The sequence below is a fragment of the Theropithecus gelada genome, chromosome 12 (genome assembly GCF_003255815.1).
Source record: "Theropithecus gelada isolate Dixy chromosome 12, Tgel_1.0, whole genome shotgun sequence".
NCBI lineage: Eukaryota > Metazoa > Chordata > Mammalia > Primates > Cercopithecidae > Theropithecus > Theropithecus gelada.
In genome coordinates, this window is record NC_037680.1 from 104,536,574 (window position 1) to 104,608,662 (window position 72,089).

Here is a 72,089-nt window from a genome sequence, read left to right on the forward strand (position 1 = left end):
ATCTGGTAGGTCTGGGCATATAGAGACGGAGAATACCATGTCTGCCCATCAATTGAGCAAGGGTTTTGGCAAGGCTATGGAGCAAAAGGAATTCCCAGACACTGCTGCTGAGAAAGAAAACTGTGGTAACCCCACTGGAAAATAGTTTGTCTTAAACAGTTTTTTTCATGACACAGTCTCACTTTGTTCCCAAGCTGGAGTCCAGCAGTGTGATCATAGCTCACTGAAGCCTCAAACTCTTGGGCTCAAGTGATCCTTCTACCTTAGCCTCCCAAGTAGCTGGGACTATAGGCACATGCCACCACGCCTGGCTACTTTTTAAATTTTTATTATTTTTAGAGGCAGGATCTTACTATGTTGGCCAGGCTGGTCTCGAACTCCTGGGCTGAAGCAATCCTCTCATTTTGGCTTCCCAAAGTGCTGGGATTACAGGTGTGAGCCACTGTGCCTGGCCCAGTGTGGCATTTTCTACTAAAGCTGAACACGTGTATACTCCTTGAGTCAGCAGTTCTTTCTCATACATGCCCGTGAGTAAACATGTATACATGTGCCAGGACTCTTGTAAAAGAATGGTTTCAGAAGCATTGTTTATTGTAGCTCCAAACTGGGCCATCAACTTTAAAATGAATAAATAAATTGTAGGACATCACAAGCAATGGAAATCTAGACAGAAGAGAAAATAAACTGCAGCTGAATGCAATAACATCCTGGAATCTTAAACATGGTATCTAGTGAAAGGAAGATGACAAGAGAGAACACTCACAAGGTGACGCTATTTCTTTAAAATTCAACACCAGGAAAAATTAAACTTTACTTTTAAGCGTGCATACAAAGGTAGTGAAACGATAAAGAAAAGTGAAGAAGTGATTATCAGAAGGGCAAGGACAGTAGTTATTTCCAGGAGCATGTGAGCAGGGTATGGCTGAAACAAAACACATGAGGTTTCAGGGAGTGCTGATTTGCACGCAGGTTCACAGATTTTCAAAACGTAATGATTTAATATACTGTATATTTATTTCATGCGTTCTTCCATATGTTGCTATAACTGAAAAATTTTTTAAAAGATCAAATTTACAATCCCACCTTGAATTTAGAGTGATAATGAGGTTAAATGAGATTTGGCCAGCAGGGCTAGGAAGGTGAGAATAAGTCCTCACTCCGTGGATCAGTCTTGGAGGGAAAGAAGGAAATTAGCAGAGAAGGAAGGAGCTTTCTAGGCAGAGGCAAGACTCACGCTAAAGTCTTCTTTGCCTATTTCACCCCTTTGGCGCTGCAATTCTTCCCTCTAGTCTGGCACTCCAGGTGAGTGTGAGGGTTTAAGAAATGGGGCCCCCAAGGCAGGTCAGAGGCCAGAATATGTCCTGTTCATGTTTAGATTTACTAGAGACTTTTTGGAAGCAAGAACATTTTTGTTATGAAGTAAAAAGGAATATCTAAGATATCCTTCCTTCTCCCTTAAAACAAGGAAATACAAACCAATGGAAAAACCAAGGAAGATGTAAAGAAAAGAAGAGAAAACGAAGGAAAACTTGAGAAAATTCAGGCACAGATACAAAGGGGAAGAGAGAGAAGGGAATGAGTCAGGAGGGAAATAGAGAAAAGAGATTAAAGACATAAGAAGATAAAAGTATAGGGAAGCATTGCACTGCAAAAGGGAAGAAATAAAGAAGACATTGGAAGCTGTGTTCTTAAGATCTCTCTTAGATGAAAAAGGGGAGAGATAAATGAGAGAAAAGTAAAAAAGTTTTAGCAGAAAAAAAGAGAAATGATCAGAAATGTTTAATAGAAACATAAAAATTAGAAGTTCATGGGGCAAAAATAAAATGTGGCTTATTTTTATTTCTCTTTCTTAAAAGAGCAAACATTTGCAGGAAATCAAAAGGGCTCGAATTTCAAAGATCAACAGAACCAAGTGATGGGAAAAATCTTTGTTAAGAGAAACAAGAATGGCATAAGAGGAATCTTAATAGTTTGATCATTTAAAGAGGCTAAGGTAAATACTCAAGCGAAAGAACCAAAAACTATGTAAGAGTTATGATGCCAGAGAAAATAAGGAAGAAGAAAAAAGATAAACACTGTTAGGTTTTCTAACTTGCAAGTCTCTCTCCCTCTTACTCTGCTAAGAGTAAAAGAAAAGGCGGAAAGAAGAGATGAAAAATACCACAAAGCCACCCCTTTTGGGTCATTCCAACTCATTAAAACAGGGAAAAACCAACTATTGCAGAAAGGAATGGTGAGCCTGGTAAAAGGTGGGAGGAGGATGGGAAAATGCAAGAAGAGGGTTGCTAAAGTTATGAGTTCATTTTCCCTCGCCCCCTCAGGGTACCATACTCACTCAGCTGGAATGGCAAGTTTCACTCCAGCAAATGAAGCAGCAAGGAAGTGACTTCATAAAAATCTTCCTCTGCTCTAGGGTAATGTGAGCCTTTCACGATTTAACTCAGTCTACCACATCTTGACCTAGTTGAAAACTGGGTCAGACTATTTTTCTTGAACGGAAGCCTAAAAACCACCCTACCTTAAATGAATTTCTATTTTTGCACTATTTTCTATATTCAGTTTCTCTTTTACCTTTTTGGAGATGCTAACAAAAATTACTCAAGCCAGTTAAAGACCCTGGACTCAGAATCCATAGACAGAGGAAAAGGAATCAGGGATTTCACAGGGAAGTCGGAAGACTTGCTTCGGACCTCCTCCTGGTGCGGCCCTGGGTGTTTATTTAAGTGACAATCAGCCCATTTCAGTCATGACTTTCCTCCCTCTCTGAGCAATTATTGAGGCACAGATGAACTCTATTTTGGCTCAAAGAGTTTGTAAACCAAAAATAAAATTGCAAGGCCCCGCCCACCATCTGAATGGACCCCTCTTCTCGGACAAGGGCATTCCAAAGTTGGTTCAGCCCATGATGGGAAGGGAGGATTGGACTTGCCTCATTACACCCTCCTCCCTTTTGGATTTCAGGAAAAGCCAACCAGCATTAACATCGACACAGACCTTAAAGTCTGGTAAGAAACACTTACAGTCTATTCTCTTGGAAGACTGCTACTTGGAGGCTTCATCTGCATGATAAAACTTTGATCTTCACAACCGCTTATTGTCCTAAACCAGACACTCGTTTCTATTGATTCCAGGTCTTTAGATAGTAACTCTTTCAACCAATTCTCAATCAGAAAAATTTTAAATCTACCTATAACCTCGAAGCCCCACTGCTTCGAGTTATCCCGGCTTTCCAGACTGAATCAATGTACATCTTACATGTATTGGATGAATGTCTCCTGTCTCCCTTGAATCTATAAAACCAGGCTGTGCCTCGACCACCTTGGGCACAAGTTCTCAAGATCTCCTGAGGGCCATGTCACAGATCATTGGTCCCTCATATTTGGCTCAGAGTAAATCTCTTCAGATATTTTAGAGTTTGCCTCTTTTCCTCAGCAATTTCTATGAGGCATGGAAGAAAGGTGTCAGGAGTTGGGGAAGAGAAGAATGAGGAATAAATGAGGCTGCCCACTTGGGTTAGGGGCAGGGACTTCCAGGACACATTGAGGAGTTTGGGAGGCTGATAAAGAGAGGGGCAATATGATTAAAGCAGATTAGAAGAAACACGTGGCTGGTGGAGGGATGTAAGAGAAACCTGGCTAGAGTGGGAAGCAAATTGATTCTTGATGAGTAAATGCATCCTGGCTAGGACCATAAATATTCCCTAGAGCACGATTACTCATGATCTTTTCCCCATCTGGCTGGTTGGAATAGGTATAATCCCTAAGGAAACATGCCAGATAAAATAAAATAGAGGATGCCTCATTAACTTCAAATTTCAGATAAAAAACATATATATTTTTTAGTGCTATTATGTCCCAGGCAATATTTGGAGCCCACTTAAAAACAAACAAACAAACAAAAACCATGTACTGTCTAGCTGAAATTCAAAGCTGCTGGGGTGTCCTGTATTCGATTTGCTAAATCTGGCAACTCTATCCCCAGGGCAATCTTGGCAGTCATGAGAAAGTAGAACCCAAAGATGTTGCTGGATCTCAGAGCTGCAAGAGAAGTGCACAGGAAAGCTGCCTAGATGTTAGGACTTCTGACTTCCAAAACTATAAAAGAATACATTTGTATTTTAAGCCATTAAAATGTGGTAGTGTGGTACAGTGACAATAGGAAACTAACACATAATCTAACACATTTTTTCCTTTTTCTGTTTCTTTGTCTACCCCATAGATAGAGACAATGCTACACTTGGAAAGCAGAACCTTTTTGTTCATTTTCAGAAAAGAAAACTGAGGACATAATTAGTATTTTCATTTGTAGAGTAATTCTCAGCATTCTTTCCTTGACGCTATCTATACACTTTCTTATATTTCTCTTCTTCTTCATCTAATTCTCTCCCTCTTCCCAATTCTTTCTATTCCTGTTTCCATTGCTTTTCTTTTCTCTATCAATTACCCAACCATCATCATCCATCCATCCATCCATCTATCCATCCATCCATCCATCCAACATCCTCTTCCATGCTTTGTTTTCATATTTCATGTAAAAGAGTACTTTTCAAGTTCACTCATATCCACTTTCCCAAAATACTTGACACATTTTATCCTTCATCCTTCCTTTCATTATGTTGTGTCACTAGTTATAAATCCATTTGAGTAAAGAAACTTTCCTTTTATAAATACAATACCGGCCAGGTGCAGTGGCTCACACCTGTAATCCCAGCACTTTGGGAGGCTGAGGCGAGAGGAACACAAGGTCAAGAGATCAAGACCAACCTGGCCATCATGGTGAAATCTCTTCTCTACTAAAAATACAAAAATTACCTGGGCATGGTGGTACGCACCTGTAGTCCCAGCTACTCGAGAGACTGAGGCAGGAGAATCGCTTGAACCCGGGAGGCGGAGGTTGCAGTGATCCGAGATTGTGCCAGTGCACTCCAGCCTGGTGACAGAGTGGGACTCCATTTCAAACAAACAAACAAGCAACAACAAAAAATGCAATACCTCCGGTTTGGGTGTCAAATTTCAGCATGGGTCTGGGGCACTTGTTCAAAAGCCAGTATTTGGGAGATAATCATTTTGTAGGTCTGCGTGGGGTTCAGGTGTTTGTACATTGGTTAAGTATTTTGAAAAGTGATATGCAGAGACCACCTGTTTGTAAGACTCTGGGATTTCACAGATTGGTTTTTAAAAAGTTGTGGGGGATGCAGAGCAGAGGGCTGTTTACTAACATACAGTTCCCAGTTCTTTATCAGAGCAAAGTCATTACAAACCAATGAAAAAGCAAATGTGCCACCATTTCACTAAAGAAAGGACATTTTAACACCATAAATATGGGAAGAACAATTTTGCTATAATGAAAAATGTATCTTAAGAAAGCCCAGGAGGTAAACTTATGTTGATATATAAATTTCTAAAGAGACTATATTAAGGAATTCAGATATTTTACCTTACTTGGGCTTATTTTTTGTTTCTTTGTACAAGCTTGTCAATTTGCACATATATATTTGGTGCAGCGTGAAATGACGTGACGATATCCTACTTCTTCCTGGATTTCATTTTTATCAGTTATTGTGAAAAACCTGTTCCCGCATGCATATGTTGGCAGAAATAGAAACAACTTTCTTAAAGCTATTTCATTCAATCCAAAATATTGTGAATAAAGATGAAGAAGGAACCCCATGGTTTCAGCCATTTCTCCTGCTTTTCCTCATTCTCAGGAAAGATGAAAGCTGCTCTGGCTGGTGATCTGCCTGATTAGCAGGGAGAACAGCCAGGGCTGGCCCCAGGGAGCTTAGGGCTGGACACCTGAGGCCAGAAAAGAGAAGCCTGGCAGAAAAAACCTCATCCTAGGTAGATACCACACCATTGACTTCTGTTAGGGAGCCACTGTTTTTCGTTTTTTTTTTTTATGTTTGGACAATGTGATGAAAACTTGCCAGCCAGTGGTTCTCTGGAGCATATCAGAATTGAAGCAGGGTTTTTCTCAACCCCTTCATCAGACTTGCAACAGGGGTGACCCATTTATTTGGCCTGTCGTGCTCAACCTCTCGTGGGAGGAAGCACATGAGCGAGTGAGTGTAGGATCTGGCTGGCCACTTTGGGCGCTGGAAGGAGCAGACTTCATGTGGGCCCCGCAGTGGTACCCAGGTGGGTGTTCCTGCAACCCTAAAGCCCCAGAGGGCATGTTATAATGCTCTCATCGCTCCACCAGTGACAGCAAAGGGCCATTGTGATGGCTTTTTTTGGTTTCCTGCACTAGACGGGTCCCAAGCTCTCGTCTGGCATCCAAGGAGAATGAGGCCGCATGGCCACCTGAAGGATGGTGAAAGTGGAGAATTTTATTTAGTGATGAAAATGGGTCTCAGCAGAGAGGGAAGCTGGAGATGGGGCAGGACAGACCAATAATCTCCTGAAGTCCAAAGTTAAGCCATCTCTCCTCTGAAGTCCAGCTGTCCCTCTGAAGCCAAGTAACCTCTCTCCAGTCAAGTCACTTCTCTCTTTCTACCGACTGAGTCTGGGGTCTTTATAGGCACAGGATCGGGGGTGGCACAGGCTCTAGGTAGTTTTGGAAAGGGCAATGTTTGATTGATAAAAAGACATTATTCAGAAAGAACCAATTGGGAGAGAGCAGGCAAAAAGGGATAGAAGTTCTCAGTTTGGGCAGTGGGTTTCAGGCTTTTCGACTCGAAGGTGGAGTTTCAGTGGGGTCCTGCCCCTGTCTGCCTAGAATTTATCTGCCTCCTGCCTCTATCCAAATCACCTGTATTGCTTTTAAAACAGTTACTTGATCCTAACTCAGACCTATAGGGTCTGAGTTTCTGGGAGGTTTGGCATGGGTAGTTTATTTTTCTTAGACCACACAAGTGACCTGATGCTCACCTTTGTTAAGAATCTTGCCATGCATGCATCAGTGGTTCTCACCCCTGGCTGCCTGTTACGTTTACTGGGAGAAGTGCCTGGGCCTTACTCAGGAATGCTTTGCATCGGAATATCTGGTTGGGGATGATGGGGCTGGACATCAGTGGTTTCTAAAAGCTCCCCACATGACTCTACTTTGCACCTGGGGTAAAGAATTTCAGGGGAAATACATTTGGATTCACATAATTGTGCATACAGTTTCAGGAGCTCAGTGTAAGGAACCCTGCACATGACAGTTTGAAGCCAGTCTTTAGTGTGACTGAATAAATCACAGGGCTTCCTCAGGAGGCAGACCCAGGACAAGCACTGTGATACTAACTAATGCTTCCTGAGGACTTTCTGGGTCCCCGGCCCCATTTGAGGGGTTTCCACTTATTGCTATATCTCTCAGGAATTCAAGAAGCTCAGCATTTTTATTATCCTCATTTTACAGGAGACGGAATGAAGGTCAAATCAATTGTCTGGATTCATGCCCCTGAGTAATGATGTAACCTGGCTCAGCACTTGTTCCCTTAACCAGAATTATGGGCAGGAGGAAGAAGAGCTTGGCTGGGAAAGGATTTGGAGGGGATTGTTGAGAAGGGAAGTTAACAGAGAAGCCCCCAGCATGCTGGCAAGTAAGGGTGAGTCAGCTTTGCTAAGTGCAGAAACTGAAGGAAAGGCACTTGGGAACACCCCTGGGCGGGAAGGAGAGTTGGTGCACGAAGTTTGTTTGATCAAAGACAAACTTCCTTGTCCTATTTCAAACATTTCCCAGAGCTTTGTACCCAGAGGAGAGGATGAAGACTGTTTTTCAGTGTGAGGCATGAGGCATGTAAACTGTAAAGTGCCCTTCAGTGGTGAGCTCTTCTTATTACCATGCGACCGCTCAAAGAAAAGTAATTTGAATTGAAGGTATAGTATTATACCTGCAGTCTCTAGAATGAAGGCAGTCATGGCCCCTTTCCTTTGTATTGTTCCAACCACACCAAGAGAAGCAGCCATGCTTTGAAAGGAGAAAAGAAGATCAGGAAAATGCTCTTAGAGGATGGAGTCATAAAGACGAGGGCATTGGAAACTGTGGTGTGAGGAACCAGTGGGGATTCGAGGTGATCTTGAAGGCCACATAAAGCTGGCTTCCGCTGGGCTGTCCTATAGAAGAGAAGTTAGATATGCCAGATACAGTTCCAAGGGTTAAACTGGTAGGCAGAGGCAGGAGGTTTTATCCTATTAGAAGAAAGCTATCTATCTCCAACTGTCTTGAGAAGAGTATTGTTTGTTCCCAGAAAGAACCAAGATACGGTGAACAATAGCTTCAAAGAGAGTGTATCTTTCAAGGTCTTTGTAACTAACATTCAGTAGTTCTATGATGATTCCTCAACCTCACTCAGTTACGGAACAAGAGTTTATTGGCGTTGTGCTGAACTTGAGTGATGCAGTGGTGAATTCGTTGACTTGGCAAGTAAAGGAGACAGAGAAATAAACAACTCCATTCCTACACTTATTCCAAGACCTAGGTGTTGAGTTCAGATTCTTTAGCACTGTGTTTCCTATTTACATTTTATTTCATTTTTTGAGACAGGATCTGGCTTTGTCACCCAGGCTGGAGTGCAATGGCACCATCTTGGCCACTGAAATCCTGCCTCCTGGGCTCAAATGATCCTCCCACCTCAGCCTCCCAAGTAGCTGGGACCACAGACGTGCACCACCACGCTCAGTTAATTTTTGTATTTTTTGTAGATATGTGTTTTTTCCATGCTCCCCAGGTTGGTCTTAAGCACCTGGGTTCAAACAATCCTCCCTCCTCGGCCTCCCAAAGTGCTGGAATTATAGGCATGAGCCACTGTGCCCAGCCTTCTATTTATATTTTAGAGTTTTCTCTCTCTCTCTTTTATTTTTGTGTCCCTCTATCTTTACATTTAATATCTTCTTTTCCTCTTCTGTAGCCATCTGTCTCTTAGTTGTTTTTTCTTGTATTTCCTATTCTTTCACTTACTCCATCCCTATTACCATTAATATGTGGGTGTACTCTATCCTATATATCTAAATATCTGCTCATTGTTTCTATATTCCTGGTTACAATAGAAAAATCAAGTTAGTATAGTCTTCAAATATTTAAGCATCACACATAGCTTTCATCAAACCCATGACATATTTCAATAAAAGAGAAAATAATCCCTTCTCTCCTCCAAACCTGTTCTCTGAAAGGGGAACTTCTTTCCTCCACCTTAGTCATGGGAAGTACTGAGAAGTTTATACCAGAAATGATATCTAACACTGTATATTTTGTTACTGGATAATGAATAGCTTTCTTGTTCTGCCTAGGGTTATCAGGTGCCAAACATTTCTAGAACAGTAGCCTCAGTAGGACAGCCAACCCTGACACTTCATTGTTTAAAAAGTGGGGGTTTCCACTGTGAAGAAACAATTTGAAGTTTTATTCTTTTCATATCTATAGGTTAAATCATGCGTGAATTTTGATAATAAGCATTTCAATATAGTTCTGCTTTACCGTGAAAGTAGAGAGCATGTAACAACATATTTTAGGAACATTAACATTAACTTGAAGAATACTAAAAAAATAAAAATAAAAATACAATTCCTGTAGGCAATAGCACTTTCTGCTTCAAGAGAGAAATAAATCAAGATAGTAGTGGAAGCAGAAGGCTGCATATGAACACAGTTCTGTTACCTGTAAACGATGTGTAGGTACGTTTAACCGTATGTTTAAACAGTGATATAGTCCAGAAGTTTTAATATGATATTGGCCCTGTATTCTAAAGGAGGCTTTTGCCCAGATAACTTTCTACCTCCAAAAATAAATCAGACCCCAGTGAGGGTAAGATTTTCTCTGGCTTTATGCCCTGCTAGATAATAGAAATTCTTTTCTTATCATTCCTGTAATGTTGCACACTTTTTGCTCATTGTATCGCTGAAAAAGATATGGCCAGTTGCCTGACTGCCAAAGAGATTATCAATTGTTAAGGGATAGGGAAATGACATTTCATGATTTGTGCCAGGTACTTTACAAGGTGGTTTATACTTATTTCTTGGGATAATTCTACTAGGTACAGATAAACATTTGACACATGGGGTACCGAGGCTTGGCTCTGAGAAGGTCAGTACATTGCCTACATTCTCATAGGGATTAGGTAGCAGAGTAGGAATCGAACTCCCGCCTTTCTGACCCTAACCCCTCCCTTTTTTTTTTTTTTTTTAGTAGAGATGGGGTTTCACCATGTTGGCCAGGCTGGTCTCAAACTCCTGACCTCAAGTGATCCACTTGCCTTGGCCTCCCAGAGTACTGGGATTACAGGCGTGAGCCACCACTCCCGGCCTCCTAACACTCTTGAACTTTTCATCACGGCTAAGAACATGGCCCAGATTTGGGCTCAAACACCCTGCTCCCATCCTTTCTCACAGCTCAGAGAGGGCTCGGGTGGCAAGGTCACATAAAAAACTTGAGCTGGAAGGATGCCTCAGAAATGTAGTCTTTGGTTTCTCAGCATCCAGCTTGCAGTGGAGCCAAGTCCAAGGGGGTTGGGATGGAGCTGATGAAGCCAAAGTCCAATTCTTGCCATAGACCAAACCTTTGACCACTTGACACCCATGTGTCCCCATCTTCCCACACTTAAACTTTCAAACCACAACAGCAACAAAAAATGCTCTCACGATGGCAATAAAACCATTCCTCATGCAAATGAGAATACTTTTTTCCCAAAGCAGGGACCGCAAATGTCATCAGTTGCAGGGTTCATCTCTGGGAGTTAGTCCTTCTTTCTTTTGTTTAACCACAATCCTGTATGGTTTTATGATAACCTGTGGACAAAATTATGAAGTTAACACCCACCAAAGAGCCTTATGTAAAATTGTGTTGCAGGACTTTTCCTTAGTTCAGCTAAAGATGGGGTTCTTCCTCCCACGGCCATGAAAATGCAGGCTCGCAGACAATTTGAATGGTGAGTAAGACAAGAGTTTTATGGCCGGGCATGGTGGCTCATGCCTGTAATCCCATTACTTTGGGAGGCTGAGGTGGGTGGATCACTTGAGGACAGGAGTTCAAGACCAGCCTGGCCAACAGACTGTCTGTATCTCTACTAAAAATAGAAAAATTAGCTGGCGATGAGGGCGGGTGCCTGCAATCCCAGCTACTTGGGAGGCTGAGGCAGGATAATCACTTGAACCTGGGAGGCGGAGGTTGCTGTGAGCCAAGATCAAGCCATTACACTCCAGCCTGGGCGACAGAGCGAGACTCCATCTCAAAAAACAAACAAACAAACAAAACACCAAAAACCCAGGGTTTTAGTGGGTAAAAAAGTTAGAAAATATGGAAATAGGAACTCTCAGCTAGGCCAGGGTCCCTGTTAGAGCACTTCCTGCCTAGCCATTCGAATCCCAGGTTCCACACAGGAAAAGGAGGGGCAGGCTCCTCCCTGCTGCAAATGGCATGAACTTGTGTGGCTCCTTCCAGTGTGTAGGCCGGTTGGAGAGGTTGGACTCCCTCCCACCTGGCTGTCTCAATGGCAGAAAAATGGGAGAGAGAGAAAAACATGACACAGTGTGGAAAGAAGAAAAAGTTTGCTATAACAATGAACAGTGTTCATTTCCGCAACTGACCATGAGGTTTATTTGGTATTTATTGTGTCCATTTCTTACTCCGCTGCCAATTCTGTGTTCTCTTTGCCTTGAGCAGGCTAGAGTCTTTATTTAGGGGGGTCATCCAAACCTTCCTTTGTGAACGGCATGAACCCTAGGAAGGTCCTTGTCATGTTGGTTCCCATGGTCTTCCATTGACTTTTACCACCCTGACATGACAAAATTTCTGGGTTTGAGGAATATTCTCCCATCAACGGCATGATTTAACAGGAACTCAATTTCCCCTTGATAATCAGTCTACTCTTCTCAGCCAATGTGGTAAATCCCTCCTCCTCTCCCCGCCCCCTTTTTTTTTGGCCTGTTTATTCAGGGACAAAAGGAACCTGAAATGGCCAAAGGGTAGTTTTCAGTTATGGGAACACGGGTGTGTCTAATGGTGGAACAATTTTGTTCTTGCGATCTCAGACGTCTAAACAAGCAGAATCACAGTCAAATAGATCATGATCAAACTTTTTTGAGTAAATCACTGGGTGGAATGTGAAGAGATGCCGCTCACATCCCCACCCTTGGCATCCAGAACAACGTGTTCTGACCATAGGAGAGACAGCACCCAAGATGGTCAGGTGCTGGTTCAGAACCAAAAAACCACATCAAGAACAACACACCCCAACCTAACAAATGTTGCTTTTCTTTTCTTTCTTTTTTTTTTTTGAGATGGAGTCTCAGCTCTGTCGCCCAGGCTGGAGTGCAGGGGCACAGCCTCAGCTCACTGCAACCTCCACCTCCTGGGTTCATGCCATTCTCCTGCCTCAGCCTCCAGAGTAGCTGGGATTACTGATGTGCACCACCACGCCCAGCTAATTTTTGTGTTTTTGTAGAGGTGGGGTTTTGCAATGTTGATCAGGCTGGTCTCGAACTCCTGACCTCAAGTGATCCACCTGCTTCAGCCTCCCAAGGTGCTGGGATTACAGGTATGAGCCACCACACCTGGCCAAGTGTTGCTTTTCCACTCGGCCCTGGAGCTGAGTGTTCTATAGGCCAGTTGCTCAGGCAAGGTATGTGGTAAGAGAAGAGAACCATTTGACTGCCTTGATTCTTGTGAGAAACAATATTGTTTGGATACCAGGATGATGGACAACGCAGATTGTGTTGCAGGAGGGAGCACAGTAGGCAGACACAGAAAATTCTTTTTTTTTTTTTTTTTTTTTTTTTTTTTGAGACAGAGTCTCGCTCTGTCGCTCAGGCTGGAGTGCAGTGGCGCGATTTCGGCTCACTGCCAGCTCTGCCTCCCGGGTTCATGCCATTCTCCTGGCTCAGCCTCCTGAGTAGCTGGGACTACAGGCACCTGCCCCCATGTCCAGCTAATTTTTTATAATTTTAGTAGAGATGGGATTTCACCGTGTTAGCCAGGATGGTCTCGATCTCCTGACCTTGTTATCTGCCCGCCTCGGCCTCCCAAAGTGCTGGGATTACAGGTGTGGACCACCGCGCCCAGCCAGATATGGCAAATTCTTATCTAGCATAAGTCTTTTTCACTGTGGGCAATTTTCTGTCCCCTTAGTGATGAGCAGTTCCAACATGATCAACCTTCTGGGTGTCAGCCTGGTTCTCCAGGGATGGGAGAAGAATGGGCTGCAAGGTTGATTGCTGCTGCAGGCAATTTAGATACGTAGCACAGCAATTGGCAAGCCAGCCCAGCAGCAACAGATAGGCCAGCCTTGGTGACAAGGAATCCTCTATGGGCCGTGCCTTACCTTTATACCTGCCTCTTACACCACTTTATTCATGAACCCATTGAGCATAAACTGGGGTTGCTGGGGAGGAGGCTGACTGACAGCCAGTGTGGATTTTTTTTTTTTTTTTTTTGATACAGGGTCTCATTTTGTCGCTCAGGCTGGATTGCAGTGGCACGATCTCAGCTTACTGCAACCGCTGCCTCCTGGGTTCAAGCGATTCTCCTGCCTCAGCCTTCTGAGTAGCTTGATTACAGGCATATGCCACCATGCCTGGCTAATTTTTGCATTTTTAGTAGAGACAGGGTTTCGGCATGTTGGCCAGGCTGGTCTTGAACTCCTGACCTCCTTGAACTCCTGACCTGCCTTGGCCTCCTAAAGTGCTGGGATTGCAGAGGTGACCCACTGATCCCAGTCTCTAATCACTTCTTCTACTAATTAATGATTGGGTAGGACTCAGTGGTAGTTTCAACTAAAGTGATCGAAACAGGAAGTACGTTTTCCAAATCATTAGTGGGTGAAAACAGATTCTGAGCAGAATTTTCAGGTGGGCCTGCCAAAACAACACTGCAGAACTGTTCAACTAGGTCTGTGGCCGACTCTGCTGTGATCAGGGAGCAGGGAACTGGGACGCCAGCACACAGCTGATGGCTGTGGGACCACAATCTCGCTGGCATTCCGAATGGCCTGCACACGGCTTGTCACCATCCATGATGCTAGAGCCTAGCCGTGGAGAGCTCTGTTAGAGCTGCTGCACAAGGAAACAGGCTACCCCCATGATGACCGGGCCGAGCTTGCCTGCGGCAGCTCTGGCTCTACCTGCCAACGTTGCTTCTGCTTCCAGATGGCACGGGCATCACCTGGGTGCCGCCTGCTTGATGGGAATCAGGCCCCACGTGGAACCTGGGCTGTGAAGCTGTCTGGGGTCTCCAGCAGGCACCAGGCCCACTGGCAGGGGAATGAAACAGAACTGAGTGAGCCAACCCACCAAATCTGCCAATGTGGCCGTGTCAGAGTTCTGGAAATAAAAGTACTTAGCTGATTAAATATGAGGAAAAGGGAAAGGGATGTTCAGGAGGGCTTTGAAGAAGAAAGAGCTGGTTTAGGAAAAGAAAGGGCTACGTGTGTGGAGGTGGAGACAGAAATGTGGAACTAAAACATAAGAGAGAGAGAGAGAAAAAAAAAAGACAGAAAGGCGGGAAAAAGCGAAAGGAGCTTCGAGACAAAAGGGAGTGCCAACAGAGTCCGAGAAAGAAAGAGGAGGTGGAGAGGATCTGGAATCCCCCTTTGGGAGAGTAGCCAAGGTTTGCGCAGCTACACCTTCTCCTCGTTACCTACTACTGTTGCTCTTTGGAGATGCTGAGCAGTCTGTGAGATTTATGTCCTGAGAACAAAGATAACAGTGGCAGTAACAAGCATAAAACCATAGGCTTCAAAAGTTTTTATCGTTGTAAGTATTTCCTGTATATATTTCCATTGAACACAAGAAATAAGGACAAGCTGATCTTCCCCTTTCTGCTTTAAAATGTGACTTTTCAGCAAGCACATATTCAGTTCAGTTGACACACACAAAGTCAAAATCCTGGCTGAGAGGCATTCAAGCTATTATCATCTTGGAATTTGCTAGACATTACAGGAAGTCCTGCAGGGACCGTGTGGTGTTGAGCCAGCACAGACACACCTCAGAGAAGCAGCGGTATAAACAGTTCTGTATTTGTAAAAGGCAGTAAGAAAATAATTTAAAAAGTAAAAAATTTAGACCAAGGCAAGTAAAGTTGGCTAAATAAAGAACTATTGCAAAATGGCCACAAACAGAGAGGGCGTATCAAGCTGTGCTCTTCTCTCAAAGCCTCAGTTTGTCATCTGTAAAATAGGAACAATGGTCCTTACTGGGTAGAGTTTTTGTGAAGATTGAAGCAGATGATTTGGGTGATACAATTAACCCAGAGCCTGGTACAAAGTAAGCATTCAATAAATGTTAATTATGATCACTGTTACCATCGCTAGCATGTTTGTGTGTCATGGCAAGGAGCGAGCTTGCTTGCTTTTCTTTCTTTCTTTCTTTCTTTCTTTCTTTCTTTCTTTCTTTCTTTCTTTCTTTCTTTCTTTCTTTCTTTCTCTCTCTCTCTCTTTCTTTCTTTCTCTTTCTTTCTTTCTTTCTTTCTCTCCTTCCTTCCTTCCTTCCTTCCTTCCTTCCTTCCTTCCTTCCTTCTCTCTCTTTCTCTCTTTCTTCCTTTCCTTTCTTTCTTGGAGTCTCACTCTGTTGCCCAGGCTGGAGTACAGTGCAGTGTAATTTTGGCTTACTGCAACCTCTGCCTCCTGGGTTCAAGCGATGCTCCTGCCTCAGTCTCCCAAGTAGCTGGGATTATAGGCGCCCACCGCCACACCCGGCTAATTTTTGTATTTTTAGTAGACACAGTGTTTCACCCATGTTGCCCAGGCTGGTCTCAAACTCCTGACCTCAAGTGATCTGCCCGCCTCTGTCTCCCAAAATGCTGGAGGTACAGGCGTGAGCTACCGCGCCCAGCCAAGTTATTTCAAAGATAATTTTGAGGTAGCTAAAAGGAAGGAGTTTGCTCAATATGTAGGCTCTTTTGTCTGGCAAAGGCTCTGGCCTCGCTCCCTCCTTCCCTCCCTCCCTCCCTCCCTCCCTCCCTTCCTTCCTTCCTTCCTTCCTTCCTTCCTTCCTCTTTCTTTTCTGAGTATGTTGTTTTATTTATTGCTTATTTTATTATAAAAAGTTTTATTTTTATTATTTGTAAAATTTTGTGGGTACATAGTAGGTATATATATTTACAGGGTACATGAGATATTTTGACAGCATTCAATGCGAAATAAGCACATTTTAGATGTCTCTGAGGATTGGAAAAAAAAGCACATCATGGAGAATGGGTTATCCATCCCCTCAAGCATTTATCTTTTGAGTTACAAACAACCCAATTACATTATTTAAGTTATTTTTAAATATACAATTACGTTATTATTGACTGTAGTCACCCTGCGGAAAGAATGTAAATGCGCTTATAAAACAGGTGTACACTGCTGCCCCCTACTGGCAGTGATCCATTTAGCAGATAAATAACCTTGACCGAATTGCAACAGTCCCTCGATGTGATATTTTATTTGAAATAGACGGTTAGATATATTTTGCATATCAACATGTATTCCAGAGTCAAACAATTTAGTGATAGATGTGGTTAATTTCTTTATGATAATGTTCAAAGAAAAAAGATTTTAGGTGCTAGAAATTGGGTATACGGCATACTGTATATGTTTTACATCATTTGTTACATAAAATAGCCCAATGAGGCAGATAGTATTATTATCCCCCTTTTGATTTAAGCAAATCGAGGTTCTAAAAGGGACTCTGCTAGTAAGTGGCAGAACTGGCATTCAAACGTCAGGATCCTCTGACTCACATTTGTGTCCTTTCTAGGCCATCAGGCCTCCCTAAAGAGGACGAACTCATTAGCAACATCAGAAGTCTCACTCTGGCAGGTGTGATGTCATTACCCAATACACCATCTTTCCCCACTTCTTTTTCATTGAAAAACAACTTGCAGGCAAGTACACCAGAGGAGAGTATAAGCTCATGAGGAGTGTGGAGAGGTGAAGGTGTTTTGTGAGCAGGCCTAGTCTAGCAGGTGTTTGCAAGGATCAGCTGCTCCCTGGGCACCTGTGCGGGGCTGGGTGGCCCACTGGGCAGTCTGAGTAGCTCTCAAAGCCCTGCCAGTGAGTGGGGCAAAGCCTGGCCCTTGCTCAGCTTGGGTCTCCTGGCCTCGGGAATGCCCCCATTAGGTCTGGAGGTCCTGGCAGTGTGAAGGAACACCTCCAACCCAGAGCTGATGCCTTTTCATAATCTGCCCAAAGGCATGGCTTGTGCTAGCGGTGGCACCATAAAAAGCATGACAGGATGTCTTTACCTGTCTGCATGAAATTCACAAGCCTAACCAGGGCCTTTTTCTCTGGCAAGGCAGGGGGCACCAGCGATCTGATTCCAGTCAATCCCCAGTGCCACTACCACCAGCATATTTAGAGAATGGCTCATTTAACTGGGTAGAAGGGAGAAGGAGGGAGACAATTAGTCACAGTTGGAGGTAGTCACGGTTGGAGGTAGAAGGGCAGGAGAGAACTTCTTTGGAATGTTGGGATCCGAGAACAGAGATAAATGATGCCAAACTTCTTTGAGGTGATCCTGGAAATCCAGCAAGTCTCACAAAGCAGCTTTCATGCATTGCAGAAAGGCGTGGGCATTGAGTGGAAATGGCAGCCTGATGCAGGCTGGAGCGAGACGACTAATTTATCTGTCAAACTGGCAAGTTTAGGTATTTAGAAGTTCACTGGACCCCAGAGTGGGACATGGAAGTCACCAAGAACTATAGGTTCTTTAGGGGATCCAGGGCCAAGAGGAGAGACTCCAGAAGTGGCACACAGCAGACTGTCCTCTGGGGACTGAAACAGGGTGCGGTGACATTTCAGCAAGTTGCTGCAGTGAGGTGGTAGGAGGCACCCTGACAAGCTGAGGAGGGCATTGTAATGCAAGTGGGAGCATAGAACCAATGACAACCAAGGCTGATAATTTCAGACCTTTTCTCCATAATTTCGCAAAGGGCTATTGTATCAGATCCTTCGGGAGTTTAGAATAAACCCTGTAAGAGGAAGAAAAATCAAATAAACAACACCGAATAGAATGCAGTTTTCAACACAAAATGAAAGAACCATCACTAGGGTCCCGTGAGTTTACTTGAAAGTGGCCAGATGCAGTTGTTGGCATAAGGATTGGAGGCAGGCATCGTATGGTAGGGACATCTTGGAGTGCGTGATGTGAACTCCACACCCAGCACACACTGTTGCAGAAAATCGAATTGAGCATGTGGGCAAGGTGATTCTCGCTGGGTGAGGCTTTAGAACAGCTGACGTGGGAGGCTCACTGGGTGGCAGGAACGACAAGAATCAGAGCCAGAGCAGGAATAAGTGAGTCGTGGTGTGTGAGCGCTGAATGGAATGAGTGAAAATCATTTGCAGTTGAGTAACTGAGGATTAGAAGGACAAATGATTTGCTTAAAGTTCATTGATGAAAGGGTAGGATTAGAACTTCTGTCTTCCAAAGAGCAACCCACTGTTTCATACCTTTCCACCTTTATCTTTTTGTGAAAACACACAGACACACAGAGAGCACAAGATCATGGAACCACAGAAATGAAAGGAAAATTTTATCTAGTCCTGTCTGTCAGACGACTTAGAATCGTGTTTTAAAATCATCTTGGCAACTGGTCAAATGGCCTCAGCTAGAACATTTTCAGTGCTGGGAAATTCTCATACTTTTGGACACAGCTTAGTCTATTCATTCATTACTGGACAAACTGGCAGGAGTTCTTTATGGGGAGCCAACATCTGCCTCCATGAATCTAACTCTCTTAGCCCTGCCCTCTAGTTTCACACATAATCAGTGACTTTCTCTTCCAGATCATAATGAAAATCACTCACTAATTAAGGACCTATGGTGTGCCAGGCACAAAGGGTGGCATTATGCCCACCCCAGGGTCTCTGGTTCATGTTCCAGATATCCCTGGTCTTTCTGCACCTGTGTCGTTCTTCTCTGGACTATCTCTAGCTTGGTAAGGTATAGAATCCATTCTTCCCTTCTAGATCCTCTAGGGCATTTGTTTAAGAAGGTAAATCTATATGGGTCCAAAGAGAAAGTAGTTATGTTTTAAAAAATGTAAACTAATTTTAATATTTAAACCAAGTATACTAACACTAATTGACATAATTAGCAAGGTATACTTGTCAAGGATCACACAAAAGATTCCAAATTGCAATTGGAGCAACTGTTGACCTAGATTATCAACTGAAATGGATATGATATGTACATATCCTTTCCTCAGTTTCAAACAAATTTAGCATAATCAGGCTTATTTATTACTATCATCACCGTCCCTAATTCTTACAGAATGTTTCAAGTGAATCAGGCTTATAGTGACAACTCTATGAATTGAACACCATGATCATTTCTAGCTCTTTGAATCTGAGATTTAAAAAAAGACTTGTTGAGTTCCAGCTCTGCCATTTTCTTGCTGTATAACCTTGGCCAGTTGCTTAACTTCTCTGAAACTCAACTCTGTGAATTGGATACCATGATCATTTCTAGCTTTTTGATGAGGAAACTAAAGCCCAGAGAGGTGATGGACCTTGGCCAAGATCCCATGTCTAGAAAACGGTAGGCTTCAAGTCAGGCATTCTGCTCTAATGCCTCAGTGGCAAAGCTGTTTTATCAGCTGTGCTGGCTGTTTATCAGCCTGCCATGTACTGGCATTGACCCATCAGTGAATGTAAATTTGGTCACATCTAGAGGTCTGTCTCCCATTGACCTACAATCATTTCTTTCTTTCTTTCCTTTTTTTTTTTTTTTAGATGAAGTTTCGCTCTTGTCACCCATGCTGGAGTACAATGGCGTGATCTCAGCTCACTGTAACCTCCACCTCCTGGGTTCAAACGATTCTTCTGCCTCAGTCTCCCAAGTAGCTGAGATTACAGGCACATACCACCACACCCAGCTTATTTTGTATTTTTAGTAGAGACAAGGTTCCACCATGTAGGTCAGGCTGGTCTCGAACTCCTGATCTCAAGTGATCCACTGCCTCGGCCTCTCAAAGTGCTGGGATTACAGGCGTGAGCCACTGTGCCTGGCAACCTACAATCATTTCAAACTCACCCGAAGTCTGATTCTTTCTGTGAATAACTCCCTTGCAATATTTTTCAGAATTAGATCTATAAGAGCAGCATGCCTGGTGCTGGCAGGTCCTTAAACATATTTATTGAATGATACAATTAGTGGCCCTGGCCCTGTCAGTTTTCAAGTCCCAGGTAAGATCAGATGCTTTTGAGTCCTGCTGTGGGGATGGAGGCAGGCAGAGGAAGAGGGTAAATGGCGATGTCTGGTCCATAGGCCTCCACCCTGATGCAGTTCCTCTGCTCTGGGGCCTGCTGTGACGAGGCTACCTTTAAACCCTGTGCACAGCAGACTGCTCCTGCCTGGCTCTGAGCATCTGTGTCTTTTTTTTTTCTAGGAGAGGATTGCATCTCTCTTTTTATCTGCTACTCTCGGTGAGGCCCCCAACAGCAGTGATGCAGTCATCTCATTGATGTCAGCTTTCTCCAGGAGAAGCTGAGCCAAATGGAATCCACCAAGCCTAGCCGCAGCCGGAACTCTTCCTCCCTTACCTTGCCCAGCCCCAAAAATATAGACTCTGGATCCCCCAGACTGACTCCTTCCTCCCCCCTCCTCCTCCTCCTTCTCTCTCTCTCTCTGTAAATATAAATACATGTATGTATAGACATACTACATCCATATATATATGTATGTATAGGTATACTACATCCATATAGTTTATCTATGCTATATAGATATACTAGAGTGCAGTGGTGTGATCTAAACTCACTGTAACCACCAACTCCTAGGCTCAAGCCATCCTCCTGAGTAGCTGGGACTACAGATAAGTGCCACCACACTGGGCTAATTTTTGTAGTTTTTGTAGATACCAGGTTTCACCCTGTTGCCCATGCTGGTCTCAAACTCCTGAGCTCAGGCAATCTTCTTGCCTTGGCCTCCCAAAGCGCTGTGATTACAGGCATGAGCCGCCACACCCACCATACATATTTTGATTTTAGAGACTATGTCCCTCCCCAACTCCCACCCTCCCAGGTACCTTCGGATTCCTCCCTCAGCCTGATGTCCACTGTCCTCTCTCAGTGCATTGGAGCATCTGAAACCCAATTATGTAGAGAATTCCAGCTTCTTACCACATTGTTTCTGGGTCTCATTTACATTCGAGCATGTGACTGAACAACAAGTTTACTGTTCCTGACAATCAAGGAAGACTGCCTGGAATACACAGAAATACCTGATCATGGGAGACGAAGCCCAATTTCACTTGCTTCATTCTGTCCAAGTCAGTGTAACCTATTAAGCTGGCACAGTGGCTCTCAAGCTTTCCTGGTGATTAGAATCACCAGGAAAGCACATTTAAACATGGGTTGTTGGACCTTACCATCAGTGTTTCTGATTCAGTAGGTTGGAACTCGGGGGAGGTGAGAGTGTACATTGCTAATGAATTCTTAGGTGATACTGACCCTGCTGGTTTGGGGACCATACTTGGATAACTGAAACCCAGAGTGACTTCACTGTGTTAGACTGGATTGGCTTAGCAGATTAAAATTACTGCTATTCATTATTTAGTTTCTGGTTGTTCAAGGCAAGTCCTGGTGGGAATGTCTTAGTTCAGGCTTCCATAACAAGTACCACTGACTGGGTGACTCAAAAACTACAGAAACTTCTTCCTCACAGTTCTGGAGACTGGAAGTCTGAGATCAGGGTGCCAGCATGCCCCTTTACTTTGAAATAAATCAGTATGCTTTTCCTAAGAACAAGGACATTCTCTTACATAACCAGTACAATGATCAAAGTCAAGAAACTTAACATCGATATAACACGATTATCTAAACCACAATCCCTATTCAGAGTTCATCCATTGTCTCAATGATGTCTTTTGTAAGTATTTATTATTCTGGTTCAGGATCTATCATCACTCAGTGCATTTAGTCATCCTCTTTAGATTTATTTAATCTCAAATATTTCTTCAGACTTTTCTTTCCTTGACTGTCAACGATTATTTTGTACAATTTCCTCAATTTGGTTTACTCTGATGTTTCCTTATGATTTGAGTCAAGTAATTCATTTTGGGCAGGAATTCCAGAGAATTGCTGCTTTTTTTTTTCTTCAGAGTCTTGCTCTATTGCCAGGCTGGAGTGCAGTGGCATGATCTCGGCCCATTGCAACCTCTGACTCTCTGGTATAAGCGATTCTCCTGCCTCAGCCTCCCGAGTAGCTGAGTTTACAGGCACGCGCCACCACGCCCAGCTAATTTTTGTATTTTTAGTAGAGATGGGATTTCACCATGTTGGCCAGGATGGTCTGGATCTCCTGACCTCGTGATCCGCCCACCTTGGCTTCCCAAAGTGCTGCCATTATAGGCGTGAGCCACCGCACCCGGCCTTGCTGTGTTCTCTTCAGTGCATTGTAATATCAGGTAATATATGTCAGTTCATCCCACTATTGGTAATGTCATCCCTGACTCAAGTGATCTCTCCCTCAGCCTCCTGAGTAGCTGGGACTGTAGGGGCGCACACCACACCCAGCTAATTAATTTTTTTGTAGAGACTAGATCTTGCCTTGCTGCCCAGGCTGGTCTTGAACTCCTGGGTTCAAGCAATCCTCCTAACTTGGCCTCCCAAAGTGTTGGGATTATAGGTAAGAGCCACCATGCCCCGCCCAAAGATGGCATTTTAAATGGCATGAGCACAAGCAATAAATAGGTGACCAAAATCTACCAAAGACTTTCTCATTTCTATAGAACAAACTCTTTGCCCCTCCCTCCATGAGTCCTTCTAGAGTGTCTTAATGGCTAGGAGAAAGTTTGAGCTGGAAGAGAGCTTGGATTTCATATGGTTTGCTGTTTTCCAAGTATGGGATGCTTACTACTGGTGAGAAAAAGATGATTTTTCTTTTTTTTTAAATGTGTTGCATGTTTATATTAGGTTAAATTGTGTCACTTAGTAGCAAAGGCTTTGCCATCTCAATGATCTTTTCAATCTTCTGAACACATCAAGTAGGAAGGCTAAGTTGGGTGCTATTCCATCTTGTAGCCTGTCTTAACTATCTCAAACAGTTGCTAATTTCCCTCCCTCCCTCCCTCCCTCCCTCCTTCCTTCTTACCTTCCTTCCTTCTTTCCTTCCTACCTTCCTTCTTTCCTTCCTTCCTTCCTTCCTTCCTTCCTTCCTTCCTTCCTTCCTTCCTTCCTTCGTTTACAAAGAAAGGAATGGTTTTGGGTTCAGAGTCTTTGTGGCAGTATATAGTAATTAGTATATAGTAATATAGTAATATATAGTAGTATATAGTAATTCAATGCCTTTAGATCAATATATTTTCTATTTTTACTGTGCATACACATATATACAATGTATTTTAAAAATTGACTTTACAATATGTAGTTTTATCACTTGGTTTACAACTAAATATTGTGAACATTTTCTATAACAGTTAAAAGAATTGCATAGCTTGGAGGAGACATAATTTATTAAGCAATCTTGTTGGGGACATTGAGGCATAATTTTATTTTTATAAGGAGACTTCATTCTTTTTACAACACCTTTGGGAAAAAAATGGGAGTCCTTGTCTCATATAGCTTCCTATAGACGATGGAAACTTGCCCTTCCATTTAGCCTTTTAATTTGCTTCTCTACACCCACCTAATCACCATCAAGTAACCCATTTTATGTTTTCCAACTTCTCTCTCCCATTTGCTTCCTCTTTTCTACCAGTCTCCCTGCATACATGCAGATGAACTTGCATTCCTTCAACCCTCTGTTTCCTCTCCTTAAAGAGGCTTTCTTTCCTTTTAAAGAGACTATTTTAATTGATTTTTATCAACTCTACTCAAAACTGTATCCTAAGGTCCACATTAGGATTAATCTTTAATAATCTGAAGATATAATTCAATTGTTTAAAATAACATTTTAAGAAGACCTTGGTAGAATTATATGTATCAAGAAACACTGGACTTAGGCACAATGGAAATATGGCTGACTTTCTTTTGACAAAAGAAGTAGTTTTTGTGGGGAGGGCAGGGCAAAGAGGTAAGAAGTAGTTGGCATTATAAGGAAATGTTAGAGACCATTTTGGAAATGTATTCATTATTTTAAGGCAACTAACAAATGATCATCTTTCAGTTAGGACGTTGTAGCAGCAGCCTTTACTGGTCATGAAATTTGCATGATATCTAAAATCGTATTTCTGGAAATAGGTCAATGGCAATTAATAGTAACTTTGTGTAGAAAGGCAGATGCCAACTAGCATAAAAGTTGTACATGCAGACGGTGGTAGTTCTGGAGTCCTGGAAGCCATGAGATGCTCATCCATCACAAGGCCAGCACAGCCAGGTAGAAATGCCTGAAGAAAGCAGCGGAGCTGGCTGTGCCAGCATTTACACATGGAACACTTCTTGGACAGCCGGTGTCATGGGGCACAGACCCACAGTTCTCTTTGCATATGTCGTGCTCACAGTTCCATCCATAGAAGGAGTGGGGGGCAGGCACAAAAGGACCCCAGCATGCAGGTTCCCCCATTCAGGCAGCAGGTTCTGTTTAGCTCCTTACTGTCCTGTATCCCCACGGGGGGGCACAAGCTGGGAAGACGGAGGACAGATAGCAGGCTCCTCCTAGGGCCGAATGCTGTCATCTCTGAAGGCCAGGTCTCCCTGAGAGGGATGCACAAGTTCCTGACGGCCCAGCCCTTAACGACCAATTCAACACCTTTAAGAAATTGCCTTTACTTCTACGGTTACTGGCTGTTTACTGAACATTTCATATAATTTTAAATGTAGAAATGAAAACTTCACAGGTGGAATTGAATTTCATATAATTTTCAGTAAACAGCCAGTAACCGTAAAAGTAAAGGTAATTTTTAAAATTACATTTTACAAAGTGAAGTAAAATAAGTGAGTCAATCTAGAGACATTTTAAGAACTTAAAGAAAACTTAGGTATGGATCTCTGGAAGAGGTAAGGCGAGATATGGCTCCTAGTTGTGCAGATAACACAGGAATTACTTAAGTTTGGGAAATTCCGATTTAGGCCAAATTTCTTAAAGGAAATTGACAAGCTGACTGGCTGACTCTTTCTCTCCACAGGTTTCCTGATGGAAACGTGGCAGGCAAACAACGATGCTGGCAAGAAATAGGACAGGCTGCATGAAGGCCTGGAGAGTTTTAAGCCCAGGTTGAGAGTACAGGTGCAGGCTTTCTGGTGTAGGTTCCGACGCACCTGCCTTCAATTTCTGCCTCTACTATCCATTTAGGCTGTGACCTCTGGTAGTTCTCCACTTTCTCTAATGCTCAGTTACTTCATCCTTAAGAAGTGGTACATAACTCACACCTTGTTCGGATTATATGAGTATGTGTGCATACAGCGTTTAGTGCAACGTATGGCACAGAGTCAAGAAACGCAGGAGATTAAGTTGAGGTCATTTTTCTTTTGGGAGGACAAGGACAGGGCACGGGCTGGGGCTCTGAGTGGTAACCAGCGCGGGCTTTTCCTCCTGCCCTTCCTTTTGGGAAACGAATGTGCTAAAATAGTGCATGCAGCCCAGGCTCTGGCCTAGGCCGTCGGTTCCCGGCGATGTTTAGCTCCTCTGAGGTCGCCCTTAGTGAGAACACGAGGTGCCCCCACCCCGTTCACTCTAGACACCTCCAGAACACTCGCCTCCCGAGCACTGGAGCCCCGGGACACCCGCAGCGGCCAGCGGAGACCGATCTCCCGGCTCTGCGTCCCAGGACCGCTTGGGGCAACCTGCGCATGCGCGCCCGCGTCCCTCTGCTGTTAGCCGTTTCCATGGCTACGAAGTCCATCAGCCGGGGATAGGAGAGCAAGAAAATGAAGCTCAAGAGTTTCCTGCTCCGGTATTATCCGCCAGGTACGCGCCAACCCGGCCCATCAGCCCCACGTGGGACCCTGGGCTCCCAGACTGGGAGGGTTTGGGGCGGAGGAGGGCACGGGGACTGAGGGGCGGCGGGGTCCCCAGGTGGGACAGGAAGTCGGGCACTTCCCAACCTGTGCCCCTCATTCCTTCAGATGCTGGACTCTTCCTCAAAACATTAACAATTACTCTTTTAGGAATTTAAAGAGTTTAGCTTGACTGTGCATATCAGTCCTTCTGAATTTATTGAGTGCCTACTGCTTACACGCTTTGTGCTCTGTGCTATGAACCTTTAACGAAGTTCATAGTCCTTGATTTCAATGAGTGAAGTAATTATGGAATAAATTACTTAACTATTACTTAGTAACATAAGCAATACATTAATTACCTAATCCTTGCCTAACTCTAATTTTAGGTGAGGACATGTTCACCTTTAAAGAGTAAGTGACACCCATTGATCACCCAGCTTGTTAGGGACAGAAATGGAAGTGGAATTCTTGGGTTCTAATTCGGAACTCATTTTCTAAATTAGAAACATCTGCAAACAAACAAACAACCAAACAAAAAAATTTGCAACACATGCCACAAGGCAGAAGATAACCAAATACACTTGCCCAGTGAAGTTTGGATAGAAGTGTCATAAAGATTTCAAAGGAGGGTAAGATACTTTGGACCTGTTTGGTTTAGCATAGCTTTATGAGGGATGGGACTTGAATTTAAGGTTGAATGTCTCACTTTTCCCAGCAACATATCCAACATCTCCGATGAGGTATCACACAGAGATCTCATGATTTCTTTTTTCCAGTCCCATCCCAATCCTGCTGCTTCATCAGACTGTGCCCTGCCAGTAGAAGGCATCATCACCCAGCCTGTTTTTTGCCAGAAACCTAGGTGGTCACTTTTTGTTTCTCTCTTGTGATCATTAATTCCACCCCACCCCCACCCCCACCCCCGCATTGCTTTATCCATTCTGCCAGCTCTAAGTCCAAAATATTCTGTGAATCCATCAGATTATCCCTCTTTCCATAGCACAGATTTCTTGGTCTAACATCCCTTCCAGCTGCCAGCCTAGTCCAACCCTCCATTCCAGCCACCATTCCCTCTGGCTGGGCCATTCCAGTGGCTTTTCAACTAGATTCCTGGTTTTCTCCCTCATCTCTTACAATCCATCTGCCACTGGGAGCCAGTGGAATCTGAGTTCAAGATCTCCAATAGTTTCCTACCATGCTGAGAATACAATCCGCACCCTGTGGGATTTGGCTTATCCTGCACTGTTAACTTCTAAAACTTCACTTGTGTACCCTCACTGTACTTCCAACTTCTTTAGCTTGTTCTTCTAAGACTTAAGAGAGGGTCTTTTACTCATTTGTTTTGTGGACCCAGCTTTCCCTAGAGCTAGGAAAAGCTGCTTCCTTTTCTTTATTCAGTTTCAATTGATGTCAGCCACCTGAAGAGACTTTCCCACCTATTTGAAGTAGCCTGTGCTGATTTTACTCTATGCCATAAAGTGCTTAAAATTATATTTGTCAGCATCCAAAACTCTACTTGTTATGTTTCAAATGTCTGCCTCTTTCCCATTTAATGTAAACTTCATGAGAACTAAGATCTTAGTGTTTTTTTTTTTTTATCATTGTAGCATCCCCAGCTTCTAGAAGAGATTTGGGGACATAGGAGATCAGGAATGTTTGTTGAATGAATGTATGGATAAATGGATGTGTTTGATGAGAGGTCAGGTATGGAAATTACTGAGAATAAATACTGAAAATCTTAAGGGATGCTGCTTCTGCCTCCCTGGAAGACCAATCCTGGACAGCTGCTTTCTCCAATGGGAAGTTGACATTTGTAGAAAACACACTCATTTTCTCCATCATAGAATTCCAGTTAAAATAACATGAGAAAGATATATATACATGAGAGTGTCTAGAGAAATTTATTTTATGTAATTAAGTAATTTATTTAATTTTTGAGACAGAGTCTTGCTCTGTCGCCCAGGTTGGAGTGCAGTGGCACAATCTTGGCTCACTGTAACCTCTACCTCCTGGATTCAAACGATTCTCATCCCTCAGCCTCCCAGGTAGCTGAAATCACCGGTGTGCACCACCATGCCCAACTAATGTTTGTATTTTTAGTAGAGACGGGGTTTCACCATGTTGGCCAGGCTGGTCATGAATTCCTGACCTCAAGTGATCCACCTGTCTTGGCCTCCCAAAGTGCTGGGATTACAGGTGTGACCCACTGCACCAGGCTGAGAGTATCTACAAAATTTAAAATAGGCATAGGTATATAGTATATAGAAAATTAAAAATTAAGACTAATAGTCTGTTTCCTTTAAGTATTCCATAATTTTCTTTTGGCTCTTTTTGCCCATAGGCCTGTGCTGGTTCCCATAGGTGTACCAATAAATGAAGTTCTTGCTTTCATCCCTTTGTTGTGGAGCGTAGGTTAAGAATGTGGGCTCTGGGTTCAGAATAACTGATTCTCAACATATACCATAAAAAAAAAACTTGGGCAATTTGTTTTATTCTATCAAAGCGTGGGTGCATGGTGACAACAGCACCACTTCACAGGTCTACTAGACCCTTCCAGCTGCTTATCTTATTTGATTCTTTCTCTTCAGAGTAAAGAAACCTTTTTGGAAGAATATTCTCCCCAAGTGCTGTCCTCCCTTCCTATCATGCTTTCACCCTCATTGCCCCACTGAAACTGCCCACTCCAAGATCTCCAATGACATTCCCATTGCTAATCCACTGGCCAAGCCACAGTCCTTGCCTGCCTTGACCTGACAGCAGCATTCGACCCATTTGACCGCTCTGCTTTTCTTTGGCTTCCAGGACACATACTCTATTTTCCTTCCTGTCTCACTGTCACTTCTTCTGGGTCCATCTTGTTGGTTCCTCTTCTTCTTTTTGATTATTTAATGTTGGAGTGCCCCAGAGCCCCAAACTTGGATTTCCCTTTTCTATCTACGCTCATACACTAGCCAATCTCATCCATTCTCAAGGCTTAAAAACTATCCTGAAGCTGGGCGCAGTGGCTCACGTCTGTAATCCCAGCATTTTGGGAGGCTGAGGTTGGCGGATCACCTGAGGTCAGGAGTTTGAGACCAGCCTGCCCAACATGGTGAAACCCCATCTCTACTAAAAATACAACACAATTAGCCAGGTGTGGTGGTGCAGGTCTGTAATCCCAGCAACTCAGGAGGCTGAGGCAGGAGAATTGCTTGAACCTGGGAGGTGGAGGTTGCAGTGAGCCAAGATTGCACCAGTGCACTCCAGCCTGGGTGCCAGAGCGAGACTCTGTCTCAAAAAAACAAAAAACAAACCATCCCACATAGTCCTGAGTACCTAACTGCCCACCCGACACATTCATTTGAATGTCCACCATACATCTCAGATGGGGGTCTCCCATGGTCTCCCCCATCTCAGCAAATTGCAGCTCCATTTCTCCACTTGCTCATGTCAGACATTTTGGACTCTTCCTTGTCTCCTCTCTCTCACCTCCACATCCACTAACAGATCCTGCTGGTCCTGCCCTCAAAATATATGCAGAATTCAACAATTTCTCCTATCTGACTGGTACCATTCTTTTCAGCTTGAAAGCTTCCTTCCACCTTTGCCCCTCTTCAGTCTATATGGCAATGGGGTCGTTCTGTTAGAGCATAAATATGACCATGTCACTCTTCTGCTCCAGCCCTCCAGTGGCTTCGCAGCTCGCTTCAAGTAAAAGGGCCGTGATCCCCAAGGCCCTGCAAAATCTCACCCCCTGTTGCTTCCCTGACCTCACCACTTTCGACTTTTCCCTCCAGCAACACTCCTCTCCTTGGTGTTCCTTGGATGGGGCAGAGGTGTTCCCACCCAGGGTCTGCAGTTGCTGTTCTTTCTGCCTTGAATAACCTACCCTTGGACATTTGTATCGCTAGTGCCCCAACTTTTTAAACTCTTTCCTCAACAGTGTGTAAAGTGAAGACTTAGATGACTCCTTTCTGAACATTTCTATCTTCTTCCCATGATATTTCACAGCCCCTTTCCCTGGTTTGTCTTTTCTCCTTGGGGCTATCTTTTTCCAACTCATCATTATTTTACTCATTTATTTTGCTTACTGAGAATAAAAGATTGATGAAGGTAGAAACTTTGTCTATTTTGTTTACTCCTTATCTCTAGCACCCAGAGGAGAGCCTGGTGCGTAAAATGACATTAATGTTTTTGTTGAATAAGGGAGTTTAATGAGATGATGTGTGTTAAGCAGAATGCCTCAAACTCTTCTTGAAATGTGAAAGGGCCAGATAAGCGATCTTTGATCTACTTCAGCTCTAAAAGCCTAGGATTCTTTTTTTTTTCTTTTTTTTTTTTTTTGAGATGGAGTCTAGCTCTGTCACCCAGACTGGAGTGCAGTGGCTGATCTTGGCTCACTGCAAGCTCTGCCTCCTGGGTTCATGCCATTCTCCTGCCTCAGCCTCCCAAGTAGCTGGGACTACAGGCACCCACCACTACGCCTGGCTAATTTTTTTTTTTTTTTTTTGTATTTTTAGTAGAGACGGGGTTTCTCCATGTTAGCCAGGATGGTCTGGATCTCCTGACCTCATGATCTGCCCACCTTGGCCTCCCAAAGTGCTGGGATTACAGGCATGAGCCACCGGGCCCGGCCAAGCCTAGGATTCTTGTAGCGATCTTAGGCTCACATAATTCTCTTGACTCATGCTTGCGACTATTGCCTTAATGCCTATCTTGTAATGAGGTCATATTACTTAGCGTGCTTGACATTTAATTTCTGAATTCCAATCTTTGGTGAGCCAAATCATACGCAAGTTTCCAAGATACTACTGAATAGAAGGTGGGTGTTTCAATAATAGCATTATCAGATAGGAAAAAATCGTTCCACTGAATCATTCCCGTGCTACCTTTATCCCTTCTGCATATGGAGCAGTTTTGTTTTGCCTCCCAATCCTCTAATTTTCACCCTCCCACTTTCTTTTGGATAACGTATAGGTCAGGGGCATTGTCTTGCTGCTATCTACTGAATTATCCCTCTCCCTACCTACATTCCCAAAGGGTAAATGTACATGCCAGTAACATGGCTAACCAAACATGGGACATTCCTTTCCATCTTGGTCACATTTATTAATTCATAAGCTCTTTGCTTTGGGAAAAGTGGGTGTTGACTATGTGCTTTTCAGCTGACTCAGTTGTGACAATTTTTGTATTTTGTTTATTGTGTGAAGTCCATAGTTCTTTGACCAGGAGAAGGAATTAAGTCAACATTAACTAATCTAGTTAACATTCTGAGCACTTTAAGGATTTCTGTTGATTGAATATATATTCTAAGTAAAGAATACTAGTATCATTTGAAGCATGCCCTTTTAATGTATTGAAGAATTTGAGGAATAGAAGCTTCGTTACCTAAGTGTTTTGGGAATTAGATTTGTTGAATAATGCACAATCAAGGGAAAATCAAGATTATTAAGATACGATGGGAAGCAATCACTGAAGAAAAGCATGTATTTCTGGCAGCATCTTTGTTTATTTTAATTTTTAATTTTTATTTTTGAGACACAGTTTTGCTCTGTCACCCAGGCTGGAATACAGTGGCACAATCTTGGCTTACTGCAACCTCTACCTCTGTCTCCCGAGTAGCTGAGATTACAAGCATGTGCCATCATACCCAACTAATTTTAGTATTTTAAGTAGATACGTGGTTTTACCATGTTGGCCGGGCTGGTCTCAAACTCCTGACCTCAAGTGATGCACCTGCCTTGGCCTCTGAAAGTGCTGGGATTATAGGCGTGAGCCACTACTCCTAGACTCTTTGTTTTCTGTTTTTATTCTTCAGGACACATATCACAGCCTTTTGCTCATATTGGAGCTCACTAATCGTGAGAGGGATGAACATATTGCCTAGATCAAAATTCCACAACGTTTTTGGCACTACGGACTGGTTTCGTGGAAGACAATTTTTCCACAGACCAGGGGTATGGTTGCGGGATGAAACGGTTCCACCTGAGATCATCAGGCATTAGTTAGATTCGCATAAAGAGTGTGCAACCTGGATCCCTGTATGCACACTTCACAATAGGATTCGTGCTGCTATGGGAGTCTAATGCTCTGCGGATCTGATAGGAGGCTGAACGAGCTCAGGCGGTAATGCTCGCTCGCCGGCTGCTCACCTCCTGCTGTGTGGCCCGGGTCCTAATAGGCCACAGACTGGTACTGGTCCACCGCCCAGTAGGGTGGGGGGACCCCTGGCCTAGAGGTTTTGTCACAGTGAAGCAGTCAAATGTACATGTTTAAATTTTGTACTTTATTTTCTAGATCTATTTGTACAGCATCCCAAAGAATTTTTAGTAGTCAGCTTAAAGACTTTGAACTTTTTACTTTATTACAAACAAGTAGTGAATAAAGAAAGCAGACGTTTGTTAACTTATCTGCTAAAATGTTAAAAATGCATTTCCTTAGGGTATTAGATCATACTCTGTGTACTGCCAGGTGCTAATTCTTTCCAACCTTTCTCTGCGTTACAGATTATTATTATATTGCTTATTCATTGTGTACATCATTTATTTATGCAAGCATTTATTTCCTCAATAATTAATAGCACATATTAAATACCCTTATATATAATGCAAAAAATCTAAAATTATAGTACAGAAAGAAACACTCCCTTGATGATAATGGTGTCTTGCATTGATACAGACTTTGTATGTTTAAAGTATGTATCTTTCTTGAATTTTCAAATAGCTTTGTAGCAATCTTGATCTTCAAGGATTTATATTCTGATAATGCTGATCAACTGGGCATGGTGGTGCATGCCTTTAATCCCAGCATTTTGAGAGGCTGAGGCAGGAGGATGACTTGAGCCCAGGAGTTGAAGACCGGCCTGAGAAACATAGTGAGATCTTGTTTCTACAAAAAATTAAAAAATTAGCTGGGCATAGCGGCATGTGCCTATAGTCCTAGCTACTCAAGAAGATGTGGCAGGAGAATGGCATGGGTCCCCAGGAGTTCGAGGCTACAGTGAGTGTTGATTGTACCACTGCACTGCAGCCTGGGTAACAGAGCAAGACTCAGACTCTAACAAAATGAAAAAGAAAAGATGTCAATCCCTGTCATTTTTTCTATTTTCTTATTTTTCTCTTACTTTTTAAATTTAAATTTATTTATTTATTTATTTATTTATTTTTGCCTAGGCTGGAGTGCAATGGCACAATCTCAGCTCATTCAACATCTGCCTCCTGGGTTCAAACGATTCTCGTGCCTCAGTTTCCCAAGTTGCTGGAATTACAGGCATGCCACCACACCTGGCTAATTTTTTCCATTTTTAGTACAGACAGGGTTTCACCATGTTGGCCAGGCTTGTCTTGGACTCCTGTCCTCAAGTGATCTGCCCGCCTCGGCCTCCCAAAGTGCTGGGATTACAGGCATGAGCCACCGCGCCTGGCTTCTCTTTAATAAAATATTTGTGTATAGCCAAATAATGGAAAATGCATCAAGGAATAGCTAAGATCAGCCTCATCCCCCTGAAGATGTGATCATGACTTGAAAGGAGCCACCTGACACGTTAGAGTGCCTGTGTCTTCAAGCTGCTGATGTTGAATATTATCAGTCTTTGTGATCTTTGCTAATTTGATGGGTTAAATTTATGTCTATTCTGTTTTGTATTTTTTCTTAATAATGAAGTTAGGGACTTTTTGTTTTGGTTTGTTTATTGATCATTTTCTGTCTTTGTAAATTGACTGCTCCTGACTTTTGTCCAATTTTCTTTTTAAAAATCAATTTTGGAGTTCTTTATATTAAGTTCTTAAAGCTTTGTGTTTATGGTTCAAACTTCTTTGCTGATTATTATTTGCCTTTAACTTTGTGGCATCTTTTATTGTACAGAAGCTTACAATTTATTTTAGACAAATTTGTCAATTTTTTCTTTTATAGCTATTGTATTTCATGTACTTACAAAGGTGATTACAGACACTAAGAGACAAATACATTGTATTATCTAGAATATTTTATATTTTATTTTTAATATTAAAATTTGTAATCAACCTGGAATATTTTTGTACATTGTATGTGGCAGAAATCTATTTTATTAAGTTTTCAAAAAATCCAACTGATTATTACATCATTTATTGACCAATACATTCTTTCTCTATTAATTTGAAATATTATCACATCATTTATTGAACAATACCTTCTTTCTCTATTAACTTGAAATATACTTTTATTTTTAAATTTTGATGCATGGATGATCAAAATTGATGATTATTATACTGATCTAATTTTGTATCAAAACCACACTTTATTTTTTTATAGTTCATTGTAATATCCGGTCGAGTAAATTTTCACATTTCAAAAAGTAAAATCATTTTAATTACATTAACTTCATAAATTTGACATCTTTACAGCATTGGGTTTTCTCATCCAGAAATATGTCTCCTCATTTATCACAATTTTCTTTTATATTCAATAGTACATTTAGGACTTGCACATTTCTTGTTAATTCTATATTTGGATATTCAGTAATTTTCTTTGCAATTATAAGTGTGATCTTGCCATTAACTGTATCTGCAATGGGTACAGTATCTCTTTCTTATCTTCTTCTAGTCTTAGCTTTTTGTATTCTATTCATCTTTTGTAAGCACCTTAAATCTTTTTTATAACATGTGGCATACAGTTAGGTTTAAAAATATTTAACAATGCTATAATGTCCATATTTTGCTGAAAAGTTTAATGTGACATGAACAGTCTTTTTTTTTTTTTTTCACTCTAAGGAAATAAGTACTGGTTGACTCTCCACAGAATCTTCCTTTTTTTCTTTTTAAGTTTGCTTTTGAGAGTAGAGTTTGGTTTCAGGTCTTTGGTACAAAGGAACTACTTCTTGGGGGGAAAAAACCAAAACAAAATTATGCAAAACTATCCTCTAAGTAGCATTTGCTTGCTGTGTTGTAGTGTTCTGGACAGTTTCTTGAGTCATTATAAGCATTTTGCATTATTTTTCTGTTCTAAAATCTTGCCATTCGTTACACAACAGCTGCTTGGATTTCCTGTTTAGGTTTCAGCACATCCGTGCAGCAAGACAGGGTTGAGAAACATTCCTTCCGAGAGATCATAGCTGTGCAGCTGAGTGGGTAGTGATGTCCGACTCTGAGGTAGAAACTCCAGAGGACAAGCAGTGTTGAAGGAGAAGATCCTGAACTCTTTGAGGTGGTAGGGAGACATCTATGTATCTGGAACTCAGAGGAGATATAGACTGGAGATTTGCGATTAATAGTTAGCATGTTGATGGTAATTAAAGTCATGGTACCGATGAATGTATATAGGGAAAGAATGTAAGGTGAGAAGAGAAGAATCTGTAGACCTGAAGTTTAAAGATGCTTAGTGTTTAAAGGTCAGGCAAAAGAGGACAAAGGAGAACAAAAAATAACAAAGTGATTGGAAAAAGAGAAAGAAGAGATTTTATAAAAAAACCTAAAGAGGGTATATTTGAGGAAGGAGGATATATTGTTTATAGTATTGATTATTTCTGAAAGGCCACATGTTATAAGGACAGAGAATGTCAAATGCATTAAGCAATTTGAGGACGGTCTTCCTGTCATCTACCAGTTAGTTCAGGTATTCAACAAGCACTGCTAGAGCATTTTGAAAGATCATGAAGACACTGGATAAGGGCAGGCACTTTTGATAGAGAAATGGAATCCAGAGAGGAATCTGAGTGTGTTGCTTGTACTTGAACCTAAACAAAAATCACAGGCCTGCTGTGCTTAAATCATGACTTGCCCTGAGAAGGATCTTTTTGGGAATATAGGGAAGCATAGGACATGGATATGCTTCCTTCTTCAAGATGTTACAATCTCACTGGAAAGAGAAGGCATAAATGCAATTTAAGTAATACAAGGTGACCATGTAGGATATGCCCCAAGGTAGCATTTGATTAACAGCTAGAAAATAAGCACTGTTCATTAAGACTTTATTCCAGGTGCTTTATATACATCTTATTTAATCTCAACGAGCAAACTGTAGGTTCATAGATGAGAAAATTGACATTTGCTAGATCATGGCAGAAGTAAGGGGTTGAGGATCTATCTGATGCCAAGTATACACTTTTCAACTCTGCCATGTTCTTTTTCTTTTCTTTTCTTTTTCTTTTCTTTCTTTCTTTTTTTTTTGAGACAGAGTTTGACTCTGTCACCCAGGCTGGAGTGCAGTGGTGTGATCTTGGCTCACTGAAACCTCCGCCTCCTGGGTTCAAGCGATTCTCCTTCCTCAGTCTCCCAAGTAGCTGGGATTACAGGCGCCTGCCATCGTGCCCAGCTAGTTTCTGTATTTTTATTAGAGATGGGGTTTCAGCATGTTGGCCAGGCTGGTCTCAAACTCCTGACCTCAAGTGATCTGCCCACTTGGCCTCCCAAAGTGCTAGGATTACAGGTGTGAGCCACTGCACCTGGCCTCTGCCACATTCTTTCTTAATGGCTCAGTGCTTTTGAAAAGTAAATAGAGTGTTTTGGCCACATTTCCTATTTTCCCTTGATCTGAAATACTGCTGGAATTATATCTGTTATACCAAACTATGGTCTATAGCAGTGATTCTCAAACTGTGGAGGACTCCCGGGCACCCTTGAACACTTTCAGCAGGGTCTCAAGGTCAAACTTATTTTTCCTAGTAACAATAAGATGTTACTTCCTTTTCTACACTGTGCTGACGTTGTCACTAATGGTGCAGAAGCAATGGAAGGTGAAACTGCTGGTGCCTTACTACAAATCAAGGTAGTGACACCAAACTCTAAGAGTGGTCACTGTATTTATTCTTCACTGACACACACTCACAATAGGAAAAAACAAAACAAAACAAAATTCCCAACAGAACAACCTAGTTTTGCTTGAGGATTTCCTTGATGAAGCAGTGAAAATTATTAATATAGCAAAACATTAACATGGGAGTGCATGTATTTTGAGTATTCCAGGTGATCAAATAGGAAGTACTAAGAAAGCACTTCTGCTCTAGTGTGAAGTCTGATAGTTGTTGATATGGTTAGGCTTTGTGTCCTCACCCAAATCTCATCTTGAGTTATAATTCCCACAATCCCCACATGTCAAGGGCGAGACCAGGTGGAAGTAATTGGATCAAGGGGAGGTTCCCCGATGCTGTTCTCATGATAGTGAGTGAGTTCTCACGAGATCTGATGGTTTTATAATTGGTAGTTCCTCCTGCATTCATTCTCTTCCTGCCACCTTGTGAAGAAGGTGCCTTGCTTCCTCTTTTCCTTCCACCATGATTGTAAGTTTCCTGAGGCCTCCCCAGCCATGAGGAACGGTGAGTCAGTTAAACCTCTTTCTTTTATAAATTACCCAGTCTTGGGAAGTTCTTTATAGCAATATAAAAACAAACTAATACAGTTGTCTTAAGGAAAATGTAGGTGGTCACTTGAGTTCCGAGATGAGCCAACATTTTTTCATGGAAAAGCATTTTTACTTGAAAGACTGAGAAACAACATGGTTTTCAGACTCAGACATTTGGTAGACATTTTCTTGAAAATGAAGAATGTGAGCCCACAACTTTCAAGCAAAAATACCAGCATTTCTTGCTAGTGATATATTTTAGCTTTCAGGCAAAAAGTATAGGTTCAGAAAACTTTTGTTTACCACCATAATCTTGACAGCTTACCAACAGTAAGAGTTTTCTTATGATAAAAATTGGTAGTGACAGTGGCAAATGTTACTTTCTGATATTGTGTGATGAAATATGTCAACAGTTACAAGATATGCATAACTTAGTAGATCAGTATTTTTCAAATGTTCGGTGCACGATTATGCATGGATCATGCATGAATAAAAGATCCATTGAAAGTGTGAAATAGACCAATGGGGTTTAATACAAGTATATGGAAAAGTTCACTAACATGGTTTCAGATTCTATATCGCAACTAATTTTAAGAAGTTACCATTTGTTGAGTTTTAATATAATATAAAAAATGTTCACAATGATATAAAAGGGCAATTATAATACTCCTTCATTTTCAACTACAAATCAGTGTCTGAATACATTCTTTTCTTATACTTTTCTAAAATATTTAACAGCAGCTTGAATGCAGAAGCAGAGATGAGAATCCAGTGTCTTAAGCCAGATATTAGAGATTTGCGAAAGTATAAAACAGTGCTACTCTTCTTACTCTTTTTAGGGTCATGAAAATATAGTTATTTTTACAAAAATTTTATAAAAAGAACATGCTATGAATTATTGTTATTTTACTTAATACATATTTAAAAATTTCTCAATTTTAGTTTTTAATAATGGAAAAAACCCAAAAACTCTCTGGTGTCCTAAATAATTTTTGAGTGTAAGGTGATCCTGAAGCCAAATTTTTGAGATGTACTAGTTTATATCCACAGACAGAGGTAGTAGAATTAAAGTGGTTAGGAGGCTCTGTCCAGTTTTTATTAGTGCTGGGCTGTTCAGATGGAATATATTCTATGGATCCATCTTCAAGTTCACGGATTCTATTCTCTGTCATCTCTACTTTTGAACTCACTTAGCAAGTTTTTTTTCTTTTTTTAAAATTGATTTATTTTTTTTATTATACTTTATGTTCTAGGGTGCATGTGCACAACGTGCAGGTTTGTTACATATGTATACATGTGCCATGTTGGTGTGCTGCACCTATTAACTCGTCATTTATATTAGGTATATCTCCTAATGCTATCCCTCCCCCCTCCCCCCACCACTTAGCAAGTTTTTTATTTTTGTTATCATATTTTTCAGTTCTATAATCCTCATTTGGCTTAATAAATATTTCCTGGGATTTTCCATTTTTTCATTTGTTTCAAGTTAAATTGTAAATGATTATTGAAGGATTTTTATAATATCTTCTTTAAAGTCCTCGTCAGATGATTCCAACCTCTGATTCATCTTGGTATTGGTGTTTGTTGATTGTCCTTGGTATAATAGATGATTTTCAAAAAATTGGCATGGTAGTTCATGCCTGTAATCCCAGCACTTTGGGAAGCCGAGGCGGGCAGATCACCCGAGGTCGGGAATTCGAGACCAGCCTGACCAACATGAAGAAACCCTGTCTCTATTAAAAATACAAAATTAGCCGGGCATGGTGGCGGGCGCCTGTAATCGCCAGCTACTAGGGAGGCTGAGGCAGGAGATTCGCTTGAACCTGGAAGGTGGAGGTTGCGGTGAGCCGAGATCGTGCCATTGCACTCCAGCCTAGGCAACAAGAGCAAAACTCCGTCTCAAAAAAAAAAAAAGGCCGGGCGCGGTGGCTCACGCCTGTAATCCCAGCACTTTGGGAGGCCGAGGCGGGCGGATCACAAGGTCAGGAGATCGAGACCACGGTGAAACCCCGTCTCTACTAAAAATACAAAAAACTAGCCGGGCGCGGTTGTGGGCGCCTGTAGTCCCAGCTACTCGGGAGGCTGAGGCAGGAGGATGGCGTGAACCCGGGAGGTGGAGCTTGCAGTGAGCCGAGATCGCAGTGAGCTTGCAGTGAGCCGAGATCGCAGTGAGCTTGCAGTGAGCCGAGATCGCGCCACTGCACTCCAGCCTGGGCGACAGAGCGAGACTCCGTCTCAAAAAAAAAAAAAAAAAAAATTGTATCCTAGACATTTTGATTATTACAGGGATCCTTGATCCTGTCTAAACCTTCTAATTTGGCGAAATCTGCTTAGATTTGGCATATGTGTTCTTGGGCTACTTTTGCGAGCGTTAGTTCCAATGGTGTCGGTGTAGTTTCCTAGGCCCTTGCAACGTTACTGTCCTTTGTTTTTTCGGGTACTGCTGAGGCTCCTGCTCAGTCACTGCTGGCGCCACCTGCAGGGGGCAGAAGGTACTTCCCTAGTAGACCTGGGGTCACTGAGTGATCTTCGTGGTCACTTTGTGGCCTGATTGTGCTGCTGGCTGGAAGACAGGGAGACGCAGAGCTTTGCTAAGGCTGCCTCAGTGCCTAGTTGTGGAGTGAGGTCTGAGACATCCCTGGATGTCACTGTTGCCCCTTTTGCAAGTGGAGAGGACCATCCACCAAAGGTCTGGCTGTGGAGCGGGGTCTGGGAGGTCCCAGGACTTTCTTGATGGGGCTGCAGCCAGATCCGACTGCCTGCTGGGGCCCAGCCTGTGCAATGGGAACTGGACCAGCTCCAAGCTTCCACTACGGGATCAAACTGCTTGCAGGGGCCTCATTTGTGGGGCAAGGATTAGGGCCCTCTTGTCCTAGTTTTGGGGTGTGGTGTGCAGTGATAAAAAGAAAATCCAGGAATCTCACCATGTAGTCATTCCTCAAGCCCTGAAACCCATAGCCAGTCTACCTTCTTCCATTCGTCTTTCTATTATTTTATCATTGTCTGCTGGACAATTTCAAGGGTATTTAGTTAAATTTAGAGGGAAGGACCAGGGAAAAGTGTGTCTACATGATCTTGTTTTAGAACTAGATATCACTGCTTATGTTTTGTTAAAAAATTAAAAATTTAAAACATAAAAATGGAAAAAACTGGCAATGTAGGTTAACTTTTGACATAGGTGGTCATCGTAAGTGTTTTTATAACATGTTTGTTTATTTCTATAGGAATTATGTTGGAATATGAAAAACATGGAGAATTAAAGACGAAGTCGATAGATTTGCTTGATCTTGGTCCCAGGTGAGTTAGCTGTAGGATTCAACAAGTAAATGTTCACTGGGAAAGCCTTGACACAGAGTGATGTGTGGATGAACTGCATAAACTGCAGATAATACATTGTTTTTAAAAAATTGTTCTTCTGTGGTGTATCAGTTTCTGTTTGTTTCAGGGAGTTGTAGCTGAGGCTCTTGCTGAATGAAGAGGAAGTGGGAAAAGGGTCATCGCTCTTTTCTTTTTTTCTAAGGTCTTAAAAAAAATAAACCTTTTACTTTATAATTTTAGAGAGGCTGTGAAGGTAGAGTTTCCACACCCAGTTTCCCCTGATGTTAACATCTTAGATTAGTGAGGTACATTTATTAGGATTAATGAACCAGTGTGATACATAATTATTAGCTAAAGCCCACTTTATTCAGTTTTTCTTAGTTTTTCCCTAATTCCTTACTTCTGTTCCAGGATTCCATCCAGAGTCCCACATGACATTTAGCCATCATGTGTCCTTAAGCTTCCCTAAGCTGCGACTGTTTCTCAGACTTCCCTTATTTTTGCTGACTTTTACTTTCTTCTTCTTGTTTTTTTTTTTTTTTTTGAGACGAAATTTTGCTTTCGTTGCCCAGTTTGGAGTGCAGTGGCATGATCTCAGCTCACTACATCCTCCGCCTCCTGAGTTCAAGCGATTCTCTGCGCCCAGCCAGTGACCTTTACATTTTTGAGAAGTACTTGTTACTGAGTTTTAAGAATGTTACTGAGCCTGTTATTTTCTTATTAAATACTTCTTTGGGCTGACTGCATATGTTCCTCCTCATTAATTGCCATGGGGCAAAAACAAGGAGCCCTAATCGCTATTACTGAAGCTTGGTATGAGCCCAGAGGAAACCCTTGTGATGTAATAATGCCCAGAGTTCATTCTCTTTAGGAAATCTAATGCAAATAGCTGGGCATGGTTGCTCACACTTGTAATTTCAGCACCTTAGGAAGCCAAGGCAGCACAGTCACCTGAGGTCAGGAGTTCGAGACCAACCTGGCCAACATGGGGAAACCCTGTCTCTACTAAAAATACAAAAATTAGCCAGGCATGGTGGCGCATGCCTGTAGTCCCAGCTCTTCAGGAGGCTGAGGGAGGAGAATCGCTTGAACCCAAGAGGCAGAGGTTGCAGTGAGCTGAGATCGCGCCACTGTACTCCAACCTAGGTGACAAAGTGAGACTCTGTCTTCAAAAAAAAAGAAATCTCATACAAAACTCCACTTCAAGGCCAAGGCCAAGTGTGGTGGCTCACACCTGTAATCCCAGCACCTTGGGAGACCAAGGCAGGAGGATCACTTCAGGCTAGGAGTTTAAGACCAACCCAGGCAACACAAAATAGCAAGACCCTGTCTTTGTAAACAAACAAACAAACAAACAAAAATCCTACTTCAAGAGAGAGTCAGGCTAGTGATTATCCTGTGAGAGCCTAAGTTCAGATAAGGTGAAAATAATCTCAATGGGTGAAAATTGCAGAAGAAACAAAACAAAAATGTTGTGTTTTAGGTTTGTGGCCTGAGACTGTAAGCAAAAGGACCTGTCTGATATGGGCTACTCTCTAGTTTTGTAATGAGTCCACTTGGCACCATAGCTGATGAGACAGGGGCTCTCTCAATCCTGGAGCTGCTGCCACTTGAGAGGTTTGGTGATTCTGGGAACACCTGTCTAGGGTGGGGTTGGGGCATGGCTCAGAGAATGGTGGTCTATGTAGGGTCCAAGTCTTATTTCAGGTGCTTGGCACAAAAAAGGTAGTCAATTGATTTTTTTTTTTTAAAGTCAAAGAATAAACAGTGGCACAGATAGTGTCATTGAATACAACAGTCTTTGTTATTTTCAGGAACAGTGAGGCCTAATATCAAACCCAACCTGTAATTTTTATAAATGGAACATGTTACTGATTTGTGTGATTATGCTAGCATGCAGAAAGTTTCTTTGTTAGACATTTGTTTATTTAGTCAGCAATCATGTACATGTGCCTTCAACATATATTTAAGAATCTAATCTGGGTTAGATTCTATAAGAGGCTATAAAGGTATGAATCATAACCCCTAGACTTGATAGGCTTTTTGTCTAGTTTGAGAAACAACTTATGCAGCATCGGATATCACACAAGTGGTACAGATAAGCTTCTATATGAGAGAATAACCTCCAGCTAGACAGTCCGCAAAACCACAGATTTTTATATTTTAAAAGTACGAATTATTAGGTGATTTCAAAAAGGACTTGTGGGCTCTGACTCCAGGCACTCAACGCTTTGAAGGGCTTCATATTAGCTATAGTCACTCAATCGTGCTATGCTTTCCTGAGGAGATGTAAGGCATTAGCCACTCATAAACATGACCTTTTGGTGATAGGAGAAAGTAAATAAATGTCTCAGAAAAGTATGAATTTTATTTCTAGTTTTTGCAAGAATCTGGAAGTATTGTGCCTGTGAAAACACTGGCACCGTAGATGACATGCTGGAATTATTGCATGAAAATCCTACAGAGTTGGAGTGTTTAGGTTATCTGGTTAATTTGGATCTTGCAAGGAAATCTGTTTTTATACAAGTGATTAAAAACTTTTCAAAGGAGCATTTTTACCCTTTTAATTCTTGTGAAATTAATTATCATTTTGACGATGGAATATCTCAGGGTTTATCCAAGTCATTATTATGGATGGTCCCTGGTTCATTTTTGTTCAAAATATTCACTCTTACGCTAATAGATTATGTTTCTTGAGAGCTGGGACCATATCTTTTACACACCCAGTGCTAAACCAATAGTACCAACTCAATAAATGTCAACTGAATGAGCAGGTTCCTAGCTCAGTGCCTTGCACAAAACTGGAGCTTAATGTTTGTTGATGGGATGAAGAGGGGGATATTTATCAGGGGCCACATTCATGGGAAGTGGATACTGAGACAGAGGTGGGTGAGTCAAAGGTTTATTGGGCAGTGACACTTGTGACAGTCCAGGGCATGAAGCAGGATCAGGCAGGAGGAGCCATCTGACCTCAATGAAGGAGACAGGACAACAGAATCTCTGCCAATCTGGAGGAGCTCAGGAGCAAGACTTGCCAGCTAGAGGAATGCCTCACAGGGAGAAAAGGCCAGGCTCTTGCTCTGCCCCTGCTCAGCGGTGGACGGAGAGCCCCAAGAGAAGAGGCAGCCCTGGCCTGGAATGCCAAGGTGCAGCCTGAAAGAGCTGCAGCTAGAAGCTGTCAGGCAACAAAGCTCCAAGCCTGACGCTGGGCCTGAGTTCTTTCTTAAAGGTGGGGGAACCTGCATAGTGCATCTTCTAGACACGTGTGTGACAGGACTTGTAAGATGGCTCTATTTTGGATGCTTCATGGTGTATATACATTGAAACCTTTTTTGAACGAATATTATTCTGCACCAGCAACATTTTCAGAATTTCTGTGAATTATTTGAATACTAGAGGAAATTTGAATCTATCTGTATATTTTTCAGACCAGTTATCTTTCAGGGAAATAATATTTTAGTCCATAATAAATATTAATATTAGTCTTATGATTCTTTAAATTTATGGGTTAGGCATTTTTCTCTTTTCCTAAAAATATTTTAAATCAAATCTTTCTGAACCTCAGTTTCTTCATCTGTAAAATAATTACGATAAAAGCATTACACTAGCAAATTGTTACAGGATTAAATAAGAGAACATGTGTAAAGTGAAAAGTATGATGCTGGGAACATTCAATACATGCTCATTCAAAAGAGACAGGAAAGAAGGAAAAAGAGCTCATGTTCAGAACTAGTACGGACTAGGCCTTCCTAGGTGTCTTCATTCGTTTTGTGCTGCTATAACAAAAAAGACCTGAGACGGGATTATTTATTTCTCACAGTTCTGTCTTGGAAATCCAAGATCAAGGCCCCCCCAGGTTTGGTGTCTGGTGAGGGCAGCACTCTGCTTCCAGGATGGCATCTTAATGCTGTGTCTTCACATGGCAGAGGGCAGAAGGGCAAAAGGGATGAACTCTCTTTGTCAAGCCTTGTTATCAGGGCATCTAATCCCATTCAGGAGGGCTCCACCATTGTGACTTAATTACCTATTCAGGCCCCACCTCTTAATGCTGTGACATTGGTGAACATGTTTCAGCATGAATTTTAGAGGGGACACAAACATTCAAACCACAATACTAGGTGAGAACATTAGACTCTTGGCACAGCCTCCGTGAAACAAGCCTTAGCTTTGGAAAAATGTGTTTTAGAAATTCCAAGCTTCTTGCTTTCCTGCCATCATCTATAAGCTTCTTGCTTTCCTGCCATCATCTATTTACTGACTTATGTGATCCCCCCACACCCCCCCCCCCGATATCTCTTGGGAAAGATAATGATGTTTTTGACATTTTATAAGTGTGCTTTATGAAACAATACAATCAATTCTTCATGTAATAAAGATACATGCAAATTTTGACATAAAATAAAAGAAACTTGTTTTTGGGTGAATTTCAGTACTGATGTCAGTGCTTTAGTAGAAGAAATCCAGAAGGCAGAACCTCTAATCACAGCTTCACGAACAGAGCAAGTCAAACTTTTGATACAGAGGTTACAAGAGAAACTCGGCCAGCACAGCAATCACACATTCTATCTTTTTAAGGTAATGGATTTACAAAAATATCAGATAGAAGAATTTCAGTGAAATGATTGATATTTTATTTTTCTTTCCCTAAAAATATTTTTTCATGAAAAATGCATGTCAGTGATTGACTGTAGTGCCTCACATGTTTGCTAAGATTGTCCCAATAATTATTTGTTAAATGAATGAGTGAAATCCAAAACACTTATTTCTTGAGAGATTAAATAAAGATTTCAGCTCCTCATGTAATGATAAATTTAAAGGGTTATTATTATTAAGATACTTTTAAGTTATGGAATAAGTAAAGCTTTTTTCTAGTTAAAGTAACATTAAGAAGTTGTGTTTTATGACAAATCAACATTTCATATTTTCTGCTTTCATGTGAACTAAACCATATTTCAGTAAATTATTTATTTGTATGACATATAATTTTAATGTGATGTAAATATGCTTTATAAATAGTTTTTTTGATGATTAAATGTAGCAAATATAGTCATTTAGTACTTCAAGAAAAGCTTTTAATTTTCCTTTGTCATTATCTTAGAATTACTTCATATTACACTGCTTTTATCTTTTATGATTTAAATATAATTATGATAATAAAATATAATTATTAGTTATATACTCACCTGATACAAAATATCCAGGCATTTGCTTCTGGAAGAAATTATAGTCGTGTAACATTTCTTTGTCCAGCAGGTGGCACTGTTTAATTTCAAATATGAGCTATATAACAAGCATGTCTCATAATTTATTCTCCAAAGGGAATATTTTTGATAGTGAAAGTACATGCTATTAATGGTTACATTTTGGTAACAGACATAACTTGGACTGTCCCAGCCCAGCCAATCACTCTTAATAGACTGTCCAATCTATGTATATGCATTCAACAAATATTTATGTAACATTCACTGTGTGTTAGATGTTGTAGGGATTGAAAGATAAAGAAGACATATTCTGACTCTAAAGGAGCTCCAGGATTCATAAAGTAATAATACATTGTCAAATCTTTATTGAAACATATTTAGTGTATTGCCTATATACCCAGTCTATACATATGTACAAACCACATGCCATATGTAAAAGAAAATGTTACCAATTAGTGCCATCAATAAGATACCACATAGCACTAATTGGTAACACTTAGTGCTATCAATAAGATGCCACATAGCACTGTCTAAAGGTAAATCTGATGTATAATTAAGACAAAATTGAATGTCTTCATTGGTTTGAAGTTATAACTAACAAATTAAATTTAATTTGGCTTGAGTCTAAAAAATGGTGTTTTCTTTCACTGAAGGTTCTCAAAGCACATATATTGCCACTGACTAATGTTGCACTTAACAAATCCGGCTCATGGTAAGATTCTCTTTTTGTATCTAATTTTTAGCAATGAAACAAATTTCTGTGTTTATCAAAGATTCCAGTTTGCTAAGTACATAATACATTCATTTTTCTGATTTCAGTACCCTCTTGGATATTAAGGAGAAATATAAGCCCTTTCTCCCACTATTCTAATCCGAGTTTTCTGTCATATTCGTGCCACAGTGATTGGGAGGCATACTGGATTCTCAGCCAATGTAGCTTGTGAAGAACTCAACTCAGGAATGAGTCGGGCAGGGTGGCCTCATATCTAACTTGATTGGTTGTGATCAGTCTATTCAGAGCAGGTGTTTTCCATCTAGGTCAGTAATTTGGGGTATGGCGAACAGCAGCTTCAAGTCTCTATTGAGAGCATGGCTGTGATCAGCTTGGGAGCTGACGTGCTTGGTAGCAGAGATGAGGGAGAAGCCTCCTCTTGACCTACAGACATAAAATAAACATAAAATAGACATACAATAAGCAGTTTGCTAGGGCTTCCATAATAAAGTAGCACAAACTGAGTGGCTTACACAACCAAAATTTATTGTGTCACAGTTGTGGAGGTTAGAGGTCAGAGGTCAAGGTGTCATCAGGGTCAGGTCCTTCTGAGGCCATGGGAAAGAAGCTGTTCCACAGTTCCTGTAGCTTCTGGTGGTTTGCCGGCCATCTTTGATGTGGAGAAGCAGCACCCTGAGCTCTGCTCTGATCTTCACATGGTTTTCCTTGTGCGTGTCTGTGTCTATATGGCCCGTTCTTATATGCACGTATTGAATTAGGGCCCACCCTACTGCGGCATGATCTCATCCTAATTTAACTAACTCTTTTTTTTTTTTAGAGGGAGTTTCACTCTTGTTGCTTAGGCTGGAGTGCAATGGCGTGATCTTGGTTCACTGCAACCTCCAGCTGCCAGGTTCAAGCGATTCTCCTGCCTCAGCCTCCTGAGTAGCTGGGATTACAGGAGCCTGCCACCACGCCCAGCTAATTTCTTGTATTTTTAGCAGAGATGGGGTTTCTCCATGTTGGTCAGGCTGGTCTCGAACACCTGACCTCAGGTGATCTGCCCGCCTTGGCCTCCCAAAGCACTGGGATTACAGGCGTGAGCCACTGCGCCCAGCCCTAACTTAACTGTTAATAATTATATCTGTAATGACCTTATTTCCAAATAAATTCATATTCTAAGGTTCTGGGGGATTAGGACTTCAACATATAAATTTAGAGGGCTTATATTTCAACCCATAAAATTTAGAGGGCTTATATTTCTATAGTATATATGTGTATAGTTGCAAATGTGAGTTTGCATCTGTCCAAAGGTAGAGAAAGTCTGTGGGAGAAGATGGTAGAAAGAAAATACCTTGTCTTGTCAACCTGCCTGTTTAGTTGAGTTTTGCTATTAGACTGTTCTTCACCTTTTCTTGTTACCACTTGACCTTCAGACTGGCTTTTCAATGTTGTGGATTGTTTTCTGTGCTAGGGAAATATATTTTTGTTATACTTTTGAAGCAATATTTTGATTTCAGAGATATTTTAAAAAGAAAGTCTCTTTCCTAATTGAATATTGAAGGAATGATTAAGATGCTGCTATTATACATTATACTCGACTCACTATTCCTGTAGGAAAATGTTAAAGGAACCATTCATTTATTAAACAGAATATAGGCCAGGTGTGGTTGTGCACACCTGTAATCCCAGCACTTTGGGAGGCCGAGGCGGGCAGATCACGAGGTCAGGAGTTGGAGACCAGCCTGGCCAACATGGTGAAACCCCATCTCTACTAAAAATAAAAATAAAAATTAGACAGGCGTGGTGGTGTGTCTCTAATTCCAGCTATTCAGGAGGCTGAGGCAGGAGAATTGCTTGAACTCGGGAGGTAGAGGTTGCAGTGAGCTGAGATCGCGCCACTGCACTCCAGCCTGGGCAATAGAGCAAGACTCTGTCTCGGGGGTGGGGTGAGGGTGGGGGTGGAACAACGGGATATATCACAATTTAGATATTGTTCTCAATTTAACTTTTTATTCTGCACACATGATTTCCATTGTAAAAAGCATAATAGGCCAGGCATGGTATGTCACACCTGTAACCCCAGCACTTTGGGAGGCTGAGACAGGCGGGTCACCTGAGGTCAGTAGTTCAAGAGCAGCCTGGCCAACATGGTGAAACCCCCTCTCTACTAAAAACAGACACAAAAATATAGCCAGGCATGGTGGCAGGTACCTGTCATCCCAGCTACTCAGGAGGCTGAGGCAGGAGAATCGCTTGAACCTGGGAGGCAGAGGTTGTAGTGAGCCAAGATCATGCCATTGCACTCCAGCCTGAGTGACAGAGCGAGACTCCCTCTCAAACAAACAAACAAACAAACAAACAGCATAATAAATAGAGTTATTATCCTGCAGGTAAAACATGAAGTGTTTATTAACACTTTGCCATTCTTCCCTGCAACACGTTTATATTCCTTGTGTTAGCTTTATCACAGGAAGCTACGATCGGACGTGCAAGCTCTGGGACACTGCATCTGGAGAGGAACTGAATACCCTGGAGGGCCACAGGAATGTGGTTTATGCCATAGCATTCAACAATCCTTACGGGTGTGTTCATCCTTTCACATATTTGTTCATTAATTCATTTATTCATCCTTCCATCTGCTTGGGGAGAAAGGGAAGCAGACAAGAGGTCTAAATTGACTGAGTGCTTGGTATATGCTTTGGAAGCCTTTTAAAAACCTCCTTCAATGCTTAAAGGGGTCTTTGGGTTACCTATCACTATCCTCATACAGAATACAAGGTTTAAGGCCAGGCGCGGTGGCTCATGCCTGTAATCCCAGTAATTTGGGAGGCCGAGGCGGGAGGTCACTTGAGCTCAGGAGTTTGAGACCAGACTGGCCAACATGGTGAAACCCCATCTCTACTAAAAATTCAAAAATTAGCTGGGCTAATGTATGTACTGTATGGTGGCACATGCCTGTAGTCCCAGCTACTCAGGAGGCTGAGGCAGGAGAATCACTTGAACCCAGGAGGCGGAGGTTGCAGTGAGTTTAGATTGCAACACTGCACTCCAGCCTGGGCAACAGAGTGAGACTCTGACAAAAAAAAAAAAAAAAGAATACAAGGTTCAAGTATGCTTCCAAGGACCGCACGGTAGTAAAGAGGAGAGCTGGAGTTCATGCTCGGCCAAGACTTGACTCTCAACCCTTGGAAGTTCTGTCAGGCACTGCGTATTGATGTTCACAGCCCTGGGCTCGTCCCTCTGGGGGAATGTGACATACACAGACAGCATGGTTTACTTCATTTAGAAGTTAATTTACAGTCTTGCCAGGCAGGAACAAAAGGTGTGTGGCAACATGCCAACATGCTAAATAACAGTACCAAGTACAACAGAAGTATTTTTAAACCAACCTCTAGATAATTGACAGGAGATTACCCAGTGTCCTCTATTCTTCCTCACGACACACTGCTGATTCCCACGGCACCCTGAGCATCTGTAGCAGTGAAGATACCCACTGGAATGGGCATTCTCCTCCCACTGGTTAGGTTCTAAACTGATCAAGAGTTAGTTGTATTTGTCGACCAATGTGCTTATGTTGGTTGTGCTTTCAATTGTAATTGTGTAACATAACATGTAATTTAACTAAATATTACATAAACTAATAAAATATGAGTGGAAAAGAAACCTGGTCTTTTCTAGGGAAGCACAGATAAGGCAAATCTTGGAAAAATTGTTTCACAACTAAATGAAGTTGTGGCTGAGATAAATGTTCAGTTGGAAAGCATACTGTCAAAATCTAGAAAACTTCTGCACTCAGATTGTTCTGCACGTATGTTTAAGTTCTTTAAGTTCTCATTCCACTTGCAAGAAAAGAAAACTAGATATTGTAGAGGTTTGATAACATTTCTGAAAGACAAATGGTGAACTCCACTTCGCTGACACATAATCAAAGAGAGACAGTGCCCTCTTGTGAAAAGATTGGCAGATGAATATATATTTATATCTAGTGGAGTATACATTTTTTAGGCAAGCATGTATGTTTTCATGATTGTACCTGCTAAATGAATTTTTCCATAGATGAAGCTGGTTCTATAAATGTGGCTCATTTACTATAGTGTTATGATGACTAGAACAAAACAGTAAATGATTTAACAATTAAGAGGAGAGGTCACTGTGATTTCTTCTGGTGAGAGTCTTTAGAGATGGTGTGAGCTGAAAGCGGAAGCCAGAAGGACAAAGGTGGTGAGCAGTGGAGAGGACGCACGGAGCAAAGAGACCTCAGCAGCTCAGTGTTTCAAGGAGGGGATTAATCAGGCACACTCAGTGGCCAGTCTCTGCAGCGAGCATTTCATGTTGAGAAATACAAGTGTGTGAGGTCAGAGCATTCAGTGGAGTTTAAACTCTGTCCTGTAGGACTGAGTTGCCATCAAGGGTTTAGGAACAAAAAGTGGAACAATGAAAGTGATGTTTTAAATGGAAGGATAGCTCTGGCAGAGAGAAGAGGTCAGAGGGTTTGGATGTGAGAAGAAACAGGACACAAGGAGGTCATTTAGGATGCAGATGCGACAATACACTCGTGTTAAAGTAATACTGTTATGCCCAGACCGTTTATTCCCCGAAGAAGACCACCAGAGTCCAGAGTCAAAGCTAAGCAGCAAGGATCTTTATTACAGGTTCGAACCTGGAACTCTCCCTCGCTCGTGAAACGAGACGGGCAGGAGAGCTCCCCCACTGAGCTCCGAGCAGTGTTATATAGTCTAAGAAAAGTGGGCATAGAGTTATTATACAAATCAGATATATGATTGGCTAGTGTTTGAACAAGGCGATTTGGCTAACTATGATTGGTTCCCGCCATTTCTGATATTTNTGTGTGTGTGTATATATATATATATATATATATATATAAATAATACTTTTATTTTCACCATAAAAGAAGAAAACATTGCCATTTGTGACAATATGGATGAACCTGGAGGATTTAAGTGAAATAAACCAGACACAAAAGGACAAAATACTGTATGATATACTTTGACGTGGAATCTAAAAAAGTTGAACTCATGCAGATAGACTAGGAGGGTGACTACCAGGGGTCAAGGGGTGGGAAAAATGGGGAGATATTGGTCAAAGGGCACAAACTTAGGTTATGAGAGGAACAGGTTCTGGGGTCTCAAGTATAGCATGGGTGGTGGTGGATGTGCTAATTAACTCAATTTTGATGTCATTACACAATATATTTGTGTATAAAATCATCATGTTGTACAATTTGAATATATATAATTTTTATTTGTCAAAAACAAACATTTTAAAAAAGTACTTACAAGAATTTTTTTTTTAGACAGCAGTTCTTCTCTTTTATTCAATATAATGATTGTATAACTACATTCCCTGTATGCCTCAAAATCTCTTATAAAGGTCAATATTTGCTGGATAGACAAACTTGGAGTTGCAGAACTTAGATATGTGATTTGCTGGCTGAGGGGTTATGAGCAAGGTTTTTATTTTTATTTATTTATTTATTTATTTTTAAATTTGAGTTCTAGAATACATGTGCAGAACGTGCAGGTTTGTTACATGGGTATACATGTGCCATGGTGGTTTGCTGCACCTATCAATCCTAGGTTTTAAGCCCTGCATACATTAGGTATTTGTCCTAATGCTTTCTCTCCCCTTTCTCCTCTTGCCCCTACCCCCAGACAGACCCTGGTGTGTGATGTTCCCCTCCCTGTGTCCATGTGTTCTCATTATTCACCTACCACTTATGAGTGAGAACATGCAGTGTTTGGTTTTCTGTTCCTGCGTTAGTCTGCTGAGAATAATGGCTTCCAGCTTCATCCATGTCTCTGCAAAGGACATGAACTCATTCTTTTTTATGGCTGCAAGGAAAGTTTTGGATACAAAAATTCTGGCAAAAATGGAAACATCTTGTGACTAACATACTTTTAAGCAGTCACATATCCTTTATGTTATAATCAGGTGTAGAATTTTATTGGCGATTTATTCTAATTACACAGTATTTCATTGTCTCCTTCAAAATTACATTTGCATGCTTGCTGTCTTACTCGCTAGGACTTTTCAAAGGTGATCCCTTGCTCATACATATAAGTCTTCCTTATACCCTAGAATGTAAATGTCCTGAGGCTGAAGAATTTTATTTTTTTAAATAACTATTTACTTTTTTTTAATCTTCTCATAGATCCTGGCTTTTAATAACCATATCTTAAGTGTAATTAATCCACCCCTCTCATTTTAAATATCATTATTGATAGAAATAATTTACTCAATCATATGTATCAAAATATCTACTTTGTGCCAGAATTGTTTTAGGAATATGGGATATTTGAGTGAACAAAAGAGATAGGGATCCCTGCCTTCATGGAGTTACATTGTGAAGGGAGAGGCAGACAATATGTAACACCATACTCGTATCTTATATAGAATGCTAGATTACATGGAATATTTGACTGCATGGAATGTTAGAAGTTGGTTCACACTAAGGGGGGATAAAAAAGGTAGAATTAAAGAATCAGGATTCTTCGGGTGAATGAGAATAAAATCAAGCCAATTCTAGTTTTATATTCTCTATAATCTGGTATTTGCTCTGGCCGTGATTCTATTCTTCCCTTGTTTGATAAAACATTGCTTTGAAAATATCTTTTTTTTTTTCCCTTTTGCATGCTTTGTAAACTTCTTCTCATTCTACGAATGAGAAGTCTTTCTAGGAAGTCTTGATGTTTAGAATGATCTTTTTTTATTTATCTCTGGTCTTTGCTCCTAATTCCCTTCTTAAAATTTAGATCTCATCTAATAGTTACCTGTGCAGCAACATCTATCTATGTATCTATCTATCTATCTATCTATCTATCTATCTATCTATCTATCTATCTATCTACTTTTTCTTCTTCATTGGAATTATTCTGAAGGCTGGTTCCAATGACCTTCATTGGAATTATTCTGAAGGCTGAATTATTCTGAAGGCTGCTTTGCTTTCTCATTTGGAGGAGTTTATTTACTTTCAAAAAAACAGATAGTTGTATCCCTATCTGTAAAAAAATTACAGTGTTTCAGGCCATATTATTTCTGAGTTTTCTGAAGTTTAGAAATATAGTTTTATAAAATTTAAGGTGTAGATTTATGCAGGACATTCTCTTTCTTGTTATTGACTCTGAAACCAAATTGGTCACTTCCCTTTGAGGCTTTTGAAATGTCCAACTGAATTTCAAGTTATATGTTTTTAAATTACATTAATTCTAAAATGGCAAGTTTTATCATTTTTGTACTTTCTCATGAAGTTGACATTGTCAGAAAGGCAAGTAAAAAATTTATTACAATATTTTACTTTTCTCTGGATGCAAATCAAGTACCTACAATTTTGTATCCTTGCTATATTTTACTACTATGTAAAGCTATAATTAGAGATTTAAAAAAGCAATCTTCAACTGGCAAGGCAAATTATAACTTTTCTTCTAACAAAAATTTTACTACTCATGTTTTTCTTTTTCAATACTTATTTATTTAACTTATTCATCCTTTACTTATAAGGAAATGTCCATAGTACTTACTCCATCCATTTCTCCATCCATCCATCATCCATCCATCCATCCATCCATCCATCCATCCATCCATCCATCCATCCATCCATCCATCCTACAGCTATTTATTGAATGGCTACTATAGGCTTGGCACTTTTGGCTGCTGGAGGCAGAGCAGGAACAAAGTGTTCGATTAGGTTTTTCTGTGGAAAAGGGTTTTTGAAGCCTGTTTTTTTCCCTGTTGAGTAGCGGCTGATGCTTCCTCTTGGGATGTTCCTTGCGCACCTTGCAGAAACTCAGACTCACACCTAGTGTATCATGCTGGTCTTGCTGCTTATTTCATCACCTGCCTCTTGAAACTTGCTCTAATTCCTCTTTTTCTCTTAAAGGTTTTTCTTTCTGGATTCCTGTTTCTTGCTCTCTTTTCTACCTTGGAATACATTATTTCTTCTAATAAGCTCAGGGCTACAGGGGAGCTCCCTCTCACCCTCTCCTGCAGTGGCACCAGCAGGCATTTAGAGTATTAAGTATCCGGCTCTCACCACTGGCAAGAAGATGAACTTAGCACAGAGCTTGTGTGTCAGGGGGATAGATATTTATACAATGCAGGGTCTTTTATCCAAAGTTCTGTATTTAAGATGAATTTATATATATCCCCACCCCTCTCAAAAAGGAACAGCAAGAATTTTCAGTGCTGCCACAAGAAAATGCATTGCCAAACTGGAAGGCCATGAAGGTGAAATTTCAAAGGTGAGTTGCTTTCTCATTTGGAGGAGTTTATTTACTTTCAAAAAATAAAGAGCAGGGCATGGGTGCAGTGCCTTATACCTATAATCCCAGCACTTTGAGAAGAAGAGGTGAGAAGATTGCTTGAGGCCAGGAGTTCAAGACCAACCTGGGCAACGTAAGGATACCACATCTCTACTAAAAAACAAAAAAAGTCAGCTGCGCATGGTGTCACACACCTGTAGTCCCACCTACTCTGGAGGTTGAGGCAGGAGGATCGCTTGAGCCCAGGAGGTCAAGGCTGTAGTGAGATGTGATTGCACCATTGCATTCCAGCCTGGGTGACAGAGCAAGACCCTATCTCGAATTAAAAAAGCAAAAAGCGCATGCTCATTATGAATAGGTCTACTGGAACTGAAGTACTAAAATTTGTTCAATTGTCTCATTTTTTTTTTCTAGAAATCACTCACCTAAAGACTTTATTTTTAACTGTGCCCTCAAATTTAGCGTAATAATGATTTCTAAAACCTCTTAAAAAGTATGGAGCAACATTCTCTTCCACTCTCAGCAAAAGATTTAGTTAGCTGAAAATACTTAATACAGCAATTTAAGGAGTGTGTAAAGTGCTTTTCCTGGTTCCAATAAACACATAAGTTTATGTTGTGCAAAAAATATGCTGTGCAGCAAGTGTGAAGTGTTCTGTAAGTTAGATGCAACTGAGGAAGTAGTTCCTGGAAATACGTAACACCTAAAATATAAAATTATCCACTTTGAAACTACAAAGCTGTATCTTAGGATTTGTATAAACTTCCCCCAAAAGATCATTCACAGAGCAGGCCCACCTAGTCAGTGATCTGAAGTTTAGATGTGTCATCAGAACTTTGTAGATTAGACTAGGACTTGGTGGCTCTCACCTCCCAGCTCAGCCTAATCCCTTGGTTCCCTGTCTGAGATCAGCTGTGTTCCTGCTTTGTAAAATTTCAGCTTGATGATTTTAGGTTTCTGAAGGCTCCATCTAGACCCTGGAACTCTGCCCCATGCTGTGCTCTCGGCTCTTCTGCCTCTGCACCTGCAGCTTGTGATCATTGCCCTCTGGCTGGTCAGTGGAGGTCTCCAGGCCATGCAGACTATGGCCTCTTCATAAGCTGGGAGGCTTATGGATAGCAGGAGGGGATGGAAAAGTGGGGTGTGGGTGTGGGAGGCAGGACGAGGAGGAAGCCTGGCCCACATTTCTGAGTGTCTGACTAGGTAGCTATTGATACATGTGGTGTGTCCCCTCCACAAGTAAACATCTATTTTCATGAATGAGTGACTATAAAGAATTCTCTAGTGCTATTTTATTAAATTTTATCCTTTTTAAGTGAACATATTATTGAATTGGCATCTGGTAAGGGCATTTCTATGGGGTACAAAGCTGAAGTATTCAGTCATTCAGCAAACATTTTTAGAGAGTGTCCACTATGCTGGGCATTGCACAGCCACTGGTAACACAGTGATAAAAGCAGAAATGGCCCTGCCCTCCTCAAACCTTCATTGACGAGATGGCTCGAATCACTGTCTTCCGGTGATAAGAGAAGGATGTAAGCATGATGCCCAAAGGAATGCAGGACTAACAGGTTCCTCTGATGGTCACTCAGATACCAACTGGCCACACCTGGCACATGGGAGGCACAGAAGGTTATTTATGGAAAATGCTATACTTGGGGTGGCAGTAGATGAGAACTTCCTTTCTTGTAGGTTCTAACATTCACTTATTCTGTGGCACAGATTAGAGAAGGATCTGTGTGCTTTTTTTTATTTATTTATTTAAATTTATTATTATTATTTTTATTTATTATTATTCTTTTTTTGAGATGGAGTCTTGCTCTGTCGCCCAGACTAGAGTGCAGTGGCATGATCTCGGCTCACTGCAACCTCGACCTCCCGGGTTCAAGCGATTCTCCTGCCTCAGCCTCCCCAGTAGCTGGAATTATAGGTGTGCGCCACCACACCCGGCTAATTTTTGTGTTTTAAGTAGAGATGGGGTTTCGCCATGTTGGTCAGGCAGTCTTGAACTCCTGACCTCAGGTGATCCACCTGACTCGGCCTCCCAAAGTGCTAGGATTACAGGCCTGAGCCACTGCCCCCAGCCTGGATCTGTGTGCTTTTGACCACAAAGACGACACCAGGGTTTGGCTATGAAGGATCCTGACTCGTGTGTTCATCCACACCAGGGCCCTGCATCTTTGCATGGAGAAGGGCATCGTGCATCTTTGGAAAGAAGCTGGGTGGGGAATACTCAAATTATATGGATGCTTTGGTCTTTATGCTTAAAAATGTGTGGAGTAGGCAATTAAATTTTCTCTCTGGATTTTAATTTCCATGTATTAATCCCTGCAATATTTTTTTTCCATCATGAAGAAATTGTTCTATGCAAGAATAAATACCAGACTAGGAAGATGACATGTGCTCAGTAATGTCCTCTTTTTGCTGATAAGAAATGTGTTTGGAACCGTTACACAAAGCTGTGATCATTTTTCTTTCTTTTTTGCAGATTTCTTTCAACCCTCAAGGGAACCGTCTTCTAACTGGCAGCTCTGACAAAACGGCTAGAATCTGGGATGCTCAGACTGGCCAGTGCCTCCAGGTTCTTGAGGGGCACACTGATGAAATCTTTTCATGTACTTTCAACTATAAAGGCAACATAGTCATTACAGGTATGGAAGACATCAACACCATAGACTCATTTTTTCTTGATTGGCTGTTAGAGGTTCCAAGCTGAATACTAACAGGAGTTCATCCCCATTCCTTACCTCTTTTCTACAGTCACTAGCTCATCTTGGCCTGCCCTCATATTTTCATTATTTAATTTTAGTTTTATGAGGACCTGCAGGAGTGAGCTCTGCCATTGACTATAGTAAGGCTTTGTGAACTTTGAATTTTATTTGCTCTAGATAAGGTAATAATTTATCTAGATTTAGTAACCTTACTGGTTACTAAATTTTCCCAGGTATTGTGTATCAATTGAATGGTTGATATTTAGTCAGCCAGGCGCATTGGCTCATGCCAGCAGTGTCAGTGCTTTGAGAGGCTGAGGCAGAAAGAATGCTTGAGGCCAGCCTGGGCAACATAGTGAGACCCTGTCTCTACAAAAAATAGAGCATTAGCTGGGCATGGTGGCATGCACCTGTAGTCCCAGCTGCTCAGGAGGCTGAGGCTGGAGGAGCACTTGAGCCAAGGAGTTGGAGGCTTCGATGATCTATGATCGTGCCACTGTACTCCAGTCTGGGTGACAGAGTAAGACCCTGTCTCAAGAAAAAAGTTCAGTTTATGGCGGTAAGTGTTAGTAACCAAAACAAGTCAGGATCAAAATTCTCCCTAGTTGGCTTTACAGCCCATTAGAGATTTATTCTTTGAGCAGAGTTGTTTTCTCCCCTGCTAAAGCGCTGATGTTTGGGGGGAAAAGAACATGTATTAACCATTTTTCAACCATTAACAGTTTATGGTGAATTAATAATATTAGCAACTTTTCATAAGAAAAGGGTAGCTTAGATTGTGGAAGGGGGAGAAAAATGACAAGATGATGGTATCATGTTAGTGCAGTGGCTCGAGGGGAGGCCTTGGCAGGGAACGGGTGCCACAGTGGTGTGGAGCAGGGTGCCCTAAGTGAGCACGGAAGACCGGATCTGCCTAAGTACCAGTGATTCTCATTGTGTTGAGCAAATTTAAAAATTACTGGTCTAATAAGTTAAATGCCACAGGCCCAAGGTTGGCTTTACATATTGGCTAATTAGGTGGTTTCCTAGTCAGGTAACTTCAGGGGTGCTGAGAATTATCTCCCCTTACCACCTAAAATGCCTCCCCAGTCTACTTAATCATGGACAGTTTCCAAAATCACAGGGCTTATGATCTTCAGAATCTTCAGGCTTATGATTTTCAAGTGTTAACTAAAATGTAGGTACTTCGAAAACACTGGGAAAATAAGCCATAGATTTTTGTTGTCAACACAATATCAAATCCTTCTCCTTGATGAGAAAAGAGGTGAGGGGCTATGATGGAGGGCACAGGGCCCTCCTGCAGGGAGTGAGAAAGAAGGCAGACCAGCCTTTCCTAGTCCACATGGCCTCATGTGAGGCTGGCTCTGCAGTACCTCTTCTCTCAACCAGTTTTCACAGAGGACCCTGGAGGGTTTAGCAAAAGAAATTTTGTTGTGCCTTGCTTTGGTGCCGGCACATACATTCCTGAGTGCTTCTAAGATGCCACTGAGTAATTTAGTGTATCCCAAAGCACCGAAGTGCTTAACGTTGGCTCACTAGACAACAGAGCTTATTAGAATGGGGTGACACTTCTCTCTTGCCATCGATAGAGCAATCACTTCATTTGAAAGAGTCTACTCTATTTTCCGAGCGGACGCCAGTGTGATTAACTGCAGGCATTTTGTAGTGGGTTGCCTGAGGCTGGGTTTAGATTCACAAAGAAAATGGCAGAAAAGTAGCTGGCATGGTCTTTACATTTTTTAAAACATGGAGTGTCGTTTTGTGAGATACGGTTTTTATAGGCTTTCCTAGTTCCTAAGGCACTCACACTTCTTATACTGATGTTATGTGCCTAGTCCCTGAAGGTGAGAAAACCAGTAGTGCCCACTGATGATGAGAAAACTCCCCTAAAATTTTGAATGGTGGTATGTCCTGCCTCCTCCTAAGCTTATCACCCAAACCTGGAGATATTCAAAGTTACTGTATTTCCACTGGGTGGTGATGTTTGAGGGGACGGCAGAGGGGATGGCTGAGGTGGCTGCATTCCCAAGTTCTCTCCCATTCTAAGAAGCCATGAATCTTGCCAGTGTAAGTAAGCAGGATGTGTACCTGCTTAATTTACAACTAGCTGGTATTGTGAAAAAAAAAAAAAAATCACTACTTCAAAGGTGCCTGAGCTGCTCAGAGACTCTGCAGCTAGGTGCGGAGAACCTAGTCCATTTAGCACATTGCTAATTACCAATGGCCCAGAAAATGTCAACTTGTAGAAAGAGAGAACGAGGTGAATGAAATGAAGAAAAAAATAACTCTGTGAAATCTGTTTTATTAGGCAGCAAGGATAATACCTGTAGGATATGGCGTTGACTGAACGAAGCTGGTCAGTGAGCAACCTTGCTAGCAACGGTAATCCAGAACTGGAACTTCACAGACAGCAGCTCTTTTAATGTTTCTTACACTTTCTCTTTTTCTACAAGTCAACTATTTATACAACTGTCCTTTATTTCACTGATATGACCATTAAACATGACAAAGTTGTGCCACTCCAATATTATTATTTGATGGAGATGGCAGGACACAGCGTAATGTTTGGCTAATGCCACCAGTTATTTCTGTTGTGTTTGTTTTTTAAAAGCATTATGATACTGAAAAAGGAAACCAGAGTAACTTAACAACGTGTCTCCTGGATTTTACTTTGAAGCCGATTGTTATACTTTCTGTTGAATAAAGTGTTTGGAGGAAATTCCTTGTACGTCTGTATTTATGATGTATGTTTTTAGGGTGAAGTAAGGGAAATAATGTGGATCTTATTTAATAGCAAATATCTTCTGTTCTGTATTGATACATTGAAAAAAATGTTGGCAGGTTTATTTCTAAGGAAAAGTTAAACAGAATATTCAGACTATTGCATTTGAAAATCTGGGTGGGGCCAGGTGCCGTGGTTCACACCTGTAATCCCAGTGCCTTGGGAGGCCGAGGCAGGTGGACCACTTGAGGTCAGGAGTTCGAGACCAGCCTGGCCAACAGGGTGAAACCCCATCTCTACCAAAAATACAAAAAAAAAAAAAAAAATTAGGCAGGCGTGGCAGTGGGTGCCTGTAGTCCCAGCTACTCGGAAGACTGGGGCAGGAGAATCACTTGAACCCAGGAGGCAGAGGTTGCAGTGAGCCAAAATCGTGCCAGTACACTCCAGGCTGGGTGACAGAGCGAGATGCCATCTCACACACACACTAAATAAATAAATAAATAAATAAATAAATACAATCTGGGTGGAAAACGATTGAAGCATGAGAGAAAATGATCAAATACCAACCTTAGTACTGCTGAAATATTTTAAAATGTTTTTTAAAAGCTTGGTTTGTGTAACAGTACCCAAATGCATATTAAAATTAATGTTAAAAGAAAAACACGAGCATTAATAAGGCCTGAATCTGAAGTAAGAGAATGCCTGAAAATCTTCTAAAATTATTTTTCAAAAAGAGCTTCATTGATATATAATCAATATATAAAATATTGCATATATTTAATGTATACATTTTCACGAGTTTGAACATATATGACGCCATTATCAAAATCAAGGTACTAAATATACTCATCATCTTCAACTATTTCCTTGTGTTGTTTTGTGGTTTTTGTTGTTTATTGGTACGAGCACTTTACATGAGCTCTATTCTTTTAGCATATTTCAAGGTGTATAATACTTTATTGTCAACTATGGGTATTGTGGTTTACAGCAGATCCCCAGAACGTGTTCTAGAACTCATTTTCTTTTTTTTTTTTTTTTTTTTTTTTTTTTTTTTTTTTTTTTTTTTTTTTGAGACGGAGTCTCGCGCTGTGTCACCCAGGCTGGAGTGCAGTGGCGCGATCTCCGCTCACTGCAAGCTCCGCCTCCCAGGTTCAGGCCATTCTCCTGCCTCAGCCTCCGAGTAGCTGGGACTACAGGCGCCCGCCACCACGCCCGGCTAGTTTTTTTCGTATTTTTAGTAGAGACGGGGTTTCACCATGTTAGCCAGGATGGTCTCGATCTCCTGACCTCGTGATCCGCCCGCCTCGGCCTCCCAAAGTGCTGGGATTACAGGCTTGAGCCACCGCGCCCGGCCTCATTTTCTTAATAATGTGAATAATACCAGTATGGCTGAGTGCTTACCATGTGCCAGTAGTGCCCAACCACTTCATGTAGAATATCTCATTTAATCTTCCTAGCAACTGTTACAAAGTAGATACAAGCCCTGATTTAAAAATGATGAAACTGAGTCCCTGAGAAGTTAAGTAATTTGCCAAGGGCGTCTGGATATTAGGTGGTGATGTTGGTTTTAGAGAGGTGAGGAAGGTACAGAAGCAAAGTTTGAAGCTAGCAGAGGTTGGTACATGAAGTTTAAGAAACTGCTTCCATACATAAAAGTGCAAGGTGAGCAGCAAATGCTGTAGAAAGTTATCCAGAAGGTCTAGCTAAGATCATTAATGAAGGTGGCTACATTAAATAGAAGAGTTTCAATGTAAATGAAACATCCTTTCATTAGAACAAAATGCCATTTAGGACTTCCATAGCTAGAGAGGAGAGGTCAGTGCCTCACTTCAAAGCTTTAAAGGATAGGGCTGATTCTCTTGCTAGGGCATAAGACAATTGGTGACTTTAGTTGAGGCCAGTGCTCATTTACCATTCCTGAAATCCTAAGGCCCTTAAGAATTAGGTTAAATGAACTCTGTCTGTGCCCTGTAAATGGAAAAACAAAGCCCGGATGACAGCACTTCTGTTTATATCATAGTTTACTGAATATTTTAAGTCTACTGTTGAGACCCACTGCTCAGAAATAAAAAAGATTTTTTTTTCAAAAATATTACTACTCATTGACAATTCACCTGGTCATCCAAGAGCTCTGTTGGAGATGAATGAGAGGATTAGTTTTGTTTTCATGCTTGCTAACACAACATTCATTCTGTAGCCTATAGACCAAGGAGTAATTTTGACTCTCAAGTCTAATTATTTAAGAAGTACATTTTGTAAGGCTATACCTGCCATAAATTGTGATTCCTCTGATGGATCTTGGCAAAGTAGATTGAAAACTTTCTAAAAGGGTTTTACCATTCTAGTTGCCATTAACAACATTCATGATTCATCCTGAATGATGAACCATTTTGAGGAGGTCAAAACATCAACATTAACAAGGGTTTAGTACAAGTTGATTTCAGTCCTCATGGATGACTGAGGGGTTCAAGAGATGTGGTTCAAAATAGCAAAAGAACTAGAACTAGAATTAGAAGTTGTGACTGAAATGCTACAAAGCCACAATAAAACTTCAGTGGATGAGGAGTTGCCTCTTACAGATATACAGAGTGGTTTCTTGAGATGGAATCTACTCCTGGTGAAGATGCTGTGAACATTGTTGAAATGACAACAAAGGATTTAGAATATTATATAAACTTAGTTGATAAAGCAGCAGCAGGGTTTGAGAGAATTGACTTCAATTTTAAAAGAAGTTTACTGTGGGTAAAATGTTATCAAACAGCATCACATGCTACAGAGAAATCTTTCATGAAAGGCAGAGTCGATTGATGCAGCAACCTTTATTGCCATCTTATTTTAAGAAACTGCCACAGGCATCTGAACTGAACCTGCAATATCTCCAAGGTCTGCCTGCATCTATATTGTACATCTGCATACCTGCGTTCATTGCAGCATTATTCACAATTGTCAGGATATGGAAACAACCTCCTAAGTGTTCACTGATGAACATATGAATAAATAAAATGTGATATATATGAGATAAAGATATATACATATATGTGTATTAGATTTTCTTACATTACATTGTCAGATAAAGAGATATATACATATATATTACATTTTCTTTATTGATATAGACATATATGTATCACTATATCCATATAGATATATAGATATCACATATTCTTTATCCATCATCCATCCATGCATGCTTAGGTGGTTTCCATGTCTTGGTTATTGTGAATAATGCTGCGGTGAACATGGGAGTTCACACACCTCTTTGAGATACTGATTTTATTTCCTTTGGATATATATCTAGAAGTGGGATTGCTGGATCATATGGTAGTTGTATTTTCAATTCTTTGAGGTTCTTTCATACTATTTTCCATAATGACTGCACCATAACTCCTTATCTTACATATGGTTTGCAAATATTTTCTCCCATTCTATGGTTGCCTTTTCTTTCTGTTGATTATTTTCTTATTTGTGCAGAATATTTTTAGTTTGATGTAATCTTATTTGCTTTTTTTTTTTTTTTTTTTTCTGCTGGTTCTTTTCCTTTCAATAAAAAAAAAAAAAAAAAAAAAAAAGAAATCTTTGCCACAACCAACTCTGTGGAGCTCTCCCCCTATGTTTCCTTCTAGGATTTTTTAGAGTTTCAGGTCTTATATTTAAATCTCTAATCCATTTTGAGTTGATTCTTGAGTATGATGTAAGATAAGGATCCAATTTCATTTGTTCTTATGTGGATATCCAGTTTTTTCAGCATCATTTATTAAAGAGACTATCATTTTCCCATTGTGGTTACTTCTTTTAAAACTCCAAAGAAATAGAAGCAGACGCTGACTCTTGCCTATCTAACTCTTTGATTGCTTTAGGGAAGGGTGATACTGTTTTGTTACATTATTCAAAAGAGTTGGCCAATGTATGGTAGTGGAGATCCAATGTCCCATAGACCAATTTAGGTGGAGGAAGGCCTTGGCCAGAAAATGGCTTATTTCGCTAGTTTTTATATGTTGAGGAAGCCTTTCTTAATATTTATTACGATTTTCAGATATTCCAACCTACTTAAAATAAGTGTTTGATTACTTACAGTCATAAGAAAAGTGATAATATGCCCACTTTATTTTCATTTGCCGGAAAAGGCATTGAAGAGTTGTAGTGCGGTATGTGTGGGGTCTGGAAGTCAGATTGCCTGCTTGTGGATTCTGATTCCAACTCTTAATCATTAGGCAAGTTACCTGACCAGTTTACTTGCTGTGTCTCAGTTTCCTTACTTAAAAAGTGATAACAATAGTTCTCTTCTTTAGGATTAGGAATACCTGGCGCAGGCTGGGTGCCGTGGCTCATACCTGCAATCCCAGCATTGTGGGAGGCTGAGGCAGGAGGATCACTTGAGCCCACGAGTTTGAGACCAGCCTGGGCAACAAAGTGAGACCCTATTTTTAAAAAAAAAAAAAAAAAAGGAATACCTGGCACATAATAAACATAGTAATCAACATTTACTATTATTATTATTATTGTTTGAGACAGGGTCTTACTCTCTTGCCCAGGCTGGAGTGCAGTGGTGTAATCTATAACCTCTGCCCCCAGAGCTTAAGCAATCCTCCCACCTCAGCCTCCCAAATAGCTGGGACTATAGGCACATGCCCCCACACCCGGCTAATTTTTCGTTACTTTTTGTAGAGATGTGGGCTTCCAATGTTGCCCAGGATGGTCTCAAACTCCTGGGCTCAAGCAATCTTCCCACCTCAGCCTCCCAGATTGCTAGGATTACAGGTGTGAGCCCCTGTACTGGCCAACATTTACTACTATTTTTATGAACAAAACCTTAGTCATCTTATTTAAACACATTTCTCCAGAAAGAACATGGTATTACTTCCTCAGAAATCATACTTGAGATATAACTGACTTTAATGTGTTATAGGTATTGTAAGGAGAATTATCTAGATCAATTTTTTATCAATTAGAAATAAAATTTAAGGTTCTTTAGAGTATTATCCTTTTAAAAGTTCTGTATTGAACAGAGGAACAGAGAAGTAAAGAAATCATCGATGTAGACCATTATGATCTAATCCATCTTCTTCATCTGTTTAGATTTCTTATGAGTCTATGAAAGAGGATTATTCTTATAAAAAGAAATAGTTTCTAACAGCTCATATATAAAAATATATTAGCTCATGATTTAGCATAATTCCCATTTTAAAATTAAAACAAATGCACTTTTGAACTAAACAATGCTTTTTATACATGTGTGTTTCACATTGCCATTTAAAAACACATCAATCATCTTTAAATTACAAGTAAATTTATCTTCTATATTTTCACTGCTAGTGTTACTCTAAAACAACTTATTTTTTTAAGTTTCCAAAGGAGTAAAATTTGAAGTTAAAGAAAAAACTGTTATCTTACCAAGATTACTTCATATTTTGCTGAATTCAAATTTGCTGTTGTCTTGGTTAGAAAGCTTTGGTTGTAAGTAACAGAATACTTGCTGTGATTAAATACCACGAGTAATACCATGATTAAACCAAAGTTAGTCCCAAAGGTGGCTAGGCAATGGCATGAGGACTCAAGGACCCAGAGTTTGGTGACTTTCCACTTTTCTATGGTTAGCATGTTGGCTTCTGTCCTCCTGAGTAACCTTCCTGCTTGCAAGATTGAGGACACAGCTTTATTAGCTTAAGCATCTTGCCATCTATTTTAATCTCATCAAGGCTAAAAGAGAACTACTTACTCCCCTCCCTATTCCTTCCATTTTCTGTATCATCTCAGCAATGCTATTTCTGCTAACAATAGACTTGTCATTCCCTTTTTTCCTTTATTTTCTCTATCCGCCAAATCATAAAGATTTCCCTCAATTAAAAAATCCTAGTTACCCAGTCTTACTCCATTTTAATCTAGAATCTAGAATCTCATTATCACCCTGGCACTAGAAACTGAAATAATCCTCTAGCTAATTGTCCTAGCTTCCTCCTGCCCTATCAGGCTACTTCTTTCTAATATAAACAGAAAACATTCCAAATATCTGTATATTTTATATTTTACAAGACTTTTGCATTAACTAGTTCATTTAATAATAGGAACAAAGTAGGAATTATTAGAGCCTTAATTTAAGCTGACAACGCATGTTTAGGAGTTGGTATAACTTTGAGTCTTTTAACGCTTTTTACTACCTGCCCCCACCTTCTTCTCCTTGCCTTTCCTCTGAAACACCCTGGTCTATGTAAGAGATTCCTAGGATGAACATCGATTCAACATATGAAGGGGAAGTGATACAGCTGTGGATGCTGCACATCAGAGCAAAACCATCAGTTTCTCTCTAGTCCGAATTTTTCTCCTGTGCTTTGTAGTTTCAGGTTTTATTACTTAGAAGCTTAAAAATGAGTTTATGGGTACTGGTGGGCATGCAAACAATAGGAATTCCAGAAAGGCTCTATGGCAGCTGTAAAGACCATGAAGGTGAAGGTTGCTCTTCGTCTTACCTTTTGGGAAATGTTGGATGGATTGCTTTGAAAAAAGTTGCCTTTGCTACTATTTTCTTGGGACTATAGGATCTTAATCAAGTAATCACCACAACAGGCCAGATGTTCATGTATTTCTCTTAACAACGAAGCGAATACGTTTCACTGCTCTCACTAATGAAAACTAGAAAATGTTGCTGTTTTAGAAGTGCATAACTTTGCACACTTTTGTTAGTTCTCTTATCTCAGCAGGTGGCAGTGTTCATCTTTCAGCAGATAAGTAAACACTTGCTTCTTTTCTTGCAGCTACACATGAAGAATATAGAGTAGGCTTTGTATTGTGTCCCTGACAGATCAGGTTTATGGGTGAATACATAACAATGCTCAGATTGTGGTATAAACTTAGGACCACACTGGCAGATTGGGGCAAATGACATATCTTCTTAATCCTGATGCACTGTAGAGACATCTTCTATTCTATTTGTGAGGACATAGACCAAAAAGGTGAGTAAGTGATAGTTCTGTTTTTCTTTGCAGGCCCCTCTGTTGAAAGCCATATTATGATCATTTATCTTACAGAACTGCTGTTCAAATTAAAGCATGAGAACACCCTGGGAAATATTTTACCCTTAATATATATTTTTTAAAGTATTTGATGAATTCCCTCTAATTTTTCTTATAAAAATACTTTATCATCTCAAGTACTGGGAGGAGAATTTCAAGATTTGTCAATTGCTCTTAATGATATTTACATCTTCCTCCTCATGAACAATGATTTGCATTGCTGTGCAGAATGGAGGAGGCTTCTTAACCTACTTAGAGGTTTAGAGATTTGCAAAGGGGAAAAGTTGCTATAAAGCTGGATTGATTCAGAGTCATGACTACCACGTGTGATCCAGGGAATTCAACACTCAATTATGTCTTTTAGTATTAGTATCTGATCAGAGTATGACATGGATTATTTTTGTTTTAATAAAGTTTACTGTGTTTTCAGTGGATTGAGTGTCTAATAATTGTAAGTACTTTGAATTTGATTACTTTTGCATGATTATAAACCTAAAGGGTCAAACTGATTTGTGTTTGGTTGTCAAAGACTAAAGTAAGTCTGAGACCAGATAGGGAAATCATCTGCTGTCACTTGCGTTTCAGCAGGAGATCAGAGGTTCAGAGGGGAATCCATTTTATTGAGTAAAAAGAGGAAATGTGAGGCAGCCACTCATTAGCAAGCGTTCTGTGAAGATAGGGAGCTTTGGAAGTCGGGAGACTTTCTAACTGGTCTTCAGGTACATTTGGCAGTGTCTTTAAGGATTGCTCAATGCTATGGATGGAAGGTTTTCTGTGGTGGCTGTTTCCTGGAATAAGTGGAGGTCAAGGGTGCTTTGTTGACATCAAGCTGTCATAATGGTTTTTATTTGAGAGGAGGGCTGGCTGCCATGACAGCCCGTTTCTCATGAGTGGCAGTATTTTGGTGGTTGAAAATCGGACTCTGGAATCAGAATGCCTGTTTTAATATCCTGCTCCACCACTTTGTGGTTCTGAGACCTTGAGAATTCTGTTTGTGACTCAGTTTTCTCACTTACAAAAGGCCTTCCCTTTCTCCATTGAGAATGTGCCGCTTTGAGGCTGGAATCAGTTCTGTCTGTGTGACGGGAAGGAATATCTTGCATGCACTGCCCTTCCTGCAAAGTGCAAGGGCAGCTCCTCTGCCTTTCTGAAGACCGTTCATTGCTGCTGTAGCAGAGCCTTTCTCTCTCCAGTGTGCTTCTGAGTCACTCAGGTTTTACTGATTCCCTTGGGGAAAGCAGGTGGTCTATATTTAGAATAGCGTTAGCGGCTTTCCCAAGCATTTGAGCTAATACTTAGCGAGTATTAATCCAAACCTTTTTGTAGCATTGGCTATATGTACATTTCAGATAATCTCTTGCTATCTATAAGATCTTCCTCTTAGGGTTGGTTTGAAAGAAGAGAATAAAAATAGGAGAATGTGAATATATACATCTCTCTATATATCTGAAAGCGAGTTTCTTTAGAGGGAAGTGTTGATTGCTGCAAAACACACATTATAACATTCAAAGATAATTTATTTGTAAATGAATTGTAAATAATTATTTCAATTTTGAAGGTTAAATGAGTGAAGTATGTCATCTCAGGTGCTCATATAGCTAGCTATCTAAAGAAGTTCAAGTTTCCCATTCTTTTTTTTTTTTTTTTGAGACGGAGTCTCGCTCTGTCGCCCGGGCTGGAGTGCAGTGGCCAGATCTCAGCTCACTGCAAGCTCCGCCTCCCGGGTTCACGCCATTCTCCTGCCTCAGCCTCCCGAGTAGCTGGGACTACAGGCGCCCGCCACCTCGCCCAGCTAGTTTTTTGTATTTTTTTAGTAAAGACGGGGTTTCACTGTGCTAGCCAGGATGGTCTCGATCTCCTGACCTCGTGATCCGCCTGCCTCGGCCTCCCAAAGTGCTGGGATTACAGGCTTGAGCCACCGCGCCCAGCCAGTTTCCCATTCTTATATTCCCAGGCATCTGTGAGCTGACCCTAATCTGCATTTCTGACTGCATCTTTCCTGCTCCTGTATATCCCAGATGGTATAGGTTGAGTTGTGTCCCTCCTAAAATTCATCTTTTGGAGTCCTAATGCCCAATACCTCAAAATGTAATTATTAGAAGATAGGGTCTTTAAAGAGGTAATTAAGTTAAAATGAGACTACAGGGGATGGGGGGGCAGTCCTAATGCAATATGACTGGTATTCTTTTTTTTTTTTTTTTTTAATCCATTCCCTCAAACATTTATTTATTTATTTTACTTTACGTTCTGGGATACATGTGCTGAACATGCAGGTTTGTTACATAGGTATACATGTGCCATGGTGGTTTGCTGCACCTATCAACCTGTCATCTAGGTTTTAAGTCCCACATGCGTTAGGTATTTGTTCTAATGATCTCCCTCCCCTTTCCCCCACCCCCTCCGACAGGCCTTGGTGTGTGATGTTCCCCTCCCTGTGTCCATGTGTTCTCATTGTTCAACTCCCACTTATGAGCCAAAACATGCAGTGTTTGGTTTTCTGTTCCTGTGTTACTGTGCTGAGAATGATGGTTTCCAGCTTCGTCCATGTCCCTGCAAAGGACATGAACTCATTCTTTTTTATGGCTGCATAGTATTCCATGGTATATATGTGCTATATTTTCTTTATTCAATGACTGGCATTCTTATAAGAAAAGAAAGAAACACGAGGCAGGCAAATGGCCAGAGGAAAGAGCATGTGAGGACACAGCGGGAAGGTGCCATCTGCCAGCCAGGGAGAGAGATCTCAGAAGAAACCATACCTGGGCGCACCTTGATCTTGGACTTCTAGCCTCCAAAACTGGGATTAAACAAGTTGTTTAAGCCACACAGTCTGGTATTTTGTTATGGTAGCCCTAGTAAACTAATACAGCAGATAGACTGCTCACTAGGTCTCAAAAATGTGCCATGCTTTCCTTTCTCTGTGATTTTACTTTTACCTAACTACTCTAAAATTCCTTTTCCTATCCCCACAACTGGACAATCTTACCCCCTCACATTTTAGAATTTACTCCAGATATCATTATTTTCCTGTACTCTTTTTTGAGTTTCTCCCACCGACTCTTGCCCTCCACACTGGGAAAGATAGGCTTCCCAAATTCCACTCATGCATGCCTATTAATTATCCTCCTCTTGCAAATGTAGACTAGGGTTTTCAGAACTTGGGGTGGAGATGGAAAAGGTGAAGGAACCGTGGGTCATTGGAGGTAATTGTGGTTTGTTTTTAGAGTGAAAGAGGCTTACATCTGACTGAGAAGATGGTCCTAGGGGAAAGAGAAATGAAGAATCAGAAGAAAATTGTTATTTGCTGATGCCAGTTGCTTAAGGCGGAAGAGGAGGGGTGAAACAGCAGACAGAGGGGGGAGGCTGACATTATAAGGAGGAACAACTCCTGTTCTGAGACCGGAGGAAAGGATGTGAGGAAGACAATGGTCTTGCTAAATTTTCTTAGTTTTTATTTCTAAAATCATTAAGAGCATGAGCTCCGGAGTGTGAGACAAACTCACTCACTCGTCCAAACCCAAAGGATGGACTCAGAGATCTGGAGGTGAGGCCAGAAATGAAGATTAGGATCAGCTCACAGGTGCCAGGAGACTTTTAATGAGGATCTTGCAAGATCAGGTGTCTGATAGGCAGGTACACCCAGCACAGTTTCCACAAGCAATTTAACCTCTAGAGCGCAGGTCCCTCCCCTGGCTCCTGGTAGGCTGAGTACTATGGGGTCACAATCTTCCCGGATGTCACCTATTAATTGTTGTGCAGGGCCTTCAGGTGTTTTTTTTTTTTTTTTTTTTTTTTTTTCAGGGTCCTCTTGCTGCATTTTGTTGCAGCCCACAATGCATTGCAATCCTAGTTAGCTCAGGGGCTCTTCAAGTATTTGATTTATGACCTAAGTAGCTGGGCAGGCTGATAACAGATAAAACAAGCTATTTTGCAGGCTAGTAAACTTTCATCTTAGACTAAACTTCTTTGGTTTGGGTAAAGGCAACTAAGTTGGTGGGGGGAGGGGGAGGCTGAAAAGCAGGCATCGGCTATCCAAGCAGGGGCCTAATATACTCTGTTTCTTCTGTAGTTTGCTGACCTAAGCCGATTCAAGGCACTTTGTCTTAGAAATGGACCACTGTATACATTATTTCATTCAGGAGCCAGACTCCTGAATCCCTCTATCCTTTATGCTGGATCTGTGACATGGATGGCTTTTTATTTGATTCAGTGTTAGTGTTTCCATGTCTACAATGGGTACAAATCCTCACTATCACCAAAGGACAAAATGGATAACACATGTAAATTACTTAGTATGGAACCCAACGAAAACAATCATTTTTTTTTAATCACTCTTGTCAATATCCTCCAGCTGAACACCAACAGGAACAGGACTATAGTTGAATGAATTTGGTTGATGATGCCTTGCAGAGAAAATGCACTCCCTGGGAAACCATGGAATGTCTCAGAGAATTTTAGAGATAATTTATTATAGGATGTGAGCTTGTGTTAGGTTGGGTTTAGGGACTTTGCTCTTTGCTCTATATTGGATGCTATCAGGAAGTGAGGATAATTCTGCATGATGGGGTACTTCATAAATTATCCATAGGGATAGCAGACTAGAGCAAGGCTAACGTAATTGGTAAAGGAGCAGCTGTCACTCATATCAGCCAAGAGAGGGGGTTGTTTCATCATTTTTGTGGCTTGGACAATGCTCACATTCTGTCCGTTCGGACATGACTCTAGCGTGGTCTTGCTTTTGGTCTTGGTCTCCATCATGATCACAGAGTAGCCTTGTTTATGTTGATGTTCTGTGAAGTTGTGTTCAACTGGAAAACACTGAGACCTGGCTCTGAGTATCAGCCCAGTAGCAACACCAAGACCTGAATAATGAATGCCTGATGACTTTGCTTTCTGGTGATGTCTGCTGAGAATGAGGTGTTTAAAGATGCAGATGGACATTGGCAATTTTTTTTTTTTTTTTTGTGGGGAGAATAGTCACTGAAGAGAATCATAAAGGGCTGATGGGCAGCATCAGAGGTGCAGCCAAAGTTGGATGTGATGGAGTAACTGTAGCGATCAGCATTC

The 72,089-nt window shown here is 41.2% G+C and overlaps 1 protein-coding gene across 1 annotated transcript; it reads left to right on the forward strand.

The window, feature by feature from the left end:
* The first annotated feature begins 25,074 nt into the window (after positions 1–25,074).
* DAW1 (dynein assembly factor with WD repeats 1) lies at positions 25,075–59,806 on the forward strand. Its single transcript, XM_025403966.1, has 8 exons — positions 25,075–25,745; positions 40,294–40,366; positions 44,818–44,962; positions 46,242–46,300; positions 48,763–48,885; positions 54,480–54,561; positions 57,071–57,233; positions 59,602–59,806. The coding sequence occupies exons 1-8, from the start codon at positions 25,706–25,708 to the stop codon at positions 59,634–59,636; spliced, it is 720 nt and encodes a 239-aa protein (XP_025259751.1). The 5' UTR covers positions 25,075–25,705; the 3' UTR covers positions 59,637–59,806.
* Positions 59,807–72,089: the final 12,283 nt, after the last annotated feature.

Bases quoted from the DNA above. Each gene is read 5' to 3' on its own strand.
- DAW1 (XM_025403966.1), top strand. From the start codon at position 25,706: ATGAAGCTCAAGAGTTTCCTGCTCCGGTATTATCCGCCAG. The intron at 44,963-46,241 runs GTAATGGATTTA...CTTTCACTGAAG, and splicing joins ACACATTCTATCTTTTTAAG to GTTCTCAAAGCACATATATT. The intron at 57,234-59,601 runs GTATGGAAGACA...CTGTTTTATTAG, and splicing joins AGGCAACATAGTCATTACAG to GCAGCAAGGATAATACCTGT.